The sequence below is a fragment of the Leptodactylus fuscus genome, chromosome 1, assembly GCF_031893055.1.
Source record: "Leptodactylus fuscus isolate aLepFus1 chromosome 1, aLepFus1.hap2, whole genome shotgun sequence".
Lineage (NCBI taxonomy): Eukaryota > Metazoa > Chordata > Amphibia > Anura > Leptodactylidae > Leptodactylus > Leptodactylus fuscus.
In genome coordinates, this window is record NC_134265.1 from 50,129,765 (window position 1) to 50,198,955 (window position 69,191).

Below are 69,191 nucleotides of genomic sequence, written 5' to 3' on the forward strand. Positions count from 1 at the left end.
CCTATTTAGGGTTTGCTTCCACACCAGCTAGCCGCTGGCTATACATTTATCCTGGAAGTTAGCTCCCTTTGCCTGTGTCTCTGAGCCTCTTCCTTTGATCCCCTGGTTTGCTTTTTTGCCTCTCAATTTTGTACTGTGCCCTCTCCTGTTGACGACCCCGGGTTACCTTTAAACTACTGCTTCTTGACCTATTTTTGTACCACTCTGCTCTCCTGTTACCGACCCAGCCTGCTTGAACTCCCTTCTGAATTACCCCTCTGTACTGCGCTGACTTCATGTTGATGACCTGGACTGGACGACTACTCTTTGGTATACTGCTGTCATCTACTGGCTACCACCAACCGCTGCCTTCTGGTTTTTCAGACCTTCGTCTCAGCTCTGAAAACCTGCTGGCAAGTGATTCCAGTTTCTGGATCTGCTTTCCGGATCTGCTTTCCTTATAAGGGAAAACAGAAACACACATCATATTCAGGTTTAGGTTATTTGTTCATCATAGAGGAGGCACTAGCGACCCCCCCCTAGTGAACCCCCAGAGGAGGTTCTGCTGGGTCTGTCAAGAGTGGGACGGGAACTGCATCCCCTTTATCTGTCATCTGCTTTTACAACTCATCTACTTGAACTGGCAGGGTAGCGTGTGGGGTTATAAAAGGGAGTCATAAAATGTGTGGGGGCATAAATAGGGGGGAGTAAAAAAAAGGTGGTCAGATACTGTGTGTGGCTATAAAATGAGGTCAGATACTGTGTGGGGGCCATAAATAAGAGTTCGGTACTATGTGGGGGGCAAAAAAGGGGTCATATATTGTGAAAGGGCATAAAATAGTGGTCAGATGCTGTAGGGGTGGCATAACAAAGGGGTCATATTAGTGGTGTAACTACCACGGTAGCAGTGGTAGCAGCTGCCACAGGGCCCAACACCTTAGGGGGCCCGGGCCCCCTCACTAACATGCCGAAAATAAAAAATAAAGTTTAGTTTTTGAGGCCTGAGACCCCTAAGGTGTCAGGTTCCAGGCAGAATAAGGCCTCAGCAGTGTGAGTAACGAAGATTTTCATGAGTGATTTTACTATAATTCAGCAATATTGCATAATGACGTCACCAGGTCTCCAATGTATCACGAAAAAGCTTCTAAAATGACGTCATCTTGCCGGGCGAAGAATTCACTGTAGTGGGCGGGGACAACGCGAGCGACGCATTACGTGGGCGTGGTCTTCAGTGTTTACCTCGGCGGCTTCCCCGTAGTGGGCGGGGTTACTCGCCACGCTTGTGCGCCGTCTGTAGAGGCGTGGCTCCGCCCCTTGTGGGGATGGCCGCTCTGTGAGGCTGAGTCTCCGGCAGGAAATTCCGGACCAACGCTCGGTTGTTGTGGCCGGTTTGCCCCGGGGACTCCCGGTGATGGAGCTGAGGTGCTGGGGAGGTGACTGGGGGCTCCCCTCCGTGCACCCCGAATGTCTGGTTGTGCTGGTAAGAGCGGCGTGAGCCCTGGAGATGCTGCAGCCCTGCTGCTGTGTGACAGGCAGTGGTCAGGGGCACCATCATCCCTGTGCAGTGCCCTGGAGCCCCGGCCTGATGTGCATCACTATGTCCGCCATACACAGAGATGTCACCAAGGTCACGTGTCATGAAAGTGTGCGACTTGTGCTACACCTGGACACTTAAAGGGATCTTCCAGCTATAAGAAAGTAAACTTAGCATTGTGCTCTGATCTCCAGTCCAGGGTTCTGCATCTAACCCAATAACCTGTTGTCACCAATTACCTTATATCCTGTCACCATGGCTCCCTAGTGCCACATTTGGGCATCATATCATTTCGCCATGGCAGTCACATGACATGTCATTCTGTGGAACACTTCATCAAGAGCATGTCATATTATAGGTGGAAGCCCCCTTAAGTATACAGATGTAATAGGAACAGGCTGTATTCACAAGTCGGTCCCCTTTTCTCCTGATCACTGGGGGCTTGGGCCCCTAGCAGTCAGACACTTATTCCCCGCCCTATTGCTTAAATAGGACAACCCTATAACCAATTGCAATTGCTTCTGTGAGGCTGCTGCGATTGTGATGTCTGGCAGCGCCTGCAGCTCCATAGAAGTGTATGGAGAGCTGGTCATGCAAGCACACTGGCAGTCCATTCATAAGGAAGCTTTAGGGCAGGGAACGTACGGCTCTCCGGCTGTTGCAAAACTACAACTCCTAACATGGATATTTGCTCTGCTGTTCTTGCTGTTCTTGGAACTCCCATGGAAGTGACTGGAGCATGTTGGGAGTTGTAGTTTCCCTCCCCCTGCTTTAGGGGGGCCTGGCGATCGGGCCCCCAGCGATTGTACACTTATCCTTTGTCCTGTGCGTAGGGGATAGGTGTCCATAATGGTGCAACCCCTTTAAGCTGCTGTAGCGTGATATTTTATCTCAGAAAACAACAAAAACCATTGAAAAGTCATTGGAAGAACATTATTCAATGATTTTTCATTGCACTTCGTTGTCTTCTGTGATAGGATATGGCACCGCTGAAGTTTCGATGAAGTCACCTACCTCTGTATATGATGAACTTGAAGACGAACGTTCCTTCCATGAAGAACAATATACAAGTATCAGTAGTAAATCCGTTACATCGTCTTCAGTGCAATCTCAGTGTTTCTTTGCCACTGAGAAGCTTTAGTCCATGTCACCAGTTTTTCACTTAGGCCTTGTTCACACAGCACAATTTCACACTTATGCTTATTAAACACCAAAGTCCATGTGCACTCTGCATCTTATTAATGTGTCAGGGTCTCTGCAACCTCATTCACACACATATATAAATTTCTGCCTGCATTTACTGCTTTTTTTCCTCCCACTCCTAAACTAAGTTACTTATTTTGGACAGAAAACACAAGGAGAAGCTGACCGTAGCAGCTGCAGTAACCAGGAACAGCCACTACACAGTGTATGGCGCTGTCTGCTTCTGGCTTTGTACACCACCTAATAGGGAGCTGTGAGGATTTGAGTATGGCCTGTGTTTTACCTTGTTCTGTTCTGCAGTCACTACCAGTTAGGAACCAACATTTCCAGTTTAAACAAGGTGGTGACAATGTAATCTTACTGGGCATGTGAAGAATGTCTTAAGACGTGCAGGATATGGTTGTATACACAGTCTCAGCGGCTACAAAGCACGGTGCAGATATGGGAGCTGGAATTAGATTATTACACTTCACATGTTTGATGTGAACTGATTATATTTAGTGTTATCTACTCGGGAACGTTTATTAGGTCATTCTATAAAGGAGCTGATTCTTTTATACAGCAAAGTGCTGGTGTATTGTGCGGCGTCAGGTGCCATATGTCAGGATTGTCATGTCTACGTATCGAAAATGCAAGACCATTAAACACTGACCATAAGGCTAAGGACCCATGTTGCAGAAACACAGTTTTTTTTTGTTGAGGCTTTTGTTGCAGTTTTTTGAGCTAAAGACAGGAGTGGAATGAGCAGAAGGGAGAAGTATAAGAACTTCCTATATATTCCCCATTCCTTTTGTAGACATTCTTGGCTGTGGTTCAAAAAACCGCAACAAAAAAGCAGCGTTTCCGCATCGTGGGGCCTTAGTCTTTTTCCTTCAAAGGAACCCAATGGAGTCAATGGAAGGCTTTTTTTTTCAGCGCTGAAATTCCACGCCAAATTCCTCACCTTTTTTCCTCCATGTGAATGGACCCTAAGGCTAAGGCCGCATGTAGCGGTGACGCATCACAATTTTTCCTGCATCGGATTTCACAAAAAGTCCACAGAGGAAACCTTCGGCATTTCCTTAGGTATAATTCACATGCTGCAATTTAAAAAAACTGCAACAGTTTTGAAATCGCAGCATGTCCACAGCACGTTTTCCTGCACTGTGGCGATGGGACTTGCTAGAATCCCATCCACTCTACAGTTACTTTAAAGGGATTCTATCATTAAAATGCAATTTTTTTCTGGTTACCACGTTAAAATAGCCTTAAGAAAGGCTATTCTTCTCCTACCTTTAGATGTCTTCTCCGGGCCGCCGTTCAGTATAAATCCCGGTTTTCGTCAATATGCAAATGAGTTCTCTTGCAGCACTGGGGGCGTCCCCAATGCTGCGAGAGAACTTTCCATCTTCTTCTGGAACGGCCTCTCTTCGCTTCTTCTTCTGGCCCTGGGGGTCAAACTTCTAGGCCTCGGGCAGCCGACTGCGCATGCCTGCCAGCCACAAGAAAATGGCCACTTACAATACTGTGTAAGCAGCCATTTTCTTGTGGCCGGCGGGCATGCTCAGTCGGCTTTACCTTAGGCCCGAGGCCTAGAAGTTTGAAGGCAGCGTCGGAAGAAAATGCGAAGAGAGGCCAGAAGAAGATGGAGGCGGTGCTGGAGAGTTCTCTCGCAGCATTGGGGACGCTGCCAGTGCTGTTTGAGCGCTGGGGCCCGCCCCCAGTGCTGTGAGAGAATTCATTTGCATACCGACGAAAACTGGGATTTATACCGAACGGCAGCCTGGAGAAGACATCTAAAGGTAGGAGAAGAATAGCCTTTCATAAGGCTATTCCGACGTGGTACCCAGAAAAAATTGCACTCTAATGATAGAATCCCTTTAAAACACCGCATTTTTTCCAGCACGTGGGGCCTCAACCGTAAAAAATTTATTCACACAACTGAATTTATAGTTGGTTTTAAGCCAAATTTCATCTCAAAATGATCTCCAAATTCCAGCGCAATCTTCATCCCATTGAAGACAGAGACCGCTAAAAAAAACCAAGTGTCCTGCTCAAACTTACTGTAGACTTTGTGGCTGAATCAGCTGCATCGAGAGGTTCAGTCCGATTAGCGCCATAGTCATGACGGAAAGCCAAAACTCTGATTCAGCTTTCTTCCGTAGGATACACGGGGCCAAAAAAAAGAAATCTGAACCAAATACTTTCTCAAATTCCTCTTTACTTTTTGCAGTGGAAATCCGGCCTAAGGGTTTGTTAACAAGTAGTAGATTTTGAAACAGAAATTTCTGTAACTTTCATGTATCTGAATGGCCCTGTGCACACGTCTGTATTTTTCCGGACACAGAGTTGGACATGCAGTACTCTGTGTCCGGTTTAAAAAAAAAACAAAACAAAAAAAACTGTTTTGCCACAGAGCGCATAAAACGCTCACCGAAGCTCACAGCCGGACTCGGCATGACAGGTTTCTGTCTTCTGCATGCAGAAGACGGAAACCTGAAAACGGAGACCGAACGCTGGTGTGAACCCAGCATCGCATGTGATTAAGGCCTAAAGCTGTAAGGAGGGCTTGGGAAAGATAGGACCAATCCCTGGGTGCAGCAGGGATTCCAGGGTGATCATGGTAGCACCAAAGTTTGATAAAAGGTATTGGGGTGCTTTGTGGGAGCATCTCATAGTAAGGGAGAATTTTGTTTCAAAAATGAGCTTGAACTCAGAAACCCTCTTCCTGTTGTTTTTATATTTTCTAGGCATATGCAAAATTTTCTGGCGCCCCGCTGACATTAAATCCTGTAGACTATACCTGGGCAAGTTCACAAGGTATTTCCTAATTTCTGAGTATACTTTGTTACCTATTGTGAAAGTACAGATTGTTGTAACAAAATGGTAAATCGTCCAGGTAGAAGAAGCCATATGGATTACTCAGGAGTCTGTTCAAGTGCCATAGACTCCAGTCCGCTGATATGTCCCCATCAGGTCTTATGATTTTAGGATATCACATAGTAATAAACCATTCGTGATGCATTAACAATAATTCTATCACTGGGTTAATATTAACACTAAGTAAAAAAAAAATATTAATCCACTTTTAAAGGGAACCTGTCAGATCTGTTTGGAACATTAAACTACCCACCAGTTGGTTTAATATGGGCTGGTGGTGGTGTCCCAAATATCCTTATTCTTGCATTTAAGAAAACAAACCAACATTTCTTCTTCCTTTACTCCAGCGCCTGTCCTGATGTTCACTGAGGCTGGAGTAGTACGTCTTGGCTTCAGTGAAGCCGAGATGTATTTCCCCCTACTTCATTGAACAGCACAGGAGCAACATCAGTGAGTCCGATAAAAGTCATCAGGATTATCTCTAAGTAGGTGTAAAGGTTTTTTTTGTCCCAGCACGGCCATAGGCAAACTTAGGCTATGGCTATTTGGGACACTAAGCCACAGGTCCACAGTGATCCTAATGGACATGACAGGTCAATGCTGGATGGCAACTGTATCTAAAGGAGCATGGTGGCTTTGCTCATCGTCATTCAGCAATCTATAGGGTCTCCCGACTTCCCATTATGGACTTTGGATAAGACTATACACTGAAATTACAGCAACTCTTTAAGCAGTTTCACTTGGTACATTATAAGTATTTTGTTAACTGTATGTGGAAGTTGTACAAAAAACTTTTTTTTGACTTTTCATTCTCTTTATTTTCTCGCTGAATACAGAAAAGTAATGAGAGATCAAATGTATTTCTGTAGCGTAATGAAGAACACATGAACGGAGAATACAGTCTGCCCTCTGGGGCCATTGCCTAGTGAAGAATGGGCTGTTTAATGTATATACAAGTTCTGCTTAGCATTACCAGTATATAAGGAAATATTCCGCAATCCCACTCACATAGACATGACTTACTGCGGAAAGAACGCTTACTAATAGTTTTCTTTGGGTGATAGGGGATTTAAGGGGATTGTGTAAACTCTTTCACAATTGTAGGGTCTGGGATTTAAACAAAGAACATCTAGTTGTGACTTGTGAAGCAGATGCCACCTTATCTTGGGCATGTGCCACATACTCTGATTAAACCCGCCTGGCCATTATGATGTCTTTATTCCAGATCACAAGTCGTTGCACATTGCTCCGTTGTAATCGAGTATAAATGCTCCTGTATAGTGCAGATATACATTAGACCTGAGCATTGGCATGCTTTATGTGGTCGGAGAATACTGAGGAGTACTGTTAAATTAATAGCTGACCTGCGGCCCCAGAAAACTTCATGCCATGTTTTGAGCAGTAGGTGCCTGGGGGTGGCGAGTCCCTTATACCAGGTTCACATCAGCGTTGGTTTCCCTTCTTCTGATCTGCTTGGGGACCTGAAACATGGAAATCCAATCTGCTTAAAAAGTGGTTAGGCTATGGTCACACCTGCGTTTGGTGACCGTTCTGTGATGCCAACATCATTCTGCATTTTCCAGGTAGAAACCCGCGTGGACCCCATTAGAACCAGGTAACATAGGTAACCACTTTTTAAGCAGATTGGGTTTCCGTTTTTCGGGTCTGCTTAGGAACAGAAACCCCAATGCAGGTATGAACCTAGTATTAGGGCTTTTGCCCCTTTTCTTCATCAGTCAGTGTGGGTTTTGTTTTGTTTTTTTTTAAATAAAAGAGATACTGATGACAACAGCTCATCCTCATATAGGCTTCATGCACATGCCCTAGTGTGCAGACCAAGGCTCTTCCAATAAGAGGTTTGAAGCTCTGTTTTCATAATTATAGAGCAGGCCCTATCCTGCTCTGTGACATTGGAACGGTACAACCCCCCTCCCCCATTGAAATCAGTGGGGGACAGAAGTCACTCCAATAGCATCCAGTTGTCAGCCAAAAGCATTCTACTAAAAAATCTGAACTAGGCCTGCTAACACTCCGTTATGGTCATGCGGCCACATATCTTATGGATGCCATAAGGGGGTGTTCCACAAACTAGAGCCAGCTTGTATATATACATTGAATGTCTGCCATAAACATGCAATATTTCTTCTGCAGCATTTTTTTGGGGGGATTAGTAAAATCAGATCAGCATTCGCCAGTGGGTCATTGTGCCAACTTATTTGCAAAACAACTAATTTGCAAAAGGATAACTTTTTGGTTGTTGGCTTTTCACCGCTGGGGTGCCCGCCAGTTGCAAGAAGTGGGGAGTTCGCGACATCGGTTTAAATGGAGAGAGTGTTCAAGCTCTGCACATATTTTTAGCTTCTAGTGACTGGACAACCCCTTTAAGTCCTGTTAGGATCTCTTGTTTTTTTGTGGAAATGAATGTGTTCTGTATTCTTCTTCTAGGTGTAGTGCCCCTATTAACATATGAGGATGATGACATTACTCAGCCTTCCAACATTTTAAGCTTTTTCAGGAGACAGGTGAGTTGCTGCTATGTTATGTATCATGGAGATTGTGTGTACAGACTGACTGGTTTTGTAGACCTTAGATTTGGTCAGTCTAAGGCCGGTTGCAGACCACCGTGGCCGTGTTTCATGTGCTATCCATGTATTTCACCGAGGGTGTTTAGATTAGTGTAGAGTTTTTTTTAGTCATCCTGGACAACTCCTTTAAATAGCTGCCCCTTATGTTATTTAAAGGGATTCTTCATGTTAGATGTTCCCTTTTTCTTAGATGCGTTCCTTGACAAAGTGACTCTCTGCTGAGTAGTTCCATCAGCCCTAATTTGCAGAAATTTTCCACACCCGGGGAAATTAAGCATTATATGGTAGCCATTTATAAAGGACTTTTCACCATCTCCACAACTCTTTACATCCTTCATTAGGCTCCAGTCCACTAATTCTGGTGCAGTTGCAAATTTTTCTCTAGCCCCCACCGTTCATGAGCAATCATTTCTATTGGTTTTAGAACTACAAGGCTCTCTGCTGTTAGATCAGTGGTCCTGAATAGAAAAACAAGAACCCCCCTATCAGACAGTAGTGAGCAGTAGCATTGTAAGAGCTGAAACTAACAGAAATAACTGCTTAGGAACAGTAGGTGCTAGAGGAAAGTTCCAACTGCGCCAGAATCCAAGGAGTGGAGACTATTACAGAATGCAAATTGTTTGCGTTTGTTGAAGGTCTTCTTTAAATCACGGAGTTGCCTCACGTCCTCCAGCGCAGGAGATGCTTTTTATAGCCTCTCTCCATCTCTAGCCAAGAGGTGAAGGTACTGAATAAAGGACCCTATCTATGAACTCAAAATTCTCTGATGTGTGAACTTTGGTGCATTGGGGACAGGACTTCAGTTCTCTGGAGCACTGCTTTTGCAACTCTGACGTCTGCCATCTTACCCATGTGATGAGAATTGATCCTCTTAATGCTGTGACATCACCCATCCCACGTGAGACAGAGCGGCGCTCCCTGGGCTGAAGTCCCGCCCCCAGTGCACCAACTACCTAATTTGTATAGGATTTCAAAGTTGTTGTTTTCCAAATCTTCATAAGTGACCTACATAACAGAGGTATGATGTTTATCACTGTAATGTAGTCTGTATGGTAGGGTTGGGCAATTGAATATGAGCAGCAGGTGATAGGCTCCCTTTAACCGTTCTCAAATATAGGAGCAGAATTACTAATGTTTGTTTTTGGCCTCTCTTCATAAGCTGATGTCATAGAATAAGGGAGTATTTGTAACCCTAATTCTGGGTGGAAAATCTGTCTCCTGGCTGCAACTATTTGAAGATGCCACAGTCACGAAACATCTGTAGGAAGAATTCTTACAAATGCCAGTCAACCACTTGACTTCAGTGGAAAGTTAAAGTTTTATCTCAACTTATAAACATCTTTTCATGAATGAATAGTACAGGTGAATATAAGAAATTGACAATGCATCTTAAAGGGATCCTATCATTTAAAATTAAATTTTTCCTCGATCACACATAGGAATAGCCTTAAGAAAGGCTATTCTTCTCCTATCTTTAGATGTCTTCTCCGCGCCGCTGTTCGGTAGAAATCCTGGTTTTCGTCTATATGCAAATGAGTTCTCTTGCAGCACTGGGGCGGTTCCCAGCGCTCAAACAGCACTGGAGGCGTCCCCAATGCTGCAAGAGAACTCTCCAGGCCGCCTCCATCTTCTTCTGGAACGCCGCTCTGTGCTTCTTCTCCCAGAGCTGGGTTCAAACTTCTAGGCTTCGGGCAGAACCAACTGTAAGCTGTGTAAGCGGCCATTTTCTTGTGGCCGCTTACACAGTAAGCTGGTTTAAGCGGCCATTTTCTCGTGGACTGTGGGCATGCACAGAAGACATCTAAAAGTAGGAGAAGAATAGCCTTTCTTAAGGAAGTGATCGAGAAAAAAAAAATGTGATTTTAATGATAGAATCCCTTTAAAGAGATTTGTTTCCTTCTCATCTTAGTCTTGCTGCTTGCTTACGGTATATTATATTCGTCTGTTTTCAGCCTCATACACAAAGCTCTATGGAGAAGGGAGGGTGGAGTAGAAGGCTTCTGCCGGCTGGTGAATTTGTTGCCTCATTCTATGAACTACAACCTAGCAGTGGTAAAATAATTCAGAATAGCAGAGGGAAGAAACAATTATTAAGAAGTAGAGATGAGCGAACACTAAAATGTTCGAGGTTCGAAATTCGATTCGAACAGCCGCTCAATGTTCGTGTGTTCGAACGGGTTTCGAACCCCATTATAGTCTATGGGGAACAGATACTCGTTAAGGGGGAAACCCAAATCCGTGTCTGGAGGGTCACCAAGTCCACTATGACACCCCAGGAAATGATGCCAACACCTCTGGAATGACACTGGGACAGCAGGGGAAGCATGTCTGGGGGCATCTAACACACCAAAGACCCTCTATTACCCCAACATCACAGCCTAACAACTACACACTTTACACACTCAATACCACCTCTCTGACAGTAGGAAAACACCTTGAAACATGTGTATTTGGCACTTGCAGTGAGGAGAGCTTGTCACCAGCAGTGAATTTGGCCCTTGTAGTAAGTTGAGGTTGGCACCAACATTTGTTTTGAAAATCAGGGTGGATTGAGCCTCTAACCAGCAGAGTTTGGGCAAATTCATGGTGGAGGGAGCCTCTAAAAACCCCAGTTTGGACCAATTCATGGTGGAGGGAGCCTCTAACCAGCCCAGTTTGGGCAAATTCATGGTGGAGGGAGCCTCTAAAAAACCCAGTTTGGACCAATTCATGGTGGAGGGAGCCTCTAACCAGCCCAGTTTGGGCAAATTCATGGTGGAGGGAGCCTCTAACCAGCCCAGTTTGGACCAATTAATGGTGGAGGGAGCCTCTAACCAGCCCAGTTTGGACCAATTCATGGTGGAGGGAGCCTCTAACCACCCCAGTTTGGACCAATTCATGGTGGAGGGAGCCTCTAAAAAACCCAGTTTGGACCAATTCATGGTGGAGGGAGCCTCTAACCAGCCCAGTTTGGACCAATTAATGGTGGAGGGAGCCTCTAAACAGCCAAGTTTGGACCAATTCATGGTGGAGGGAGCCTCTAAAAACCCCAGTTTGGACCAATTCATGGTGGAGGGAGCCTCTAACCAGCCCAGTTTGGGCAAATTCATGGTGGAGGGAGCCTCTAAACAGCCCAGTTTGGGCAAATTCATGGTGGAGGGAGCCTCTAACCAGCCCAGTTTGGACCAATTAATGGTGGAGGGAGCCTCTAACCAGCCCAGTTTGGACCAATTAATGGTGGAGGGAGCCTCTAACCACCCCAGTTTGGACCAATTCATGGTGGAGGGAGCCTCTAACCAGCCCAGTTTGGACCAATTCATGGTGGAGGGAGCCTCTAAAAAACCCAGTTTGGACCAATTCATGGTGGAGGGAGCCTCTAAACAGCCCAGTTTGGGCAAATTCATGGTGGAGGGAGCCTCTAAAAACCCCAGTTTGGACCAATTCATGGTGGAGGGAGCCTCTAACCAGCCCAGTTTGGGCAAATTCATGGTGGAGGGAGCCTCTAAAAAACCCAGTTTGGACCAATTCATGGTGGAGGGAGCCTCTAACCAGCCCAGTTTGGGCAAATTCATGGTGGAGGGAGCCTCTAACCAGCCCAGTTTGGACCAATTAATGGTGGAGGGAGCCTCTAACCAGCCCAGTTTGGACCAATTAATGGTGGAGGGAGCCTCTAACCACCCCAGTTTGGACCAATTCATGGTGGAGGGAGCCTCTAAACAGCCCAGTTTGGGCAAATTCATGGTGGAGGGAGCCTCTAAAAAACCCAGTTTGGACCAATTCATGGTGGAGGGAGCCTCTAACCAGCCCAGTTTGGATCAATTAATGGTGGAGGGAGCCTCTAAACAGCCAAGTTTGGACCAATTCATGGTGGAGGGAGCCTCTAAAAACCCCAGTTTGGACCAATTCATGGTGGAGGGAGCCTCTAACCAGCCCAGTTTGGGCAAATTCATGGTGGAGGGAGCCTCTAAACAGCCCAGTTTGGGCAAATTCATGGTGGAGGGAGCCTCTAACCAGCCCAGTTTGGACCAATTAATGGTGGAGGGAGCCTCTAACCAGCCCAGTTTGGACCAATTAATGGTGGAGGGAGCCTCTAACCAGCCCAGTTTGGACCAATTAATGGTGGAGGGAGCCTCTAACCACCCCAGTTTGGACCAATTCATGGTGGAGGGAGCCTCTAACCAGCCCAGTTTGGACCAATTCATGGTGGAGGGAGCCTCTAAAAAACCCAGTTTGGACCAATTCATGGTGGAGGGAGCCTTTAAACAGCCCAGTTTGGGCAAATTCATGGTGGAGGGAGCCTCTAAAAAACCCAGTTTGGACCAATTCATGGTGGAGGGAGCCTCTAACCAGCCCAGTTTGGACCAATTAATGGTGGAGGGAGCCTCTAAACAGCCAAGTTTGGACCAATTCATGGTGGAGGGAGCCTCTAAAAACCCCAGTTTGGACCAATTCATGGTGGAGGGAGCCTCTAACCAGCCCAGTTTGGACCAATTAATGGTGGAGGGAGCCTCTAACCAGCCCAGTTTGGACCAATTAATGGTGGAGGGAGCCTCTAACCACCCCAGTTTGGACCAATTCATGGTGGAGGGAGCCTCTAAACAGCCCAGTTTGGGCAAATTCATGGTGGAGGGAGCCTCTAAAAAACCCAGTTTGGACCAATTCATGGTGGAGGGAGCCTCTAACCAGCCCAGTTTGGACCAATTAATGGTGGAGGGAGCCTCTAAACAGCCAAGTTTGGACCAATTCATGGTGGAGGGAGCCTCTAAAAACCCCAGTTTGGACCAATTCATGGTGGAGGGAGCCTCTAACCAGCCCAGTTTGGACCAATTAATGGTGGAGGGAGCCTCTAACCAGCCCAGTTTGGACCAATTAATGGTGGAGGGAGCCTCTAACCACCCCAGTTTGGACCAATTCATGGTGGAGGGAGCCTCTAAACAGCCCAGTTTGGGCAAATTCATGGTGGATGGAGCCTCTAAAAAACCCAGTTTGGACCAATTCATGGTGGAGGGAGCCTCTAACCAGCCCAGTTTGGACCAATTAATGGTGGAGGGAGCCTCTAAACAGCCAAGTTTGGACCAATTCATGGTGGAGGGAGCCTCTAAAAACCCCAGTTTGGACCAATTCATGGTGGAGGGAGCCTCTAAACAGCCCAGTTTGGGCAAATTCATGGTGGAGGGAGCCTCTAAAAAACCCAGTTTGGACCAATTCATGGTGGAGGGAGCCTCTAACCAGCCCAGTTTGGACCAATTAATGGTGGAGGGAGCCTCTAAACAGCCAAGTTTGGACCAATTCATGGTGGAGGGAGCCTCTAAAAACCCCAGTTTGGACCAATTCATGGTGGAGGGAGCCTCTAAACAGCCCAGTTTGGGCAAATTCATGGTGGAGGGAGCCTCTAACCAGCCCAGTTTGGACCAATTAATGGTGGAGGGAGCCTCTAACCAGCCCAGTTTGGACCAATTCATGGTGGAGGGAGCCTCTAACCAGCCCAGTTTGGACCAATTAATGGTGGAGGGAGCCTCTAACCACCCCAGTTTGGACCAATTCATGGTGGAGGGAGCCTCTAACCAGCCCAGTTTGGACCAATTCATGGTGGAGGGAGCCTCTAAAAAACCCAGTTTGGACCAATTCATATTGGAGGGAGCCTCTAAACAGCCCAGTTTGGGCAAATTCATGGTGGAGGGAGCCTCTAAAAAACCCAGTTTGGACCAATTCATGGTGGAGGGAGCCTCTAACCAGCCCAGTTTGGACCAATTAATGGTGGAGGGAGCCTCTAAACAGCCAAGTTTGGACCAATTCATGGTGGAGGGAGCCTCTAAAAACCCCAGTTTGGACCAATTCATGGTGGAGGGAGCCTCTAACCAGCCCAGTTTGGACCAATTAATGGTGGAGGGAGCCTCTAACCAGCCCAGTTTGGACCAATTAATGGTGGAGGGAGCCTCTAACCACCCCAGTTTGGACCAATTCATGGTGGAGGGAGCCTCTAAACAGCCAAGTTTGGACCAATTCATGGTGAAGGGAGCCTCTAAAAACCCGTTTGGACCAATTCATGGTGGAGGGAGCCTCTAACCAGCCCAGTTTGGGCAAATTCATGGTGGAGGGAGCCTCTAAACAGCCCAGTTTGGGCAAATTCATGGTGGAGGGAGCCTCTAACCAGCCCAGTTTGGACCAATTAATGGTGGAGGGAGCCTCTAACCAGCCCAGTTTGGACCAATTAATGGTGGAGGGAGCCTCTAACCAGCCCAGTTTGGACCAATTAATGGTGGAGGGAGCCTCTAACCACCCCAGTTTGGACCAATTCATGGTGGAGGGAGCCTCTAACCAGCCCAGTTTGGACCAATTCATGGTGGAGGGAGCCTCTAAAAAACCCAGTTTGGACCAATTCATGGTGGAGGGAGCCTCTAAACAGCCCAGTTTGGGCAAATTCATGGTGGAGGGAGCCTCTAAAAAACCCAGTTTGGACCAATTCATGGTGGAGGGAGCCTCTAACCAGCCCAGTTTGGACCAATTAATGGTGGAGGGAGCCTCTAAACAGCCAAGTTTGGACCAATTCATGGTGGAGGGAGCCTCTAAAAACCCCAGTTTGGACCAATTCATGGTGGAGGGAGCCTCTAACCAGCCCAGTTTGGACGAATTAATGGTGGAGGGAGCCTCTAACCAGTCCAGTTTGGACCAATTAATGGTGGAGGGAGCCTCTAACCACCCCAGTTTGGACCAATTCATGGTGGAGGGAGCCTCTAAACAGCCCAGTTTGGGCAAATTCATGGTGGATGGAGCCTCTAAAAAACCCAGTTTGGACCAATTCATGGTGGAGGGAGCCTCTAACCAGCCCAGTTTGGACCAATTAATGGTGGAGGGAGCCTCTAAACAGCCAAGTTTGGACCAATTCATGGTGGAGGGAGCCTCTAAAAACCCCAGTTTGGACCAATTCATGGTGGAGGGAGCCTCTAACCAGCCCAGTTTGGGCAAATTCATGGTGGAGGGAGCCTCTAAACAGCCCAGTTTGGGCAAATTCATGGTGGAGGGAGCCTCTAACCAGCCCAGTTTGGACCAATTAATGGTGGAGGGAGCCTCTAACCAGCCCAGTTTGGACCAATTCATGGTGGAGGGAGCCTCTAACCAGCCCAGTTTGGACCAATTAATGGTGGAGGGAGCCTCTAACCACCCCAGTTTGGACCAATTCATGGTGGAGGGAGCCTCTAACCAGCCCAGTTTGGACCAATTCATGGTGGAGGGAGCCTCTAAAAAACCCAGTTTGGACCAATTCATGGTGGAGGGAGCCTCTAAACAGCCCAGTTTGGGCAAATTCATGGTGGAGGGAGCCTCTAAAAAACCCAGTTTGGACCAATTCATGGTGGAGGGAGCCTCTAACCAGCCCAGTTTGGACCAATTAATGGTGGAGGGAGCCTCTAAACAGCCAAGTTTGGACCAATTCATGGTGGAGGGAGCCTCTAAAAACCCCAGTTTGGACCAATTCATGGTGGAGGGAGCCTCTAACCAGCCCAGTTTGGACCAATTAATGGTGGAGGGAGCCTCTAACCAGCCCAGTTTGGACCAATTAATGGTGGAGGGAGCCTCTAACCACCCCAGTTTGGACCAATTCATGGTGGAGGGAGCCTCTAAACAGCCAAGTTTGGACCAATTCATGGTGAAGGGAGCCTCTAAAAACCCGTTTGGACCAATTCATGGTGGAGGGAGCCTCTAACCAGCCCAGTTTGGGCAAATTCATGGTGGAGGGAGCCTCTAAACAGCCCAGTTTGGGCAAATTCATGGTGGAGGGAGCCTCTAACCAGCCCAGTTTGGACCAATTAATGGTGGAGGGAGCCTCTAACCAGCCCAGTTTGGACCAATTAATGGTGGAGGGAGCCTCTAACCACCCCAGTTTGGACCAATTCATGGTGGAGGGAGCCTCTAAACAGCCAAGTTTGGACCAATTCATGGTGGAGGGAGCCTCTAAAAACCCCAGTTTGGACCAATTCATGGTGGAGGGAGCCTCTAACCAGCCCAGTTTGGACCAATTAATGGTGGAGGGAGCCTCTAAACAGCCAAGTTTTGGGAAATTCATGGTGGAGGGAGCCTCTAACCAGCCCAGTTTGGACCAATTCATGGTGGAGGGAGCCTCTAAACAGCCCAGTTTGGGCAAATTCATGGTGGAGGGAGCCTCTAAAAAACCCAGTTTGGACCAATTCATGGTGGAGGGAGCCTCTAACCAGCCCAGTTTGGACCAATTAATGGTGGAGGGAGCCTCTAAACAGCCAAGTTTGGACCAATTCATGGTGGAGGGAGCCTCTAAAAACCCCAGTTTGGACCAATTCATGGTGGAGGGAGCCTCTAACCAGCCCAGTTTGGGCAAATTCATGGTGGAGGGAGCCTCTAAACAGCCCAGTTTGGACCAATTAATGGTGGAGGGAGCCTCTAACCAGCCCAGTTTGGACCAATTAATGGTGGAGGGAGCCTCTAACCAGCCCAGTTTGGACCAATTAATGGTGGAGGGAGCCTCTAACCACCCCAGTTTGGATCAATTCATGGTGGAGGGAGCCTCTAACCAGCCCAGTTTGGACCAATTCATGGTGGAGGGAGCCTCTAAAAAACCCAGTTTGGACCAATTCATGGTGGAGGGAGCCTCTAAACAGCCCAGTTTGGGCAAATTCATGGTGGAGGGAGCCTCTAAACAGCCCAGTTTGGGCAAATTCATGGTGGAGGGAGCCTCTAACCAGCCCAGTTTGGACCAATTAATGGTGGAGGGAGCCTCTAACCAGCCCAGTTTGGACCAATTCATGGTGGAGGGAGCCTCTAAACAGCCCAGTTTTGGCAAATTCATGGTGGAAGGAGCCTCTAACCAGCAGAGTTGTGGGAAAGCAGGGTGGAGGGAGCCTCTAACCAGCAGAGTTGGTGGAAATCAGGGTGGAGGGAGCCTCTAACCAGCAGAGTTGGGGGAAATCATGTTGGAGGGAGCCTAGTATTAGCAGAATTGTGCAACGCTTATGGTGGATGAGTATGAGGATGCGGAGGAATTGGAGAGGTTGAGTACAGACATGGAGTTTCATGTTGGGGTGCTTTACACAGGTGGGCACAAAAATGAAGGCTCTATCCAGTGGTGGTTCATTTTTATCAAAGTGAGCCGGTCGGCACTCTCAGCTGACAGACGGGTGCGCTTGTCAGTGATGATGCCACCGGCTGCACTGAACACCCTCTCAGATAGGACGCTGGCGGCAGGACAGGACAGCACCTCCAAGGCATATAGGGCAAGTTCAAGCCACAGGTCCAACTTCGACACCCAATACGTGTAGGGCGCAGAGGGGTCGGAGAGGACAGGGCTGTGGTCGGAAAGGTATTCCCGCAACATGCGCCTATACTTCTCACGCCTGGTGACACTAGGACCCTCCGTGGCGGCACTTTGGCGAGGGGGTGCCATCAAGGTGTCCCAGACCTTAGACAGTGTGCCCCTCGTTTGTGTGGACCGGTGAGAACTTGGTTGCCTACTGGAGGAACTGCCCTCCCTGCCGCCAACGTCACATGCTGGAAACATCTCCATCATATTCTGCACCAATTGCCTGTGGCAAGCATTGATGCGATTGGCCCTCCCCTCTACCGGAATAAAAGACGAGATGTTGTTTTTATACCGGGGGTCAAGGATAGCAAAGATCCAGTACTGGTTGTCCTCCATGATTTTGACAATACGCTTGTCGGTTGTAAAGCACCCCAACATGAACTCAGCCATGTCTGCCACAGTGTTAGTTGGCATGACTCCTCTGGCCCCACCGGAAAGTTCAATCTCCATTTCCTCCTCATCCTCCATGTCTACCCATCCGCGCTGCAACAATGGGACGATTCGAAGTTGCCCGGAAGCCTCCTGTATCACCATCACATCATCGGACAACTCTTCTTCCTCCTCCTCCTCCTCCATTAAACGCAGTGAAGCGGACAGATGTGTGGACCTACTCTCCAGCTGTGACGGATCGGATGCTATCCCTAACTCCTCTGTGTGATCTGAGTTATCCCTGATGTCAATCAGGGATTCTCTCAGAACACACAAGAGCGGGATTGTAAGGCTCACCATCGCATCCTCAGAGCTCACCCTCCTTGTGGACTCCTCAAAGACCCGTAGGATGTCACATAGGTCTCTCATCCATGGCCACTCATGGATGTGAAACTGAGGCAGCTGACTTTGTGGCACCCTAGGGTTTTGTAGCTGGTATTCCATCAAAGGTCTCTGCTGCTCAACCACTCTATTCAACATCTGAAACGTTGAGTTCCAGCGTGTGGGGACGTCGCACAAAAGCCGGTGTTGTGGCACATGCAGGCGTTGCTGGAGAGATTTTAAGCTAGCAGCGGCTACTGTCGACTTGCGAAAGTGGGCGCACATGCGCCGCACTTTCACCAGTAGCTCTGGAACATTGGGGTAGCTCTTTAGGAAACGTTGCACCACTAGGTTGAAGACGTGGGCCAGGCATGGAACATGTTGGAGTCCGGCAAGCTCCAGAGCTGCTACCAGGTTCCGGCCGTTATCACAAACGACCATGCCTGGGCCCAGGTGCAGCGGCTCAAACCATATTGCCGTCTCATCGAGGAGGGCATCCCTCACCTCGGAGGCAGTGTGCTGTCTGTCCCCCAAGCTGATCAGCTTCAGCACAGCCTGCTGACGTCTACCAACGCCAGTGCTGCAACGTTTCCAACTCGTAGCTGGGGTCAATCTAACAGCGGAGGAGGAGGCGGTGGCGGAGGAGGTGGCGGAGGAGGAGGCGGTAGAGGAGGAGGAGGAGGGGGGTGTTCTTCTCGTGTCCCTGCCAGGAATGTTAGGCGGGGAGACGAGGTACACCGGGCCAGTTTGGGAAGCAGTCCCAGCCTCAACTACATTCACCCAGTGTGCCGTCAGTGAAATGTAGCGTCCCTGTCCGCATGCACTTGTCCACGCGTCGGTGGTCAAGTGGACCTTTGTGCAAAGCGCGGAACTAAGGGCCCGCCTGATGTTGAGTGACACGTGCTGGTGCAAGGCGGGGACGGCACACCGGGAGAAGTAGTGACGGCTAGGGACGGCATAGCGAGGTGCCGCAGTTGCCATCAGGTCCAGGAAGGCGGGAGTTTCAACAAGCCGGAACGCCAACATCTCCTGGGCCAGCAGTTTAGCGATGTTGGCGTTCAAGGCTTGCGCGTGTGGGTGGTTAGCAGTGTATTTCTGCCGCCGCTCCAATGTCTGAGAGATGGTGGGTTGTTGTAAAGAAACGCCTGATGGTGCCTTTGATGGTGCAGGAGAAGGAGATAAGACAGGACCAGGGGAGGATGAGGTAGAAGTCAACAAAGTGGCGGAGGCAGATGAAGTGGTGTCCTGGCTCGTCCTCTGGAGTGCATCGCCAGCACAGTCAGCAGTGGCAGAGGCAGAGGCAGTGGCAGAGGCAGTGGCAGTGGCGTGAACGGCAGGCGGCCTTTGTCCTGCCGTTGCTGCCTGCCACTGATTCCAGTGCTTGGATTCCAAATGACGGCGCATTGAAGTGGTGGACAGGTTGCTCTTCTCAGAGCCCCTAATCAATTTCGAGAGGCAAATTGTGCAGACAACACTATATCTGTCCTCGGCGCATTCCTTGAAAAAACTCCACACCTTCGAGAAACGTGCCCTCGAGGTGGGAGTTTTTCGGGGCTGGGTACGAACTGGAACATCTTGGGAGATTCCGGGTGTGGCCTGGCTTCGCCTAAGCTGCTGACCTCTGCCTCTGCCTCTAGCTACCCTTTTTGGTGCTGCACCTGCCTCAACATCCACACTACTTTCCCCGCTTGACATCCCCCCTGTCCAGGTCGGGTCAGTGTCCTCATCATCCACCACTTCCTCTTCCAACTCCTGTCTCATCTCCTCCTCCCGCACAATGCGCCGGTCAACTGGATGCCCTGACGGCAACTGCGTCACATCATCGTCGATGAGGGTGGGTTGCTGGTCATCCACCACCAAATCGAACGGAGATGGAGGAGACTCTAGTGTTTGAGCATCTGGACACAGATGCTCCTCTGTTAGGTTCGTGGAATCGTGACGTGGAGAGGCAGGTTGAGGGACAATGAAAGGAGCGGAGAACAGCTCTGGGGAGCAGGGACAGTTTGGGTTATTGTTCTGTAAAGCTTCGGAATTTTGGGAGGAAGGAAGACAAGACTGTTGGGTAATAGGAGGAGAGGAGGCAGAGTCTGACTGGCTGCTGGACAATGTGCTGTAAGCGTTCTCTGACAGCCATTGCAAGACCTGTTCCTGGTTCTCGGGCCTACTAAGGTTTGTACCCTGCAGTTTAGTTAATGTGGCAAGCAACCCTGGCACTGTGGAGTGGCGCAATGCTTGCTGCCCCACAGGAGTAGGCACGGGACGCCCTGTGGCTTCACTGCTACCTTGCTCCCCAGAACCATTCCCCCGACCTCGCCCATGGCCTCGTCCACGTCCCTTTCCGGGAGCCTTGCGCATTTTGAATTCCTAGTTAGAAATTGGCACTGTATACCAGTAGTAAAAATTGTGGGTGCACGTAACCCCAATATATTCTTTGAATTCCCAGTCAGACACTGGCACTATATGGCAGTAGCAAGAAATGAGGGTATTTGTATTCCCAATATACTCTTTGAATTCCCAGTCAGACAATGGCACTGTATACCAGTAGTAAAAATTGTGGGTGCACGTAACCCCAATATATTCTTTGAATTCCCAGTCAGAAACTGGCACTATATGGCAGTAGCAAGAAATGAGGGTATTTATAACCCCAATATATTCTTTGAATTCCCAGTCAGACAATGGCACTGTATACCAGTAGTAAAAATTGTGGGTGCACGTAACCCCAATATATTCTTTGAATTCCCAGTCAGAAACTGGCACTATATGGCAGTAGCAAGAAATGAGGGTATTTGTATTCCCAATATACTCTTTGAATTCCCAGTCAGACAATGGCACTGTATACCAGTAGTAAAAATTGTGGGTGCACGTAACCCCAATATATTCTTTGAATTACCAGTCAGAAACTGGCACTATATGGCAGTAGCAAGAAATGAGGGTATTTATAACCCCAATATATTCTTTGAATTCCCAGTCAGACAATGGCACTGTATACCAGTAGTAAAAATTGTGGGTGCACGTAACCCCAATATATTCTTTGAATTACCAGTCAGAAACTGGCACTATATGGCAGTAGCAAGAAATGAGGGTATTTATAACCCCAATATATTCTTTGAATTCCCAGTCAGACAATGGCACTGTATACCAGTAGTAAAAATTGTGGGTGCACGTAACCCCAATATATTCTTTGAATTACCAGTCAGAAACTGGCACTATATGGCAGTAGCAAGAAATGAGGGTATTTGTATTCCCAATATACTCTTTGAATTCCCAGTCAGACAATGGCACTGTATACCAGTAGTAAAAATTGTGGGTGCACGTAACCCCAATATATTCTTTGAATTACCAGTCAGAAACTGGCACTATATGGCAGTAGCAAGAAATGAGGGTATTTATAACCCCAATATATTCTTTGAATTCCCAGTCAGACAATGGCACTGTATACCAGTAGTAAAAATTGTGGGTGCACGTAACCCCAATATATTCTTTGAATTCCCAGTCAGAAACTGGCACTATATGGCAGTAGCAAGAAATGAGGGTATTTGTATTCCCAATATACTCTTTGAATTCCCAGTCAGACAATGGCACTGTATACCAGTAGTAAAAATTGTGGGTGCACGTAACCCCAATATATTCTTTGAATTACCAGTCAGAAACTGGCACTATATGGCAGTAGCAAGAAATGAGGGTATTTATAACCCCAATATATTCTTTGAATTCCCAGTCAGACAATGGCACTGTATACCAGTAGTAAAAATTGTGGGTGCACGTAACCCCAATATATTCTTTGAATTACCAGTCAGAAACTGGCACTATATGGCAGTAGCAAGAAATGAGGGTATTTGTATTCCCAATATACTCTTTGAATTCCCAGTCAGACAATGGCACTGTATACCAGTAGTAAAAATTGTGGGTGCACGTAACCCCAATATATTCTTTGAATTACCAGTCAGAAACTGGCACTATATGGCAGTAGCAAGAAATGAGGGTATTTATAACCCCAATATATTCTTTGAATTCCCAGTCAGACAATGGCACTGTATACCAGTAGTAAAAATTGTGGGTGCACGTAACCCCAATATATTCTTTGAATTCCCAGTCAGACACTGGCACTATATGGCAGTAGCAAGAAATGAGGGTATTTGTATTCCCAATATATTCTTTGAATTCCCAGTCAGACAATGGCACTGTATACCAGTAGTAAAAATTGTGGGTGCACGTAACCCCAATATATTCTTTGAATTCCCAGTCAGACACTGGCACTATATGGCAGTAGCAAGAAATGAGGGTATTTGTATTCCCAATATATTCTTTGAATTCCCAGTCAGACAATGGCACTGTATACCAGTAGTAAAAATTGTGGGTGCACGTAACCCCAATATATTCTTTGAATTACCAGTCAGAAACTGGCACTATATGGCAGTAGCAAGAAATGAGGGTATTTGTATTCCCAATATATTCTTTGAATTCCCAGTCAGACAATGGCACTGTATACCAGTAGTAAAAATTGTGGGTGCACGTAACCCCAATATATTCTTTGAATTCCCAGTCAGACACTGGCACTATATGGCAGTAGCAAGAAATGAGGGTATTTGTATTCCCAATATATTCTTTGAATTCCCAGTCAGACAATGGCACTGTATACCAGTAGTAAAAATTGTGGGTGTATATAGCCCCAATTCTATTGCTAGGGGACTTGCAGGGTATTTCTGGGGTGAAGGTGGGGGGGCACACCGTTGGAACGGGTATCGGGGTATATATCGGGTATACGGGAATACACTGACAGTGTATTCCATTCAGGATCCTGGGAAAGCTGGGTTGCGGCGATTGAGCCCGTCAGTGCCACGTTACACTGACAAGCTTCTCCCTGGAATTTAGCTCTTACAAGAGCTGTTGGTTGTCTTCTCCTTCCTATCCTAGACTGTCCCTGCCTACCCAGAATCTAAGCCCTAGCTAGCTGGACGGAAACCTCCGTCCTCGGTGAATTGCAAGCTCAGAATGACGCGAACCTGGGCGGCGCTGTTCTTTTAAATTAGAGGTCACATGTATTCGGCAGCCAATGGGTTTTGCCTACTTTTTTCAACGTCACCGGTGTCGTAGTTCCTGTCCCACCTACCCTGTGCTGTTATTGGAGCAAAAAAGGCGCCAGGGAAGGTGGGAGGGGAATCGAGTAATGGCGCACTTTACCACGCGGTGTTCGATTCGATTCGAACATGCCGAACAGCCTAATATCCGATCGAACATGAGTTCGATAGAACACTGTTCGCTCATCTCTATTAAGAAGCAATTATTTGACTGCCTTTTCTACCCCCCCCCCCATCTCTCCATTGAGTAATATGTACATAGTAACTGTGCCTGAAATAAGATATATTACAAAGCTTCATCTCTTAACCTGTACTATTCATGTATGCTGTAATCTATGCATGGTAACAGAGGCACTGTCTCCCTGTTTACATCTTGGGAGACAGATTTGCATTTTCTTCCCATGGTAAGTTCCTGTAAGTTTCCACTTTGCACCATTTATGAATACTTGGGTGAAAAGAATGTGAGATTGTTGTCAGTGGAAACCAACCAAATTGCCATAATAAAAAAAAAAATAAAAAAAAATCATAAAAATGTGCTGGCTACGGGTAAAACCAACGCAGTTATTTTGTACTAAAGGGGTTATCCAGGTTTTTAAAACTGATATTAGCAAGGACAGACTTTTGGGTCTGCTGAAAGCCGGCTGTTCTCATGTGGCGGTGTGACCTACAGAAACTTTATGGGTCTCCATAGGAAATCCGATATATATGGAGGTACATTATGTGTAGCCATGATAAATGAATGTGCATGAGGCCTAAATGTTTTCAGTACTGGCCGCCGTGTTCAGTAGAGAAGGTTATCTTGATAAATTGAGGACATTCTGTCATCACAAGACTTTCCAGGATGGTCGGAACATCCTGCACTTGGAGAGAAGCAGATAGCTTCCTGGTTATAGATTTTGTTATTTGGGCTTATGTTTTTATATCTTAATATGTGTTTTATGAAGCAAGTGGTTTATGCTATAAAATACATAAATATGAATAACATCTGATCTGAAAAGTTTATTCCAATAATACAATCCTATTTTCTGTTGAACAGAAACCTAATTTGAAATAACTTTTAAAACCGATTAATGTTTGGAACACAACATAAAAACATCCGTCATGGTCACTGCTTTATAGGTTCCCAGTAGTATAAAGTATGGTATACATTAAAAATGAAAACTGAAATAATAATTCTTGGTGCTGTATTCCTAAAAGCCCCAAGTTTGATGCATCTAAAAGGGTTGTCTAATGGTAATTTCAGGGAAAAACCTGCTACTGACTTCCATAGTAATGAATAAGAAGTTTTTTGGGGGTGGATTCCACCATAAAATCTGCCTGCAAAAAAAACTCTGTATTAGCTTAAAGAGGACCTTTCATCAGATCGGGCACAGGCAGTTCTATATACTGCTGGAAAGCTGACAGTGCGCTGAATTCAGCGCACTATCGGCTTTCCTGATCTGTGCCCCGGGTAAAGCGCTATCAGTCCCGGTACCGTAGCGTTTTACAGTCAGAAGGGCGTTCCTGACAGTCAGTCAGTAACGTCCTTCTGCCCAGCAGCGCCTATCGTGCTGTACAGTGTGAGCGGGGAGGAAGTCCCCCCTCCCGCTCCTGATAATACTCGTCTATGGACAAGTACTGTGAGCAGAGGGAGGGGGCGTTCCTCCCCGCTCACACTGTACAGCGCGATAGGCGCTGCTGGGCAGAAGGACGTTCCTGGCTGACTGTCAGGAACGCCCTTCTGAGTGTAAAGCGCTACGGTACCGAGACTGATAGCGCTTTACCCGGGGCACAGATCGGGAAAGCCAATTGCGGGTCCATCCAGTGTTTGGTTTTCTTATTAACAATAATGGGCTGATCAAAGAATAAGATGCTACAGGTCAAAAGAAATGACAAAGAACCGTCCTGACTCCGCCACTGTCACTTCATTCTAGCAAACAACTTGGATCCCAGTAGTCAGCCCCACACCAAGTGACATGCCGTAAGTGCCTGTGCTGGGACAGTGGATAAGTTCAGAATTTTTCCACTTTACCAAATCGGCTGCAGAATCTGGCATTCACTTTGCAAATTCTGCATGGGCCAGGTGGTCTCTTTCCCACCTTCTATTTATTTCAGTGGGAGATCTCAGGCAGGAGGCTCTGACGGTCTTCAGTCTGTCTTTCCAAATGGGGCAGAGCATTGTTGCAAAGGGGCATGAGCATAGGGTTCTTAGTTCTGGTTTAAGGAGGTCAGGAGGGAATTTAGGGGGCAGGGGGAGGGTTCTTAGCTCACACAGGAAGTTTATGCATGGATAAAATAGCAGTTAAATAAAAAGAAAGCTTGCATTAGGCTGGATTCCTTCATCCATACCGTATCTCCACATTATTCAGCAGCAGATCCCTTCCTAGCTTCATGGGGGATCTATGATGGCTGTGTGAATCCAGCCATGGCCGAGCTATATATCCGCCTGGATATGTCATTGTTTCAGGTTGTAAGTACAGGTGCAGCCCTTCATACGGTGGTAAACCACAGGCGGTTACCTCATCCACGTGTACTATAACCCTAATGTTATTGAAGGCTCATGGTCATGTATGGTTTAGATATCTATGTAACTCATGCAAAGCCATTTCCAGGAGAATTCCATGTAAGTCTATTACTTTGACTACCTTGTAATTCTCTCATACCCCAAGTATATAGCACTCTTCTCTATGAGTCCCAGATGTGCAAGAAAGGTGTCCATGTACAGATCTTACTCAGGAATGCTTGTATCTTTTTACTGGGTGCTGGCACACATTTACTAAGTAGTAGGAAGGAATTGGTCGGATTCCTGAGCTAGAATAGCAGACGGCAGGAGCTTTTTGAAGAGGAGACCACATCCCCGGTGGTCCTAGATCCCACTAATGGTACAAAGTATAACACGGTCTCCAATTCTGCTGGAGTGAAATGGCAGATATTGTATTCTACTGCGATGAACACAGATCTCAATGTGACCAGTCTTTATATGGTCCATCATATAATTTTTGTGCTGTGGAATATGTTGCCGCTATAGAAAAATGTATTTTTAATAGTAGTATACGTAGTTAACAAATGGATTTCTCATAGATGCTGTATAGGTAGCTGTTATATACTTATAAAACATCATGCTATGTCTTTGCATTATAGCAATGTCCATCTTATTGTGTATCGCTTTTAAAGGGGTTGTCCCATCACAAGGATCCTATCTATACTGCTAGTTTATGTGGATTTAAGACTTTTCCTAAATGCATTGCTTTATCAAAACTGCTTTGTTTGGCCGCTATCTTAATTTATTCACTTCATTGTTTACACTCCGTTTCTATGGCCCTTGGGATTATCTGCTCATTTGTCAAGTGATGTAGCTGCCTGCTCTCAGGGGGGAGGGAGGGGCTGGGAGCAGCTCTGAGCTGTTTGTGTCTGATAAGTAGCGGAGCTTCTCAGATAGGGGAGGTGAGAGCTCCGGGATTTCTGATCTCTTATCAGTCAGTTTAATTGAATTTGGCTGATAAGGGCTGAGATAGGGAGTTTATAACCAATCCCGTGAAAGTTAAACCCCGCCCACCTATGTGCCGAGAAAAGCAGGAAGTGAAGAGAGCACAACAGCCTGTAGGTTAGTGAACAAGCGTCATGGGAATACCCCTTTAATACTCTTTAAACAGCGGTGTATTCGTTAATTTTAATTTCTATTCTGCACTTGCCTGTTCTCTTGTGGGCTTTGGATAGAGCAAGAACATACATGTTCGACCATTGTTCTATTCCATTGGGGAAAACTCCAATCTTGTAATTAATGGGGGTCCAAACAGACCACTGGATATGACCCCATTGTCTCCAAACTTGTAATTAATGGGGGTCCCAACAGACCACTGGATATGACCCCATTGTCTCCAATCTTGTAATTAATGGGGGGCCCAACAGACCACTGGATATGACCCCATTGTCTCCAATCTTGTAATTAATGGGGGGCCCAACAGACCACTGGATATGACCCCATTGTCTCCAATCTTGTAATTAATGGGGGGCCCAACAGACCACTGGATATGACCCCATTGTCTCAAAATTGGAACAAATTTGACATTTTTGTTTTAGTAAATCTATAGATCACATAAATTACTAAGCTGGAGACAAGGCTGTAAAGTGGGGTCAGGGCCGATTTTTGGGTCAGAGTCTTACAGATTCTGACTCTTGCTTCCAAATAAAATGATTAATTATTATATTCTTACTATTGTATAATTAGATGCATAGATTGTTACATATTACTTCCATAGGAATCAATCACTGGCTATTTAATGAATTAGAGGATCTTTCCTGCTTCTGTCTAGGTATGGCTGTCAGCCATTTATGGAGTCAGTGGTTGGGCCTACCAACTCCTCAGCCCCGGCTGGACCATCTGTTCTTAGTGTTCTTCTTTTTCTCCTGTAAATGTATGAAGAAAACCTACAGGGAATGATAATACCCAGTTGTCAATTTTTATGTACATTTGCAGGAAGACCATTACAAGAATATTATAAGAAAATTGTACCTGTTAAATAGTTATATCATGGGGAATGAACATATTTACATAGGCATATCAGGGGTGGTGACAGGTCCTAAAAAAAAAAAAAAAGACTAGGTGATAATTTTTTGTGTTCGTTCCATACCTGCAGGGGTTCACACAAGCCTTTAAGTCTTGTAAAGCTATGGCTACATTTCTGCATGCCTCTTTCTCTCAGACGTGCTGAAGATGCCAGGCTGGGAGTTGGCATGAATCCTGCCAGTAGCGGTGTAAGATTAGTGTGCTGCATACCACACCGGCTTCCTTTATACATCCTGGCATTGTACCTGCTTACTACAGCAAATTGGCCTTCTAAGGCTCCTTTATAATAACTGAATTTGGTGACTGAGTAGTGGCAGATGGTATTATCTATCTGCATGTGGATCGGTCTTTGTATTCATTCTTTGATCCATTTCCCCAGTCTTTACTATTGGTTATGTTTTATTATTTACAGAAATATAATGCCGATTATGTGTTGTCAGCGAGAGAGGGATCTGACACCCTGGCATATGTCGCCCTACTTGAGGAGAAGCTGCTTCCTGCAATAGTACGTACATATTCCTTTTAGTATTCCGGTATTGACTATATGAATTATACTCTGAACCATTCATTTGGCCTATATGCTAGAAAAAGCTCATATATATATATATATATATATATATATATATATATATATATATATATGAAATACAAGGAGAGGGACGGCACATGTCTGTATAACTCTGTATTGTATAGCACAGAATAACAGATTGTGCTTTCCTATACATTAACCCAATGCAAAGAATTTATACCATGAATTTTTTTTTTTTTTTTTAAATAACATAAATGGGAGACACTTTATGCGCAGCCCATATCAAAGGTCAGAGCTTTCCATCAGATGGTATATCTAGGAATTTTACTAGCATATATCTATGTTGTATAAAGCGATATAGTACCAAAACCTGGACACATGTAATATACTATACTGCAAGCGCACAGGCTGCTTTCACGTCTGTGCTGAGTGTGTGGCCAAAACCACCCGACGGGGAAGTCCAACTTTTCTGTCCGGCTTTAAAGCGCAGACACCAGATGGATCACGTTACAGTTAATGGGGTCTGTCCGGGTCTTTATGTGACCCCTGTTGTAGTACACACACCCCTCCTTCGTGAGTGCTGTGGATTGAGGTAAAACGTGCTTGAGAAAACAGGATTCTTTGTTCTGACCATTCTTTTTTAATGTTGTCGCAGCTGCATACGTTTTGGGTAGATTCTGACAATTATTCCAGTGTGACGCGGCCTTGGTATGCTTCACGGACTCCTTTTCCGCTAAGCTTTTACTTGCCTGGAAAGATGTATAGAGAAGCTTTGAACAGAATTCTGGTGACCAAGGGACAGCCGCCGCTATACAGCATGAACGAAGTCGAAGCCCAGGTAAGAATAGACAGCAGATTTTATTGTCTCTATGCAGTACCTTAAAGGTAACCCGGTGTCTATTTAGTGCTGGCCAAACCACAAGCCACAAACCAAAGATCAGTTACTTTATTTATAACAAACTAGCATCTGCCCGCGACTTCGTCTGCGGGTTGGTGTTGGTGCTGAGCCGCTTATATTTAGCCAATTGCTGTTGTGGATGATCAGCCTGCTCCCGCGTCTCGGCTCTGCTACGTCGCAGCATACGCGCAGCATACTCAGTTGTATGTACATCTCTGCATCTGGAGAGCGTACTCAGCTGTTCTACAGCGCTGCTTAAGCTCTGCTACATCTGGCCATTTGGATTATAGGGGTGTTCTTATGTCAGTGTCTGAGCAGCTTCTGTGTTGGAAACGGCTGAACGGATGTTGTAGAAATATGCCAGAGTTCGAGCAGCCTGCTCCCACATCTTGGCTCTGCTACATCACTGCATATGTGTAGGATACCCAGCTGTATGCACATGTTTGCATATGGAGAGCCTATCTAGCTTTGCTACAGCGCCGCTGAAATGTGCCAAAGTTCTCCCCCCTCCCCCATCAGAGGCAGAACAACACATTCCCCGTCGTACTCACTGAAGCTCTACACCCGATATACTCCTCTTGCCCACACACAGCCTGCATGTTCTGTAGTCTCCTGAGCTTCCATGAAATTCCATTTTCTTTGGCTTTCACACTGTGCAGCTTCATCCTATGTAGCTCTGCCCACAAAATAGCGTTTAGCTCCGCCCACTGCCTAGCATGATCCTATCCTAGAATGTATCAAGGACCTGTGATGATGTCATCACAGGTCCTTTAGTGTTGTGTGAACCTAAATTTCTTCACTGCAGTCGTGTAGTGATGTAATTTACAGGGATAAAAAGTAGCCTATGTTTGAATCGGAGTTCCTATCTATGTATGTGGCAAATTTCATGCAAATCCATTCAGCCGTTTTTGCATGATTGAGGGAACAAACATCCAAACCCACAAACTTTCACATTTTAATATTAGTAAGATTAGTAGGATAGGATAGTTATGGCTGTCTCTGAAGCTTCCCTGTAACTTCTCCCTGCTTGACTCTGCATGTAGGGAGAAGCCTGTCATTCAGACTAGACAGGCCAAAGCAGAGCTGCTAGGCTGGCTTTTCTCCCATCACCTAGCTCTTGTGTTTTTTTCTGAAATATTGCAAAATTTTAGAATAATATACTGTTCTGTGCAATGAAGAAGCATATCGCTATCTATTTTGTGGTTAGTGCTCATGAAAGTGTTGCAGGTTTTGTTTAAAGGTTCAATGACCTGTCCCTTTCAGTCACGCTCAGGTAAAATGGACTGTGATGTTAGGCTGAATACTGAGCCCTTTCAATCCCCTGCCCACTTTCCCTCACTCTTAGATAGGGGCCAAATGAACATGAAGGGGCAACCCATTTCATTCTCGTCTATCTATTGGTGCATAAGCTCTTAGACCTCCATCATTCATTACATTTGACACGTCTCCCTGTAATGTGCAATGCTAGTCACAGCTGAGGTTGGAAGTGACTAGAAAAACATGGCTGCTCCCGACACCACGTTTGCTATTGCACTTCAGCATCATTCACTTAAGTTGCAGTATAGAATGCAACTTATAAACATGAGAGGTGCTGGAAGGTTCAGCACTGCAGCTGCAGCAATGTTCTTTTCTAATCCATTACAATCTCAGAGTGACCAGTAAACCTGATTTACATATATATGTCTCTATGGGATTGTTTATTGGCAGTGCTTGGCTATCCCCATCAATCCTATAAAAGTCAATGGAGAGGCTGCTCTTGTATGACAAGCTTGACATTCAAAAAGGGGAATCAGGGATACCTATTCTTGTGATTGATAGAAGATACTGGGTGTCATGTTAATTTTGTTCTGACACCCAGTATCTGGTCATTATGACAGATGAGATATGTAATAGTTTATTGCATGTAGATCTACAGAGATAAACTACATGTGTGTATGTATAGACACATGTGTAAGTGTTAACAGGAGGCCTTTATATCTGTATCCTTGTGGACATGGCTCTGTGTATTTCACCTTTAAAGACTTATTTCTGAGTTAATAGGGCGTATATGTGATTTTACTGAGCTGATCTACCACGCTTTACTGTGTTCTGTTACAGCCTTGGTTTGTCAGAAATGTAATCGCTTCCAAAGTTTTCCACTTTCTGGATCCAAAGACAATAGCACAGAGAATCCTGAAATATTCTTAGTGGTCAGGATGAGTATTAACTTACTGGCAGGACTTTGGATTGACTTGAAGTTATCCTCCCATTTAACCATACATGTGTCCCTGGGTGGTTCTAGACCTCCATTAGTCTAATCTACTGAATATAAGTGTATGCTGGTCTCGTAATGGGCTACTTAGTGTAGCGTTGGGAATAACCACTTTTTGCCAATATTGCCCAGTGTGAAACCAATATCATCAAAAGCTTTTGGCTATATAAAAATAAGGACCAGTCTTTAGATAAGAAATATTTGGGATCAAATAATTGCTCTTAAAGGAATATTTCTTCCGTATACTTTCTGGCATATCCACAGTAGGGGGGGGGGGGGGGTGTTCCCTCTGGATCCTGCTCCCTTCTCTAGAACATGAGGGTCCATCGGCTGCAATGCTGGAGAATGAATTTTTAATTTTAGCTCAGCACCCACTGGGTTTTCCATTTTGCCTGGAATATCCCTTTAAGGCATACCCTGTGGATGTGCAGTTAATATGTTTGGTGAAGATTCATTTTTAAAAGGGACCTGTTAGGAAAGCATATGCACAATACTTAGTGATACTTATTTAATGAGCCCTGGGGTGAAGATCAGAACCCTAAAATCTTTGCCTAAGCGTGTCCCATTCTAGTTATCTTCTGCAGCTTTATAGGTAAGTATATAATGTACAGTATAGATATCCTATGCAAAATTGTGATTGACTGAAGGGTTGCATGTGAATTGCGGTATGTTTACAGAGGATTACAGAATTGAATAGTTTTGAGAACTGATAGGCCCCCATTGGTTTCTTAGAGGCCAAGATAATGCCACATTCTCTTAAATGCTACATTGTAAAATGTGTGTCTTGTCCTGGTCTTAGTAGAGGCTCAAGGTGCTCACAAGTCATGAGTTTGATGGTTAGTAATATACAACCTCATGTTAGCTAGACAGTAATATCTCTGGAAATATTGTAGGGAATTATATTCCAGTAGTCATTTCATACGGGGATTTATCAGTAAGTTTTGTCTATTCAGCAGATTGTTTATTTCTGCAGATCTATAAAGATGCCAAGGAATGTCTGAATCTCCTCTCCAACAGACTCGGAAGATCACAGTTCTTTTTTGGAGACTTGTGAGTTACAGTAGAAAAGATATATCAATATCTAAATGTTAAAATGTAGCAAGCATCATATGTAGAGATCCCAAACTATTGGGATTCATTCAGCATGAATTTCTGTAAATGGTTAGTTAACTAGTAACTTTTGGTCTCTGACCTACTTCTGTTGGTCAAGTGTAACCTAAAGCACATGATCTGCACCAGCGAGAGTCTCCGCTTACACCTGTCCTTGGCTAGTTTATCTACTGCGCCGCTTGTATTACTTGTATTTTATTTATGCTGCTTGTCCTCTAACTGCTTCCTGTACCGAAGGCTGGTAGAGTAGATGTGTGGGGTTCGAGTGTCAGACCACAACGTTGTGGGCCGGAAAGGCCCTTTAAAGGGGTTATCCAGGATAAACTGATAATTAACCCCTAAACTAAACACCTTCCCTCCACCTAACTTCTAATTTACTTCAATTTAAAAAAAAATAAAAAAAAATCTATGATTACCCATATCCCAGGAGCGGTCATGTGACCACCCCAGGGACACTTTCCGATAATTGGGTTTCAGAAGCGGTGAAATGGAACTTCACTATCACTCGTCCCCTTCCCCTATCCCCATCAATACTTGCCAATTCTTCCTGTGTCCAGTGACAGCTCCTCCCTGTCTGCTAGTAGTGGGGCCGACTAGGTTAGACAGGGGAGGGTGGGAGGGGCTAGTAATGGGCAAGATTGATAGACTTAAGGTAGGTGGGAGGGGCTAGTAATGGGTGGGATTGCTAGTCAGTGACAGTGGGAGGGGCTAGGCTTAGTGAGACAGAGGGTTTTTGTAAATGAGGGAGAGAGGAGGAGGGGGCTGAGTGAGAGGGAGTTAGTGCAGCAGCTACACAGGAAGCTGCACAGCAGGAAGCTAACACAATGTAAACAAAGGGAGAGAATGCAGCAGCAACTACAGACATCCAGAAATCACTCCAAACACTGCTAAAGGTATATGGGTATATATATATATATATATATATATATATATATATATATATATATATATATATATACCATATATATATGGTATATGTACTTATTAACCCACAAGCACTAACAGACCTTAATATATAAAATAAAAGATTTTCTGCCTGAAAACCACTTTAAGTAATAAAATGACCCCATGTTTTTGTTGCAGGCCTACGACCCTAGATGCCTTTGTGTTTGGTTACCTTGCCCCCCTCTACAAAGCCCGTCTACTCAAGGTTCAGCTCCAAGAACATCTAAAGCAGCTCCCCAACTTGTGTGACTTCTGTGACCACATTGTCTGTGTCTATTTCACAGAACATGCTGAAGGTATGTTCATCTGGAAATACTGATATCAAAGTGCATGTTATAGATGAATTTTGGCTTTACCTACATACGTGATCCGTCTCTTTAACGTTTAAAGGGATTTTCCTACTAACAATTTAATGTTTTAATAATTTTCGTTATAGAGGCAATAAAAATAGTTGTAAAAGTTTAGATGTCGTATAATGTTCTGTAGTAAATTTTTGAGATTTGCACTTGAAACTCAAGACTACAGATGGTACGCTGTTCTTAGCCAAGATTTGGTTACTTGATCATAAACTTTAAGAAAGTGGTTAGAAAGTATGTGAAGAAAACCTGACATTTCTGTAGTTCTTGTTAACATTCCCGGTACATTCTATTTTGCTTGTTGGTTTCCTCTGTAGTAAATATTCAGCTTTTTTGTGTCCATACTAATCCTGTCTGTATCTTCACCTCTGTCTCTCCTTGCTCTGTATAGGAACCTCTCCTGCTGGCCAGGAAGCAATAGATGCAAACTTACAGAAACTAACCCAGCTTGTAAATAAGGAGTCCAACCTAATAGAAAAGGTCATATGTTGCTTTCTTCTTTTTATGCCTCCACATAGCTAATTTCTTTCCAAAAAACTTCTTTAGGGTGTGTTCACATTGGAGATTCTCATGATGATTTAGGGTGGGTTCACACCTGCACCCAGTCTCTGCTTTAGCCAATCCGGTGGATTTCCGTCCTCTTCCTCGAGAAACTGGACAGGAGATGGAAATCCGACGGTCAGTTTTCAAATCCATTCACTTGAATGGCTTTGCAAAGTGACCGCCCATGTGCGTTTTCTGCCTGTCCACAGTGAAACCGGGTTTTTTTTAACCGGACACAAAGTCCTGCATGTCCGACTTTGTGTCCGGTTAAAAATACTGGTTTGCCACGGAGAGGCACGAGACATACATGGGTGGTCACTTTGCAGTCCCATTCAATTGAATGGGTTTGAAAACTAACTGCCGGGTTTCTGTCCCCTGTCCAGTTTCTCAGGACGGAAGACGGAAACCCACTGGATTGGCTAATGTGGAGACCGGGCGCTGATGTGAACCCGCCCTTACATGCATATTCTGTGCTGGAATCTGCATGGAAAACAACTGAATTCTGCCTCATGTTATTATCAGTCGGAAAACCACATTGCAACGGATGACAACATATGAATTACACACATGAGATAAGGTTAAAGGGATCCTATCATTCAATCACTTTTGTTTTCTAACTAACACGTCGAAATAGCCTTAAGAAAGGCTATTCGTCTCCTACCCTTAGTTGTCTTCTCCGCGCCGCCATTCGCCTAAAATCCTGTTTTTTTCTCTGTATGTAAATGAGTTCTTTTGCAGCATTGAGGTTGGCCCCAATGCTGCGAGAGAACTCTCTCCAGCGCCCCCTCCTCTTCTTCTGCAGTGAGGTCTTCACTGCGTCGTCTTCTGGTGGCGGCTTGTAACTTCTAGGCCGACTGCGCATGCTCGCGGCCACATGAACAATGACCGCTTACATAGTATTGGAAGCTGTCATTTTCTCGTGGCCAGCGGGCATGCGCAGTCGTCTTGCCTTAGGACCGAGGCCTAGAAATTACAAGCCGCCACCAGAAGACGACGCTACCATAGCATGCCGTCTACCAGGACATTTACACTATATTGTGCAGTCTGCAAATGAGGGCCAATGATGTCCACTAGATGCAGAGGAAATATGGTGTGGTGTCCCAAATACAGCAAGCATGGCAAACTTTTTTGCTGTTGAGGGGGAATTAGAGGAGTAATGGAGGGGGGTGATGATAAAGTTTAGAGTTTGTGAGTGGGACACTCTTCTCCTGAAGGTTATAGCAGAACTATATGTGGTCACATACGGTGTGTACTATGGCTGGAGTAATTGGGCATTTTACCTGCTATTTACTTCAGCTGGTTGGGTTACCCAGGCAAGGCCAGAGATCCAGGGTGGGACACATTTAGCAGCAATTGCAATGGACCACCTTGGTGTTGAATAGTACCCACCCGTCTTGCTGCTATTGTTGTTTCAAGTCTAGAGATTGTACAGAGCTGCCTGAGAGTTTTCCCTTGCTGGATCTTTCAGGTTTGTGGTCTTGAATAGAAGCCTCACGGGTCTTGGTGGGCGCAAGACAGTCTGTATTATTGGTTAAAGTGAGTCTATCACTTCCCCCAAGCATATTCAACTGCCATGTTGTAGGTTACAGAGCACATTAGAGTGACAAACATCATACCTTTGTTATGTATGTTACTTTTGTAGATTTGGAGATAACCCACTTGGAAGTGTTATGCAAATGAGGCTATTGGTGCACTAGGGGCGGGCCTTCAGCTTCCTGGATGACTGTTCTTGCCACTACGATCCTTACAATCTCATGCCTGCACCACCATGTGCAGTGGGAATTGATCCTCCGACCGCTATGACTTCACGAGCTCCCAGGGCTAAAGGCCCACCCCCAGTGCACTGGACTACCTCACTTGCATACGTTTTTCTCCAAATCTATAAAAGTATCATACATAACATAACGGTATGATGTTTATTGCTATACTGTGCTCTGTAATATGGTGGTGACAGCTGAATATCTATGGGGGAGGTGATAGACTTCCTTTAAGTGCTCCTATAATGTAGACCACATGCTGTAGTAACACCAGTCAATATAAGGCTAGGACAGATACAACTAAATAACAGCTGTACAGGACTTTTAACTACTTGACAGAGGACATCTCAGTAAATGCTACTGATAATTTTTTAGGGTAGGGGGTAAGTGTCCTTTAACCTTAAGCACTAATCTTGACCTTTAGTGAAGCCTATCTTGAGAAAACAAGGTGAGGAAAGATGAACCTTCAAGGATAATGTTTCTGGAGACGTGAGTAGTACACATCTGCTAATGCTATTGTACCTCTGGTACTAATCCCTCTGGGTGGTCATCTGGAAAGTCGTTTCATATTTCTGGGAATAAAGTAGGTGTTCAATGGACACAACAATCCACTGGCACAGCCAGAGCCCCATCGTCCCTATCACAAAATCCTACAACAAAAGGTCCAGGAATGTAAATCATGTCTCCTTGTATACAGTCGCTGATATGATCGCTTCGCCCCTGGACTGCGCACACAAAGCTTGCTTTCTACCTCGGTAACATTCCTCTTTGGTTAGATTTTTGCCGCCAGACAAGTCATAGTTTCCAGAGATAGAAAAACAAGACCTTATTTTCCCAATTATTCTGACTTCAGTGGCTGCAAAAGAAAAAAACTGTCTCTGTATCCTTTACGGGGACGTAGTTGATGTCATTGTGGGGAAGGGTCTCTAAACAGAGTCTCTGTGACTTCAGACTCATTTTGTGAAGGGTCTGGATGTGCTTAAACAGCGATTTGCATTCCCGATAATCACGTTTTGAAAGAAACGTTAACATCACACAGAGCCTTAAAGGGGTTGTCCAGGGAGTAGTAATTTGCTTATCTGGTTTAAGGTCCTGCGGCGACGTCACGTCCTCCAGGTGATGTGATCTGAGGTAGAGTTCAGCCTCCCAGGTTGCTCCACATTCTCCCTGATAATTAACATTGCCTCAGATCACATGACCCGGGGTTTGGGACACCTTGGTCCTTCGTCTGTGATCCCCGGGACATGGTAAGTTAATTACTATTCCCCAAATATCCCCTTTAATATGTGTGACTACAGGTGACGCGTTGCTTCCCACCCCTCAACCACAGGGATCTAGGTAGCTGATGTAGCAGGAGTACCAGTACCAGGAGGCCCAAATACATGGAGGAACTTGAGGCGGTTTTCTGGCCCTATGGAGGAAACCTGAAGTCAAGATTCAGTTTTGCACCACAGGTTTGCACACTATTTAGCCTAATACATAATGGGGCTAATGAGGTATGAGGCCTTGCACCGCGTTTTCCGTGGCGATTCAGCCATGAAAACTGCAGCAAAGTTAAGCAGGACACTTATGTTTTCAGTGCGGTTAAAGCCAGAGTGGTCACTAGAGGTTTCTGTTCCTTCAAGAATATTTGTGCAGTAAGGTTAGAGCGGTAGGGTGTGTTCACACGGCTTAATTTCAGTCAGATTCCAGCTCAAAATCAGCTCCAAATTGCACCTCCTATTCAATATCTATTTTCTATTCATAGCAGATTCTATAGGACAGGTTTATTACATCTCAATAAATTAGAATAGCATCAAAAAGTTATTTTGTGTTTTTTTTTGTTTGTTTTTTTTAATAGTAATTCAATGAAAAATTGACCCCCATATATTATATTGAGCCATTACAAACAGAGAGAACTTTTTCAAGTGTTTCTTTCTGTTAATGTTGATGATTATGGCTTACAGCCAAGGAAAACCCAAAGGTCATTATCTCATAAAATTAGAATATTATATAAGACCAACTGTAAAAAAAAAATTTAACACAGAAATGTTGGCGAAATGAAAAGTCTGTCCAGTAAATGCCCTCAATACTTGGTGGGGGCTCCTTTTACATGAATGACGGCATCAATGTGGTATGGAGGGATCAGCCTGTGGCACTGCAGAGGTGTTATGGGAGCCCAGGTTGTATGATAGCAGCCTTCATATTGTCTGCATTGTTGGGTCTGGTGTCTCTCATCTTGACAATACTCCATAGATTCTCTATGCGGTTATGGTCAGGCAAGTTTGCTGGCCAGTCAAGTGCGGTGATACTGTGGTTAGTAAACCAAGTCTTGGTACTTTTGGCAGTGTGGACAGGGGCCAAGTCCTGTTGGAAAATGAAAATTCCATCTCAAAAATCTTGTGGGCAGAAGGAAGCCTGAAGTGCTCTAGAATGTCCTGGTAGATGGCTGCACTGACTTTGGTCTTGATAAAACACAGTGGGCCTACACCAGCAGATGACATGGCTCCCCAAACCATCAGTGATTGTGGAAACTTCACACTAGGCCTCAAGCAGCCTGGATTGTGTACAGCGGCCTCTCCGCTCTTCCTACAGACTCTGGGACCTTCTAAAGCAAATGTAAAATTTACTTTCATCTGAAAACACCTTTGACCACTGAGCAACAGTCCAGAACTTTATGATGATATTCTAATTTATTGAGATGCTCTAGTAGAAGGCATATAAAAGTCACAGTTTTCTTTGTACAATTCAGGGTTTTTTTGCAAAAACTTTTTACATCACCCTAGCCACATTCCTGGAAAGTGATGTGGGCAGGATCAGTTTACTGGCATAAATGATGCCTGAAATCTATGGCAGCTACAAGCACACCCCTTGGGAGGGCACACCTTGTCGCAGGAGTTATGTAGCCTGGATTGGATATCAAAGGCTTCAGGACCTCCCCCTTCCTTTGTCTTCAACACAGGAGACTTTGCAGTGGCAGTCCTATGTAAAGAGGTCTCTTGTAATGACATGTGTAAAGATCTGATTTATATACAGCAGCGTTAGATTTCTTGGATCATTATATGGTTAATGTCTTACTCTGTTTGTTACAGATGGATGATAATCTCCGGCGAAGCCCTCAGAACCGTCCAAAGAACATGACCACACTACAACCTTCAGCTTCTGCTGAGCCCCGACATTCCAGTCCGCTCCTCACACCATGAATGGTCACTTGAATCTCGCCTCTTCCGCTAACCTCATACAGCCAGGAGTTCAGTATAAAGCCTGCCGCGTATTGCGGCTACTTGTGGCCATTGTGCAAGCTGTTCTCAAAGATGATGCTTTCCAAATATTTATATGGGGACGTATAAGTGCAATAAACAGAGCCCTGATTATACTATTATAGCTTATTTCACTCCGGAAACACCAAAGCGTCATATCCCTAATGCTGGCCATAGTGTTGCGTCCTAGGAGTTACAAGCTGCCTATATCTGCTTTCAGTATTCATGAACGGTTTCCAAGAATATTTTTAGAAATTGCTTTCATTTAACTGTTTCATTGCTTATAAAATATAGGCATGTATTTAATATCATTGCAGGTTTTAACTATTAGGAATTTTTATCGGAACCCATATTGGTATTACAGGGGTATATATGTAACATTTTGCAAATGGGGGCTCACATATGTTAGGAGATACTTGCTTAATAAACACTGATCAAAAATTTACATTAAAGAGATCCTATCATATAAACCCTTTTTTCTGAGTAACACGTCGGAATAGCCTTAAGAAAGGCTATTCTTCTCCTACCTTTTGTTGTCTTCTCCGTGCCGCCATTCCATAGGAATCCTGGTTCTTGTTGGTATGCAAATGAGTTCTTTTGCAGCACTGGGGGCGGGCCCCAGCGCTCAAATAGCACTGGGGCATCCCCAATGCTGCAAGAGAACTCTCTCCAGCGCCGCCTCCATCTTCTTCAGGACTTCCACTTCTAGGCCTTGGGCAGAGCAAACTGTGCATGCCCACAGGCCATGACAAATTGGCCACTTGCACAGTATTGTAAGCGGCCATTTTCTCGTGGCCTGTGGGCATGCGCATTCTGCTCGGCCCGAGGCCTAGAAGTTACAAGCCACCGCCGGAAGAAGAGGATGAAGAGGACACTGCTGACGAAGATGGAGGCAGTGCTGGAGAGAATTCTCTCGCAGCATTGGGGACGCTCCCAGTGCTGTGAGAGAACTCATTTGCATACCGACAAGAACCGGGATTCCTACGGAACGGCAGCGCGGAGAAGACAACGAAAGGTAGGAGAAGAATAGCCTTTCTTAAGGCTATTGTGATGTGTTGCTCAGAAAAAAGGGTTTATATGATAGGATCCCTTTTAAATAGACTTTTACAGTCAGTTTCTTCACGTAAAAGCACATATACGGTTGGTATTCTACAACTGAACAAATGCACTTTTTATTTAAAATACCATATGGTAACCTGAACTAATGTAATGTACGGTACTTATAAATAGTTCTGAAGTAATATTGCCAAACAGTAGTGAAGCTCTAGTATTAGTAGTGGTAGTAGTAGACCACTAAATAAATTGACTGTACCCCAAATTAATCGGCACCCAGGCCACACCCTTAAACTGACTGAAACCCACCTGATGCCTAAGTTTATCAGACCCTAGACCAAAACCCTTTACCCAGTCCAGACCCCAGACCAAAACCCTTTACCAGTCCAGACCCCAAAATTAATCCAATCCTAGACCAGACCTGAAAATGAATCTATAACCTAGATCGGAGCCATTCATAATCACACCACAGACCAGAACCCTACAATTTTTCCTTCAGATGAGAATGTTAAATTAATCACAAAAATTTAATTAGATCCCAAACCAGACACCTAAATTAGTCAAACCAATATCCGTCCCCCCAAAAATCCATGTTCTTAATTTCTTTTGCACTATGATAATCTGAAGAACCCCTACAAGATACACAAACCCCCACAATGTTTCCGATAGCAGAGTATATTATTTTTATGACCCCAATGCTGCTGTTTAATGTCATATACTGCCCCTGATGTAAATATATGTATAGAATAAAAGACGTCTAGGGGTCTATGGACTCCTTTTGGCACAGTTATCACTTTTTCATAATCTGGATTTTCTATGACATTCCCTGGAATACTACAAGAATATTTTGTAATGAGAGAGTTTAATAAGTATTTCTTATAGAACTATACGATACAACTGAATGTCTTCTATACAATATTAAATCTAGGTCTGATCTCGGACATACTTTATTCTTATAGTAACAGTTTTATGCATGAGTCTAGTAATCTAATATTGTCTGGTATATGCTTCAGATTTTGCTATAGTATATATACAGCATAAATGATCCTATATACATAATTTAATATTTCATATTCTAGCTAATGATTGCTTTGGAAGAATATATTTTACATTATACAGGTATTTATTTCTGTATAGGTTTTCCTGCGCGGCTCCTCTTGGATGTCATGGCTGCTGTCTATTGTTCCTTTTGCACTAATGGACATATGTATATATTGGGATATGTGCTGCACGTTTAGGTCATACGCTTTGGAGACACTTTGCAGGATATATTAGGAATTGATGAAATGGTAACTAATCTAATTGATGTGAATGTAAGGCTAAGGCCCCACGTAACACCCCGGATCGATGAGAGACAGCACCAAGGAAACTGCAGTCACCCGATCCTCACTTGGGGTATACGTCAGGAAATCAAAAAGAAAAATGTCTGCCAGCTGGTGGAAATTTTTCTTTTTTGATTATCTAATCTAATTGTTAGAATTTTCTTGAAATTCATCCTCCAATTTAGAGGAGAAATTTAATCCCCAGTGACTCCATCTGTTAGAGGTTAGATGTACTTTTCATCCCATTCATAGATTACTCTGATGTCCCCTACAGTCCGCATTGTATTTTCTAGGATTTTGTGGCAGCTAAAACTTTACAAATGTCACAAAGAAGTACGGTCTTCTCCATGTAACAAATAAATATGAGCTCATTGCCGCCAAATATCCCCATCAGCATTTTAAATGATTACTATGAAATTAGAAAAGGAAGTGGTCTGAGCTGCAATACCACAACCCCCCCCATTACCGATGTCCATATTCATAATGTGACAACCTCTTTAAGTTAGTCTGTGTTCACATACAGTTTCTGTATACAGCATGCATGCTGGGAAAGCTTGATATACTGTATATGCTATTAGTCCAGTGGAGGACAGAATGGTGTCTTTTTGGCCTCTGTCTGGCTAGTACATGTAAGTATAAAACGGGAACTAAGTATGCATACCATTAACTCATAATATATCCAAAATCTATATTTTCTCAATTCATAATTGTACAGCAATACAATACAATATAAGGAAGAATACAGACTGTCAGCAAGGGAAAACACAGGATAAACCGTGGATACAAAGACTATATAACTATAAATCTCCGATTCTATCGCTACTATAAATATCAATAAATAGACAAAAAATAATAATTTATAGGTGAAAAGTACAAAACTCATAAAATTGGGGACAGAAATGTGATGTGAATGAGCCATTCCTATATGTATATAGTGATAATAAATATTAGAAATATATTCAGTTTCGCAAAGTATGTCCAAAGTGATGGCACAACATTACATACCTGCTAACCTGTGTAGCTTTATGGATGGCTATCCACTATACGGTTGGCGGTCTTCCATGCCATTATTAGTGCTGCACTGAACATAGACAGCACAGCCTCATGTATATGACCGTATATAATATTGGTGATATGGATGTCCATACTATAATCCATGTCCTTCTGATTGTACAGTATATGGAGATTCTTACTCAATGCTCTGATATTATGTTTTATTACTACATACAACATGCCGTCCATTCCTGGTAAGGGCTTTCTGAATAATTTCTGATAAAACCCAGGCTTCCAGCTGATAAATGGTAACCACTTCTCTGACTACACTACATATTGTAATATTTGCATTGTATGACTGTCTTAGCCGTACGTATCTTTTTGCTTCCATATATGTATGATATCTGAAGTTATAAGCTATTTTGTACATGGGACAGATATGTAAAATGTGTTTGTGGCAACAGATTTGTCACTAAAAATTATAAAAAATTTTACTGGACCTGCAGTAATTTTTAGATTGGCTGCACAGATTTGGTAAAGTTAGTGTGACTGCTAGTTTCTAAATTGTTGTGCAAATAAATGAATAAATTCTGATATTTGTGACTTGTTTTCTATGTCTGACATTGCTGTGCTGTTAAGAATGTTGCACACACTTCAAGAGGACCTTTCAATACCCCCACTAATGCCAGGTCTTTGCATCCTTAAATAGATGCTGATTCTGGTGAAGTTGAATTTTCTTTTCTATTCCTCACCATTCCTGAGTACACAGTGCCTGATAGGCTAGTAGTCTCTCAGCTGTCAAGTGGGCATCTCCAGTAGAGGGGCAACATGGTGGCTCAGTGATTAGCACTGCAGCCTTGCAGCACTGGAATCCTGTGTTCGAATCCCAAGGAGTTTGTATGTTGTCCCTGTGTTTGTGTGGATTTCCTCCCATTCTACAAAGACATACTAATAGGAAAAAAATGTACATTGTGAACCCTATATGGGGCTCACAATCTACATAAAAAAAAAAAAAAGTGGACGTCTCTGGTAGGAGCCGGTAAGAGGGTGTGAGTCTGAGCTCTCTGACAATATCCAGTTAGAGGCTTAGGGCATGTTCACATGGTGGAAAATAAAGAGGAATTCCTCTTCATTTTTGCCACAGTCTAGCGTCCTCATTCCGTCGTGCCATGCCGCTCCTGATTAGGCCCAGATGAATGAGTCTAATTAGGAGGGAGTCTTGAGCCGCGGAATCCACGGCAAGATTGAGCAGGACGCTTCTTTTTTCCGTGTCCTGCTGTGGTTGAAAACAATAGAAGGTAGATTCTGGGAGGAATCTGCTCAAATTCGGGGTCGAAATCCACCTCCAAATCCTCAGCAAATTCTTCCTTGTGAACACATCCTTACTAACTCCCATTTCCTGGAATCCATGGAGAGACTCCTATTAAAGGGGCTCTATCATTGGGAAAAGTCATTTTTAACTAATCACATCCTTGCATAGGCTTTAGAAAGGCTATTCCACACATATGAATAAAAATGGACTTATTCAAACACCACTGAGGCAATGTACATAGCCTTTCTAAAGCCAATGCAAGGAGGTGATTAGTTAAAAATGACTTTTCCCAGTGATAGAGCCCCTTTAAAGGATGCAAAGAGCTGGTGTTGGTATAAAAAGTAGTCACTTACAAGAGGACCTTTCTGGTGATTTGCTGATCACTGTAGGTCTGAGTGTCCTGAACTCTGGGACTCAACTTCTAACACTAGGGAAAAAGCTGCAGAAGTCACTCTAGTGGTACTATTATTATTATAATGAGCAACCAGGTACCTGATCTCACAAGAGTCTGCAAATTCGGTAGATGCTTTTTACATTGGCTCTGGTTAATGAAGGTTGTGAAGTGTCAAGAGGGAAATGCTATGTAATACTCCGTGTGAAGGCACCCCAAGAGAGAAAGCAGTCAGTGACTGGAGGGTGGGAAGATCTTGCATCTTAGAAGTACATTGCACTCCTGCTTCACAGTGTATGTCACTAGTTTTATAAACCAACTGACTAGTTCCCATTTTGGTTGAGCAAAAAACATAATGGGTTAACCACAGTGGAATTGGCAGCAGCTAACCCTCTGTGATGTAGCATTGTGGGAACTTAAATATTTTGTGTTGCAAGTTTTGATTTCAATAATTGCTATGCCTTTGGCTTTTGTCCTGATTGGTTAGCAATGGATATGACCATGAGTGCAGGAACTTTCTATGGTCTGGACTTGTCAGAAACCCAGCCATGATGTCCTTATTGTAGCTGGGTTATCCTCTCATACATGTAGTGTCCCTGCCCGATAACTTGTTCACTATACGGAAATCATGGCTGGGTTTCTAACAAGTCAGATCATAAAAATTCCCAGCATTCATGGTCATATCCATTGCTAACCAATCAGGACAAAAGATGTCACCACTGAGAGGGTTAAAGAAAATATTTAAAATTTTTATTTACTTATGTTTGCAAAATTATTGTTTTAATTTCAAGGTTTGGGCTCTAAGGCAACTTTTAGTTCACAGTGTCCCCGTGGGAACAAAAGTTGAGCGAATTCCATCCATGTAGGTATTCTTGTCATTGTCATGGGATTTGTTGCCCCATGGGGAAACAATAAGGAATTTTCCAGGGTTAGGATACATGTAGGTCATCAAAATCACATTGGTGGGTGTCCAACTCTGAGCACCACTTCATATCGGCTGTTTGAAAGGACTCTAAGAAAACACTTGGTCCGCAATTTAAAACCCACAATTGCGGACCATTTGCAGTCTAAAACTACGGTCGTGTAAGACCAACCAAAGGTTTTCTGTCATGAAGGAGGGCGGTGAGGTATAAATACAATTGTAGCTGGGGGCTTCTGTGATGCCACGGGTAAGATGTCCTGCATATATTTCAACTTCTGCTGAAAATTCAGGTACCCTTTAAGCATCGTAAGATTTGTCTGCCTGAGCTTTTCTGTCTGGCACAAATGCAGGCCAATGCAGTTGAATCTTTGGTCTCTGACTGCCCCATTAAAGTGAATGAATCCATTGGGGTATATATTTGAATGGCATTTTCAGGGAAACCTATACCCCATTGGAAAGCCATGTGCAAGGACGAAAACGAGACCTAGCCTGGTATAACCGGACTGGTGTAAATTTGTAGCCTTGGACGGCGTCAAGTGATATTACTTGACATAGGTCATATTTTAATAAGGAAGTCAAGGAGAACTTGGGGAAGGGTGACCTTAATGTTAAGATATACAGACGTGATTCCTCATAGTCGGGTCATCGCATAAAATCCTTGAAATGATTTTATTCCTGTGAGAGAGAAATATATGGAATGAAATCAATATGGTTTACATCAAATGTGGAAAAACTAAATGCATAAAACATGGCATGTCAGATGTTATAGAGTCTCCATAACTACAGAGAAGGCAACAAACAATGAGATTCTAGTCTGTTTATAACAGTAGCATGACCACTTGTCATATCCAACAAAAGGCAGAGTGGATTTATGAAGGACGGATCCGCTGTCTTTGTGAAGGGGTGTAAGTAGGGGTGAACCATGAGTTTCTGCCGCCTGAGGCGGACGTCAGAAAGCCGCCCCCTGGAGGAGGGGGCGGGGCCGAGCGGAGGGAGCAGAGCCGAGTGGAGCGAGCGTCTTTAGCAGGCAGGGAGCAGGCACAGAGAGGACCTGCTCTCTGCCTGAGTGTGAGGGGCAGCCGCTGGAGCAGCGCTGCTCCAGCAGCCTCCCCAATCCACCGCTCAGTGACGGTGACCCTAAGCCAGTCCAGGACAGCTTGTCCTGGACTGGCTTAGGTCAGCAAAAATGCCGCCCTCCCCGGGGCCCTGGCATAGCGCTGGGAGATGTGGCGCTGGGTGTAAGGAAAGAATTGCAATGTATACAGATGGTAGAAGTGGTCTGAATGGGGGGCAATTGACGGCACTTGCCCTGGAGTTCATATAGGGATGTGCAGTGACGAAACAATGTCTCTTCATACTTATAAAGGTAATATTTCAGCAAAGAAAGGTTATGCTTTGTGGTGGGACTGCCCACCGGTTCGAGCCTTCTGGATAGCGGTATTTCATGTCCACCCTAGCCGGTTTTGATATTAGTCCTTCTCCTGGCTTCGCCCTTTGTTTCTTAGATGTTGGTAGTTTTCCCCAGAGATGCAGGTCGTTCTGGGTCAGATCGTGCTCGCAGCTCGGGCCATGATTGCTCGTCAGTGGAAGTCCGCTCTTTGTCTGACCTTAGCTGAATTATTTCACCATGTGAACTTGGCATGCACTTTGGAACGTTTGTTGTCCAACAAAAACCATACTTACGCCAAGTTTCGATCCCAGTGGTCTCTTTGGATTTCGTATGTTGAGTCTAATAAGGGAGTTCTTTCTCCTCGGCCTCAGGCTGCCCCCATGGGGACCCCCTGATCACTATCTGCCTACTATGTTGTTATCCCAGGTGGCTTTATTTTATTTTATTTTCTTATTTTATTTTTTGGATGTATTTTGTGTTTCTTTGGTATTGTATTCAGGTATGTGGCTATGTTGTTTATGTCATTGTTTGGTTTTCTCGTTCTTTTCTGTTCCTATTCCGTCTCCCCTATTTTTCTTTTTCCTTTTCTGTTCCTCTCTGGTTGTGTTCCCCTTTTCATTCCTTTCCTGCCTTCTCGTAGAATTGGTGTCTTTGTAGCGTTTGTATATCTGGTCCTTTGGTCTTTGTTTGTTTGGTCACGTTTGTGTCATCCATGTATTTGGATTGCAGCCCGAAGTTCCAGTTTGCAATTCCTATTCTACTGATTGGACTTATGCCGATTCTTCTTATGTTTGTAATTGCTTTTTTATTGTATTGTAAAAGTTTTCTTCTTTTCAATAAAAATCATATTTAAAATAAATAAGAAAGGTTATGCTTTGTATAGTCATAGCCGAAAAAATTCAAGACGAATACAAATTTTGTTCTCGCAAAGTTTGCTGCTCTTACATCTTTTAGTCAATCATTTCTATGGTTACTGAATATAATTAGAAGCATTTCATGAGCTTTTACACTTCTATTAACAAATACGTCATGTTCATGTAAAGACTCATTATTTATAGTGTTCACTCTTAGTTTTTAAGACTTTTTTTTAAAGCTTTTTCCGGATTTACCCTGGCATGCTGGATATCAGCTTCCAAATCCTGACTGCTAACCCCATTCTTGTCTTATTAGAGCTTGGACCTTATTGCAATCTCTGTCCTTTTGTTTGTCCGTCCACTTTTTGAGGATTGACCTCAGGTTCTCAATGGGATTGAGATTTGGGGAGCTTCCTGGCCATGGACCCAAATATTTTGAACATTCTGTCTTGTGACATGGCGCTCCATAATGCTGGAAAAAGCATGGTAGCGCTCACCTTTTCTTGCCTGGATAATCTTTCTTTAGAAGTCACTTTCCTTCATGAAAAACATCATGGACAGACTGACATTCTGCAGAAAGTATAGGGAATAGGACTGCACAGGACTGGAGGAGAAAAGTTATTCTCTCTGATGAAGCCCGTTCAGACTGTTTGAGACATCAGAAAGAATAATTGTCCAGAGAAGAAAAGATGAGCCAACAGTGTTTCCTTAGTTCACAGACAGTCTTCCACACTTACAATTGTGTATACATATAGTTGTAGCAGAGTTAACCTAAACTTCTAAATTTGGATAAACTTCTGTAGTGTGAGATCTATCTTTATCATAGAATACAACAAAAACCCATGAAAGTCTTTGAAAAATGTTGTTCCAATTACTTTTCATTGGCTTTTGTGGATAAAATATCATACTACAGCAGTATAACCAATTGCACAAGTTCAGGTTAAGGGCGCGTTCACACCAGCGCCGATCTCCGTTTTTCAGGTTTCCGTTTTCTGTCGGCAAAAGATGGAAACCCGGCATTCAGTGAGCGCCCATGACCGTCTTCTGCTCTCCGTGGTGAAACCTTTTTTTGTTTTACCGGACACAAAGTCCTGAATGCCCGACTATGTGTCCGGTTAAAAAAAAAAAAAAAAAACGGTTTTGCCGCGGAAAGCAGAAGACGTTCACAGGTGTACACTTTGCAAAGCCGTTCAAATGAATGGGTTTGAAAACTGCCTGCAGGTTTCCGTCTCCTGTCCAGTTTCTTGGGCAGGAAACGGAAACCTGTAAAATGGAGATCGGGCGCACCCTAACTCTGCTACATCTGTATATACACAGCTCCTGTGCATTTGCAATTACTACATTGGTAAATGATGCATCTAGCAAGCAGAGACAAATAGCTGCTATTAGTATCTGTCCTCACATTGTCAGATTCCATTGTGGTTTCCACATAAATGATGGTAAGAACAGAGAAGAAATTGCCCAATCTTTAATATCCACAGTTTACATGTTATTGCAGTTATCTGATGGTGAGCACATTACTCAACTGTATCCAGTTCTTTTGGGGAAGGGGGGTCTGTTATTCCTGGAGAGATCAGCATGGCCTAGCCACTGGTATTATGTAGCTTCCAGATGTACTGGTCTATACTACCACTGTGTGCACTACAGTCATGGCCAAAAGTTTTGAGAATTACACAAATCTTCTATTGTCACATGATCTGCTGCCCTCTGGTTTTTATGTGTGTTCGTCAGATGTTTTTATCACATACAGAAATATAATTGCAATCATATTATGAGTAACAAAAGCTTATATTGACAGTTAGAATGAGTTAATGCAGCAAGTCAATATTTGCAGTGATGACCCTTCTTCTTCAGGACCTCTGCAATTCTCCCTGGCATGATCTCAATCAACTTCTGGACCAAATCCTGACTGATAGCAGTCCATTCTTGCACAATCAATGCTTGCATTTTGTCAGAATTTGTAGGTTTTTGTTTGTCCACCCGTCTCTTGATGATTGACCACAAGTTCTCAATGGGATTAAGATCTGGGGAGTTTCCAGGCCATGGACCCAAAATCTCTACGTTTTGTTCCCTGAGCCATTTAGTTATCACCTTTGCTTCATGGCAAGGTGCTCCATCATGCTGGAAAAGGCATTGTTGATCTCCAAACTGCTCTTGGACGGTTGGGAGAAGTTGATCTTGGAGGACATTCTGGTACCATTCTCTATTCATGGCAGTGCCGCACCTCCCATGAGGCGACCTGAAGCGAGCGCTTCAGGCGGCACTATGCCAGGGCCTCAGGGAGGGCGGCATTTTTGCTAACCTAAGCCAGTCCAGGACAAGCTGTCCTGGACTGGCTTAGCACCGAGCGGTGGTTTGGGGAGGCCACTGAAGCAGCGCTGCTCCGGCAGCCTCCCCTCACGCTCAGGCAGAGAGCAGGCAGCCTCCGGGCCTACTCTCTGCCGGCGAACGGGGCTAAGCCCCGCCCCTTCATGCGGTCACGCCCCGATCCACCCGACCACGCCCCCAATCCACCGGTCACGCCCCCAATCCACCCAGCCACGCCCCCGATCCGCCCCCTCCTCCGGGGGGGGGCGGCTTTCTGCAGTTAGCTCGGGCGGCGAAAGGGGAAGGTTCACCCCTGATTCATGGCTGTGTTTTTAGGCAAGACTGTGAGAGAGCCGATTTCCTTGGCTGAGAAGCAACCCCACACATGAATGGTTTCAGGATGCTTTACAGTTGGCATGAGACAAGACTGGTGGTAGAGCTCACCTTGTCTTCTCCGAATAAGCTGTTTTCCAGATGTCCCAAACAATCGAAAAGGGGATTCATCAGAGAAAATGGCTTTACCCCAGTCTTCAGCAGTCCACTCCCTGTACCTTTTGCAGAATATCAGTATGTCCCTGATGTTTTTTTCTGGAGAGAAGTGTCTTCTTTGCTGCCCTCCTTGAGACCAGGCCTTGCTCCAAGAGTCTCCGCCTCACAGTGCATACAGATGCACTCACACCTGCCTGCTGCCATTCCTCAGCAAGCTCTGCACTGCTGGTAGCCTGATCCCACAGCTGAAACACTTTTAAGAGACGGTCCTGGCGCTTGCTGGTCTTTCTTGGGTGTCCTGGAGCCTTTTTGCCAACAATGGAACCTCTCTCCGTGAAGTTCTTGATGATGCGATAGATTGTTGACTGAGGTGCAATCTTTCTAGCTGCGATACTCTTCCCTATTAGGCCATTTTGTGCAATGCAATGATGACTGCACGTGTTTCTTTAGAGATAACCATGGTTAACAGAAGAGAAACAATGATGCCAAGCACCAGCCTCCTTTTAAAGTGTCCAGTGGTGTCATTCTTACTTAATCATGACAGATTGATCTCCAGCCCTGTCCTCATCAACTCCCACACCTATGTTAAAGGAGCAATCACTGAAACGATGTTAGCTGGTCCTTTTAAGGCAGGGCTGCAATGATGTTGAAATGTGTTTTGGGGGATAAAGTTCATTTTCTAGGCAAATATTGACTTTGCAAGTAATTGCTGTTAAGCTGATCGCTCTTTATAACATTCTGGAGTATATGCAAATTGCCATTAGAAAAACTGAAGCAGTAGACTTTGTAAAAATTGATATTTGTATCATTCTCAAAACTTTTGGCCATGACTGTACATTCCAGATACATCCACAACCTTAGGCTGAAGCCCCATGTGGCGTAAACGCAAACACCCATCCCATCAACATATTGCAGAAAAAAACCTGCAGCAGAAATGCTGTGATTTTCAAAACTGTCACATTTTTGGAAATTACAGCATGTCAGTTATACCTATGCTGCAAAGGAAACCTCTGCAGACTTTCTGAAAAAAGCTTTCTGGGGAAAAACACGATGTGATGCCGCCACAGTTTTTCTTGCAGTGCTTTTTTGCTGTGGCCCGCTACGTGGGAGTGCAGTTCTCTGGTTGGTGCTTATGACTTTGCTGTTTCTTCACCACCATCTTTGAGTATTTCACCCCTGCCGAGACCTGCACCCAAAGCCGTGTTGCTGATGGACCTGGAGGACTTACTCCCTGAGCCTAATCTGGTCATATCTTGTCCACAACTACTATGACGTCCTGCTACATAGGTAAGCAATTTTAAACACGATTTCTGTTGTGAAGCTACAAGTCCAAGCATGTTTACTCGCCATGCTATTCACAGACGTGAATGGATTATGCTGGGAGTTGTAGTTTCACAGCAGCTGGAGTGCCGAAAGTTGCTGAACCCTGTCTTAAAGATTCACACCTCAATGGACATTGCCTAGTTAGACCAGTTTCTCCAAGTCTCATTCACTCCTTGGAGTTGATGCGAAACGGTCTCTGTCACCTTGCTCTGGTTTAGACACTGTTCACATTATACCACTGACTTATACTGGTGGTATATAGCTGGTTCATTTCTATTGGTTTGGGCTGTGATCTCCACTTTTGTGGCATTATTTTTGCAATGGGGGCATGTGTTTCTGGCATGTACTCCCAATTGGAGGAAATGACTTTAATGGAGTCTACCATTACAAAAACACCTTTGTAACTAATGGCACCTAGGAAAAACCATGCCTGGGCTGCTATTTCCCAGTGGTCTGTTACAGCAGTGCGTCCAATGTCTGCATGCACGTAAGCAGTCACAAAATAATGGCCGCGTGCATGTGCAGTTGGCTCTGCCCAAGGCCCGAAGGCAGAGCCGACTGCGCATGTGTAGAAGTTTGACCCCCAGCGCCGGGAGAAGCCGTTCCGGTGCTGCAAGAGAACTCATTTGCATAACGAAGAAAACCTGGATTTCTACCGAATGGCAACGCGGAGAAGACATCTAAAGGTAGGAGAAGAATAGCCTTTCTTAAGGCTATTCCTACGTGTTAGTCAGAAAAAAAAAACAAAAAAAAAACATTTTAATGATAGGATCCCTTTAAAGACTATTCCAACGTGCCATTAGTTAAGAAGGTGTTTTTCAAATGACAGGCTCCCTTTAAGCCAGATTAACCTAATACAGGTCCATTTTCATTGTATTTGCTTCGGAGTCCTATAACCCATTTGGCATACTCCTCCTGTAGCATATAGCATTCTTGGAAGATGTGTATATGACAAGGAAATAACATTGCACAGATGTATGTTATATTTATTCAGTGCATTAAGTGCTCTACTGGGTTTCATTGTGTACAGAGACTGGATTATCGCAGGGCAATCATAACATGCCATTTCTAATCACTTCTATATCTCCACTCTCTGACATCTGCTTTGTGGATTTCAGGTCATAGGACTTGAATAGGAAACATATATTTTCCAGGCCATGATCAGAGATGATTGGTTTACCATTGTGACTGTGTTACGGCATGCCAATCTTGTTATTGCAGAGGGAGATGGAGGGAGTAGGATGTCTGCTCTCCCTCCTGCCAGGGACAAGCTTTACTCTTGTGCTGGGTTCTCTTTGTCCTGGTTTTTTTTTTTTTTTCAGACCCTGGAAAATATCTCATCCTTGTTTTAACTCAAAACAGAAAAACACAAGATTGCTGTAAATGGTCTATAATAACAGCCCCAGTTGTCGCAATGACAAGTGATCATGGAAAGGTGTCAGACGTCAGTGATTCTTCAAGTGTTTTTCCTTATTGAAGTCTGGTTATGTCATCAGGGCTTCTCCTGAACAAAGGGATTTTGTGTATCGCCTAATGAATGTGTACTGCAGAAATCTGGGTAACATAATATTAGCAAAGGAGGTTTCATTCGGGGAATAAACCTATCAGATTCCTTTCATTTATTCCTGGCAATAGTAATAGACAGCTGGAAGCTGGATCAGTAGCAATTGCTATATCATTGTAAGATGCCTGTGACTATTACATCAACACTCCAATAATTGAGAAGACAATGGTCTGGAGTTCTAGTCTGTCATCCATTGCGAAATTACAAGAAATATCCTATAGGGTTTGCCCCACAATCTCAATTGTATTTTACCCTGTGTTTAGATATTGCGTTACATATTTGTTGTGTTGCCCCCTGGTGTTCTATTGATTCTGTAACAAAACGTCCACCTAATGTGTCCACTGTCAGTGAGAAGAAGCTGCCTCTATTGGATCTTCCTAACTGGCCTGTACATTAGAAGGAATGACTCCACTGCCATGCTCAAGAGGATCTGGCTAGTGGGACTGAGCATTGATATGAACGCATTAGGTGGAAATTCTCAGAGAGAATCAAAAGAACACCAGAGGGCGCCATAACAAGTATGTAACAGCAAAATCTATACATAGAAGCATGTATGAAGTATGGTCAGTTGGGCTGCTTTAAAGGGATCCTATTAGAGATGAGCGAGTAGTATTCGATCGAGTAGGTATTCGATCGAATACTACAGTATTTGAAATATTCATACTCGATTGAATACTACTAGCTATTCACAGTAAATATTTGATTCAGAACCAGCAGGCTGTATACTGGCCAATCAACGCTGGTCAATTCATTCCTATGAAAAAAAGTCAGCTCTCTCGTAACAGCAAGCTGCCAGCTCTCTCGACTAGCAAGGACGAGCCTGCTGCAGAACCAGTGTTGATTAGCCACAGGCTCGTCTTTGCTAGTCAGGAGAGCTGGCAGCTTGCGGTTACGAGGGAGCTTACTTTTTATCAGAGCACCTGCAAGCACTGTGCAGTTAAAGCGTACGGACCCCATAGACTATAATGGAGTCCGTGCGCTTTAACTGCACAGCACTCCTCCTAAACACTCTCCCCCTGCTATTCGTGGACTTGGTGACTCCTTTAGTCGAATATACTCAATCGAGTAGTCGAATATTGAGGCTCTGCTCGAAATGAATATCAAATCTCAAATATTTCACTGTTCGCTCATCTCTAGATCTTATCATTCAAACACATTTTTTTTTTATGATTAACACGTCGGAATAGCCTTAAGAAAGGCTATTCTTCTCCTACGTTTCGTTGTCTGCTCCGCACCACCGTTTGCCTGAAATCCCCGTTTTTGTCAGTATGCAAATGCGTTCTCTCGCTGCACTGGGGGCAGGCCGCAGTGCTCAAACAGCACTGGGGGTGTCCCCAATGCTGCGAAAGAACTCTCTCCAGCGCCGCCTCCATCTTTGTCAGCAACGGCCTCTTCATCTTCTTCTTCCAGCGCACGGTGGGTCAAAATTCAACGCATGCCCAAGTCAGCTCTGCCAGCGGGCCTCGGTAGAGCCGACTTCACATGCGGGTGGCCATTTTTTTGTGGCCACTTATGCGAGCAGGCGTAGTACGCTCTTGTAGTTCTATGGAGTTGTTACTGCGCCTGCTCGCGTAAGTGGTGTAAGCCGATGGCTGGTCAGGTAATGGAGGGAGTGTACATCTCACCCAGACTGCTCAGGTGGGTGAGATGAGAAAACTCTAGGAATGTTTGTTCTCAGCAGACAACTTTCGTCTGCTGAGCATTTTAGTAAATGCTCAGTACTGTGCTGGATTTTTTGGAATGACAGGTAGGTTGGTAGTGGGACCTGTCATTCCACCCCCTCCAGTCCACACTTTGGGGATGTTCCAGCAGCGACTCGGCTGTAGAGAGTCTCCTCATCAAGGAGGCTTAAGAAGTTGCTCCAGCAGTAACACTTTGGCAGAGCTTTGCTGTAGAGCTGACAGAGAGGTCATAATTTTGGAGCTGTGTCCTGAATGATTCTACTGGCTTTTTTGGATTTCTGTTATTCTAGGTGAGGTAACCTATTCTATGTTTAGTTAGAGCCTAGACGGGCAGGGATTTATTTTTGTATTGTTTCTTTTGTTGCTGCACTACCTTTTTTTGAGTGAAAATAAAACTCTACTATTGTTTTGGACTAAAAGAAACTGGACTTTTGTGTCTATGCCACCCCACCTAGCAACCCCAGACCCTGACAGCGGCCAAAAAAAAATGGCTGCTCGCATGAGAAGTGGGCTCTACTGAGGCCCGCTGGCAGAGCTGACTTGCGCATGCGTTGAATTTTGACCTACCACGCGCTGGAAGAAGAAGATGAAGAGGCCATTGCTGACGAAGATGGAGACGGCACTGGAGAGAGTTCTCTCGCTGCATTGGGGACACCCCCAGTGCTGTTTGAGCACTGCGGCCTGCCCCCAGTGCAGCGAGAGAACGCATTTGCATACTGACAAAAACGGGGATTTCAGGCAAACGGTGGTGCGGAGCAGACAACGAAACGTAGGAGAATAGCCTTTCTTAAGGCTATTCCGACGTGTCAATCATAAAAAAAAAAAGTGTTTGAATGATAAGATCTAGAGATGAGCGAACAGTGAAATATTTGAGATTTGATATTCATTTCGAGTAGAGCCTCAATATTCGACTACTCGATTGAGTATATTCGACTAAAGGAGTCACCAAGTCCACGAATAGCAGGGGGAGAGTGTTTAGGAGGAGTGCAGTGCAGTTAAAGCGCACGGACTCCATTATAGTCTATGGGGTCCGTACGCTTTAACTGCACAGTGCTTGCAGGTGCTCTGATAAAAAGTAAGCTCCCTCGTAACCGCAAGCTGCCAGCTCTCCTGACTAGCAAAGACAAGCCTGTGGCTAATCAACACTGGTTCTGCAGCAGGCTCGTCCTTGCTAGTCGAGAGAGCTGGCAGCTTGCTGTTACGAGAGAGCTGACTTTTTTTCATAGGAATGAATTGACCAGCGTTGATTGGCCAGTATACAGCCTGCTGGTTCTGAATCAAATATTTACTGTGAATAGCTAGTAGTATTCAATCGAGTATGAATATTTCAAATACTGTAGTATTCGATCGAATACCTACTCGATCGAATACTACTCGCTCATCTCTAATAGGATCCCTTTAAAGCAGCCCAACTGACCATACTTCATACATGCTTCTATGTATAGATTTTGCTGTTACATACTTGTTATGGCGCCCTCTGGTGTTCTTTTGATTCTCTCTGAGACAAAAACCGGGATTTCAGGCGAATGGCGGCGTGTAGAAGACAACGAAAGGTAGGAGAAGAATAGCCTTTCTTAAGTCATAAAAAATGCATTTGAATGATAGGATCCCTTTAAATATGGGGCAAACATTGCACCTGCACCAGGCCCTCTGGCAACGGGGGCCTCTGAATTTGGGTGCTATCCCAATTTCAATTATATCTGCATCCTCAGGATACAGCTTTAAGGGTATCCATATATAAAGACCACAAGTAGCTGCTTGATATTATTCAGGTACTAATAGGTAGGTGGACATTATTACTAATAGGTAGGTGGAATGTATAAGTGATGGCTTTATTAGAGGCATGATGTATAGCTTCTGCACTGTCTGATAACATATGGAGCGTACATATGCCAGTGCAATCCTATTAAGATCAGATTTGCTGGTTGGAATGTGCGCTGTAAAATACATTCCTTCTGTAAACTTGCAAATCATTGAAATTTAACATTCTGGGATTTTCTGTTCTATCTTCAAAGGCAAAAACTCTGTCAGCTGTGGTGATCGAATAACATGGAAAACAGGAAATGAAAGGAGATCCTGAATTAACCGAGAGGGAAGTTATTTTATAAAATGTGATATTTTTATTAATACATGTAATAGACATAGATACAAAGTGTCAGTCTAATATACACACATTGAATTATATTATATTGAAGTGTATTAACAATTTGTTTCACATTTTAGTAGCATTATGCATCATTGCACAGTGAATGCACTGCTAAACTTGAGTCTTAGACTCTGCCTAGCGTGGAAATAACTCTGGTCAGTGGTTCCCAACCTTATGACATTTGGGGAACCCCACTTCCATGTTATCGAGTCAGTACACTACATGCATGGGAGGATAACCTGTCATCAATATGGAAACCATGGCTGGGTTTCTGACAAATCCCAGACCATAGAAGGTTCCTGCAGTCGTAGTCGTATCCTTTGGCAACCGATCAAGACAACAGACTGCAGGGTTATTCATAGTTCTGACCACTAACTCCAATTCCTCTGCTTTTCCACTGCACAACACCAACACCAACATCTACTCCTGTATAAATGACTGACGGCCATGATCAGTCAGAAGCCGTAAAGATCCTCTGATTCATTGATTGAAGTCCTAATTAGTAAGTAAATATGCAGCAAACTATGTGTCTGATTAATTATATAATATTAATAATTATATTATAAGCCGATGGCTGGTCAGGTAATGGAGGGGGTATACATCTCACCCAGACTACTAAAGTGGGTGAGATGAGAAAACTCCAGAAAGAACGTTTTTCAGCAGATAACTATTTTCTGCTGAGGGTTATTTCGGAGTTCCGGTTACTAGGTTGGATTTTTAGGAATGGCAGGTAGGTTGGTAGTGGGACCTGTCATTCCACCCCCCTCCAGTCCACACTTTGGGGATGTATCGGCAGCGACTCAGCTGCAGAGAGTCTCCTCGTCAAGGAGGCTTAAGAAGTTGCTCCAGCAGTAACACTTTGGCAGAGTTTGGCTGGAGAGCTGACAGAGAGGTCATAATTTTGAAGCTGTGTCCTGAATGATTCTACTGGCTTTTGGATTTCTGTTATTGTAGGTGAGGTAACCTATTCTATGTTTAGTTAGAGCCTAGCCAGGCAGGGATTTATTTTTGTATTGTTTCCTTTTGTTGCTGCACTACCTTACTGAGTGAAAATAAACTCTACCTTTGTTTTGGACTAAAGAAACTGGACTTGCGTGTCTATGCCACCCCACCTAGCAACCCCAGACCCTGACAATATATTTAGAAAATATGTATTTTATTTTGATGACTTAGGCCTGGTTCACAACTGCATTCGGTGTTCCATTCGGTGAGTCTGCATGGGGACCCCCCGAATGGAGTACCAAACGTATTGACAAGCTGTGAGCAATTGAAGCACATGGACCACATAGACTATAATGGGGTCCGTGTGTTTTCCACTTGGTGTCCGCACGGAACATGTGGAGAGAAAAGTACTTCATGATCTACTTTCCTCTTTGCATGACTTGTGCGGACACCGTGCGGAAAAAACACGGACCCCATTATAGTCTATGTGGTCCATGTGCTTTCATTGCTCACCACTTGTCAGTTCATTCGGTATTCCGTTCGGGTCGTTCCCATGCGGACTCCCTGAATGGAATACCGAAGGCAGATGTGAACCAGCGCAAATTAGAAAAATGAGTGAACACTGCAACTCACCATGTGCTAAGTCCCGAAGGGGTGCACGACCTGTAAGTTCTCCGAACTTTAAGAGAAATATTCCATGTGGACAAATTGAAAAGACAGATGGTCCGCAGTCCTTCAGGCTCAGTAAAAATTAACCTTTAATGATCCTTAAAAGTGATATCCATTTACATGATGCAAAACACACATGGTGAAGAATAGGAAGAAACGTGCAAAAGATTAAAAAAAACGCCGACGCATTTCAAGGTTGTCTCACCCCTTAATCATGGCATGTGTATCGACTAGTAGCCACTTAATTTTATATGCTCCTGATGATTAATACACCTGTGGCCGTCCTCCACGTAACATCCTAATTAAACTTTTCATTATAGTATAACATAGCAAGTATTGTAGCTGGTATAACAATCCTAAGTATATACATAATAAATGAATAAACCAATAGACCACCTAATCGCAACATTAGTAACAAGCGGTTCAGTATGTAAAAAACAGTATACATAAAATGCAATATACCTTAATCAGACCCAGTTCACATGATGCCTATCCTGCGCAGATGTTGGGTAAGTATTCTATTCCCTATGTAAAAAATCCCAAAGAATTCTAATGATGGTAACTGATGCATCAAAATAGGGCGATCATGGATAATGTCAGACGCATGAATATAAAATTTACCTTTAAAGGGGCTCTATCAGCAAAATCATGCTGCTAGAGCCCCACATATGCGTGAATAGCACGCCTCTTCTTCCTCCGATGTCCTCGGGTCCCGTCCTCCTCCAGCGCTCGCGAACTGACATTGATAACAAAAAAAAATGGCCTGGGTGCATGCGCAGTAGCCGTAGCAGAAGCCGCATGCTACTGCGCATGCGCCCAGGCCATTTTTTTTTTTTATCAATGTCAGTTCACAAGCGCTGGAGGAGGACGGGACCCGAGGAAGAGGAGGCGTGGATGAAGAAGATGGCGCACCCTGAATGCCCGCCCATCGTGCATGATCCGTAAGTAGAGCACATTCTTTTTTAGGGTATTATTTTAAAACTGGGGGGTAATTTAATATAACATTTACGGTGCCTGAATAGCCTTTTTAAAGGCTATTCACGCATATGTGGGGCTCTATCAGCATGATTTTGCTGATAGAGCCCCTTTAATATCAGATTCTATATGTAAGGTTTAGGGACACATAAACAAAAGACACTTATCATAGTAAAAGGTGGAGCTAAACTAATTCCCGTATATCACTCTTTCTCCAGAACTAGGCATGACCTGAAATTCTATGGTCACGTGTTCGTGAGTGACCAATTACTATACGGGGCGGAGCCATATAGCTCCAAGTGTAACACTCTTCATTCATCTTTTTATTACGGTCATGTGATAAACTCTAGCCTATTGAAAGTCAAATGTGCAAAATAAGGAGCCGGCACTTACTACTGCTGAACAGTGTGTATTTTCAGTTGGTACTTGCTCTCGTATAATACATACAGGGTCGGACTGGCCCTCCGGAGCACCGGGGGATCCCCCGGTGGGCCCCCGGGCCCGGACTATGCTACTAATCATTTTAGCATAGGCAGGGGCCCGATCGGCTAAAATGACGGGCCAAAATGATTTCAATCGGGCCCCTGCCCATGTCAGAGGAGGATTAGGGGAGGCGCTTAGGGCGCCTCCCCTAATCCTAAGAACCACCGCAAGGAGAGCTACTGATCTCCTTGCGCTTGTTCAGCCATCTACGTATCAGCGTAGGCGGCGTCATCACGCCGCCTACGCTGATACAGAGACGTCTGACAGAAGAGGATGCGGCAGCAGTGTTATACTTAACACTGTCAATTCATTCGGTATTCCGTTCGGGTGGTCCCCAATGGAATACCGAAGGCAGATGTGAACCAGGCCATAGTCAGGACTTTTTTTTTTTTTTTTTCCTACTCTGCCCAAAATAGGTCCCTACTCTGACTCCACATCCCTGAAAAACTGTCACTGATAAGTTGGTTACAGCAAAATATGGAAATTTTTACAAATTTTTTAGACTAAGGCCCCACATAGCAGGCCGCAGCAAAAAAGCACTGCGGGAAAAAAGAAAGTTTTTTCCTTCAGTGCTTTTTACAGAAAGTCTGTACTGAGTTTCCACTGCGGACTCTCTGCTTTAATTTTTCTATTGGGAAACCACCAGCTTTTCCGTATGTATAATTGACATGACACAATTTCCACAACCACGACGGTTTTGGAAATCGCCGCATTTCTGCTGTGTGTAATTTTCTGCAATGTGTGGATGGGATTGACTCGAATCTCATGCACTTTGTACTGACTGTAAAAGGCCACTTTTTTTGCCACTGCGTTTACGCCACGTGGGGCCCCAGCCAAAATTGAAAATTGGTTTAGTTGTATCCAAATTGAAATATGGTTCGGTTCATGGGGACCATTTTACATTACTGATACACTACACAATCGCAAAACTACAACTGGCTACACTGAGCATTAAACAGAAGCACATGCGGCGCGGGTTCAGGAGCGCACAGAAGTGTATATTTTTGGCTGTCGCTATGGTTTATGTCAGCTATATGGGTTTCACAATAGATTGGAAATTGGATTGTAGCCGGTTAAACTATTTGCTATCCTGACACATGACTGGCACCAATCGTGCTTGGCAACCATATACACTCCCTAGGGAAATAATGTTAATGAATAAAGTAATTTTTGCACTCAGTGAAAGCATATTTCTATACCTACAATATTTATCCGGCCACTAGTATTAATATATTCACACTAGTAATGCCCTGTGTAATTGCTTCCCATTGACTCATTTGTCTGTCATCATCTAGTTACTGGTAATAAAATATCTGATTTTCCTGAGAATTTTTGTGACATCTGAAGGTGGACGGTGGCCATCTTATAATATTGCCATGATTTCCAGTAGACGGGGTGGCTGTTCTCTGTAAATGAAATTCCTTTCTAGTCGAATAATTTCCATTTCCGTCCTACAATGTTCTCAAACACTTACAATAATGTGTTATGCGGGAATGCTATTAATGCAGTGAATCGAGTCATGACGCTCGCATTTATTGGCTTTAACCTCCATTTCCGATATTACGTCACAGTGAACGCAGTCCAGTGTGAATAACGTATACAATGGAGTTGTGTCGTACATAGTTACTAGCTTTTATAGGTTGAAAATGACATGAAATTCCATTACTTTCACTCTTTCTAATGTTTCAGTAGGAATATGGAGCAGAATTAATGGCTCAGACATAAGGTAGGGGATGTTTCGGACCCATAGAAGAAAATCATTTTTAAAAAGTAGTTTTCACTATCATGGGTCCCTTCCCGAAACAGCAACACACCTGTCTGTGGGCTGTGTCTGGTATTCTTATTTCTTTAGTCCTCAGGGTTTGATGTATTCTTCTGGTCAGCTCATGGAGGAGCAGCTGCTGAGCCACACTTACCCTTGCTCATGGGTCGCCATCCAGCTTTTTGCTGATGGAGGAAGGGAGACACAGAAATTGGAGACACCAGGACCCTCAATGGTTGACAGATGTAGGTAAAGTGGAGGAGGGCCGTAATGATTGACATGCAGGGAATGCAACACCTGCCTTCTAGAACCCATATCACTGCAAAACAGGATCTGTCTAGGGGTCCTGTTCCCAAAACCTACCTAGTCTTTAGTACCATTGTTCCTCATGGCACAAACTGACCATGTCATATGTGCAGGCCATTGAGCAGCAAGCTGCCCCTTGCCTAACAGTGATGGCACAGTTTGGGATCAGACCCCTAAATAGTATAATCCTTCCCGTCAGGGGTATCCTGGGCAAGCCCTGACATCAGTGCGTAATATGAAAGACCATCAACTTCTCCCATGGTGCAACTCTTAAGCAGGACCCATCACGCCATCAGTTTACAGAACCCACCCAGAGCATGACCGCTCACTGATCTCCATCAGTCTCGGTAACACACATCACATCAAACAGTGCAAGTCTTATATCACACACCATATGTAACACAACCTGGGCAATAAAGGCTACAGCAAGCCAAGTCATGTCACACTGTGCAGATGGTATGCCGCTTTGGTCAAACTACATGTGCAATGGGAACAACCAGCTATTTACGGTGTATGTCAGCACCACCTTGCAGCTATACAGACTCCTTACACTGGGCTGTTCTGTGTGCAAGAGAGCTTATAGGGGCACTGGGCAGTTGTCTGTAACTACTGTATTGTTATCTACTGTATTATTATATGATCACTGCTTATTGTCTGGTACAACATAGACTAAGGAGCTGCAGTAAAATCATGGTATTCTAAAGAAAAAATCATGGCTTCAGTGTTTGCCTATTGGTTGAATTTTTGTGTTTTTCGCAAGGTTGGTTGCAATATTTTGTTAAATTGTGTGTCCATTATGATAGTGCTGTGGTGCCTTCACCTTATGGATTAGTGGATACTATTGTGGCTCAACCACTGCTTCACTGGAGATGGAAACTACAACCTTGATGTTCAAGTATTGTCATTAAACTGGATCACCAGGCACTTTACATTGAATTGCGTGGTCAGCATTGCATAGAGGGGTAACAGCACAAGTAGTCAATTCCCATAGCATTGGACTCGGGCTCATGAATTGTGATAAAAGGCAAAGTCTACATTGTCTTGTGCACGATTCTCAGTTGGAAGTTGTTTGGAGACAGAACACAACTGTTTTCCATAGAATATTCTGCCACTTGGCTAGTCTGTATTCACTAGAGCGGAAACTCAGCACACACACATCTGTGGAGCACATCCATCTGGATATAGAAGTATAGTAAATGATTCTCTCTCTGGAATCACCAATATTGTCAAGACATGTAGATAAGTCCCAGTGTCTATAAGTCGGAAAAACTGGATGTAGTTTTTTTACCATCTTGGTCAGTGGTGTAACTAGCAAAGACTGGGCACCCTCCCCACGGCATAGTGCCCTCTTTCCTGGCCCCTACACAGCATAACACCCCATATACGCACACTATAATGTTCCAAAGTGGCCTCTAGACAGTATAATGTCCCATAGTGGCCCCTCCACACAGTCTAATGTTCCACTGTGCCCTCTGCAAATGCAGTATAATGTACTACCAAGGCCCCTGCACACACAGTATTATTCCATAGTAGCCCCTGCACACACAGTATTATGCCTCATAGTGGCCCCTGCACATACAGTATTATGCCCCATAGTAGCCCCTGCACACACTATTATGCCCCATAGTGGCCCATGCACGCAGTATTATGCCCCAAAGTGTCCCCTACACACAGTGATATGCCCAATAGTAGCCCCTGCATGCACTATTATGCCCCATAGTGGCCCATGCACACAGTATTATGCCCATACCTGCCCCTGTACACAGTATTATGCCCCATAGTGGCCTCTGCACACAGTATTATGCCCTATATTCGACTACTAATGAATAATTATTATACTCTGGGGTCTGAAAAGATGACACCGGCCTGGCCCATGTGACGTTTTGGATGTCACCAAATAAGCCCAAAGACTTCTGGAGTGTAGGAGAGGTAAGTAACAGTGGTTTTTCTGTTCTCTCACTTTTCCTAGCCCTCCGATCATTATACTTCAGAGTCTGAAATGTCCCGGGCCCTGTAGCAGCCGCTACCGCTGCTACCCCAGTATTTTACTGATCTTGGTAATGCTTATCTGAGTTATAAACTGGTTCTCATGTCCCATACAGATGTCTTATGTAACTTTAGAGTTCTCCGTAGTTCATTGGCATCAAATGCTTCCATAAAATGCTGTAAAACAGCCTGAACATTACTAAGAAGGCCTGTCTCATCTTTCATTGCCAGCTTAGAAGTGTTATATGAACTAGTGTGAAGGTCCTATAAACATTAAGTGGTCTTTCATCTCAATGACAGCGTATGGTCAATGTTATTCAATAGGGGCAAGAGGTAAACAGCTGAAGAAAGAAGGATCAGACTGACATTGAGATTCCCAGATGTCTTCAAGATCTGTCTTAAATGGGAACAAATGTTGGTATTATATGTTTAACTTTACATATAAGTACATTAAGTTTGTTACAAGGGATTCTCTCTGGACCTGAACTGCCCCTTACCCACTTGACAATAAGGTGATTATCAAGTTTCGCCATGTGCCATGATAACAACCCATGCTAAGTGATGTCCTGCAGACATATGGGCATCTCCTATACTATATGCAAGATACAGTCACCTGACAAATTAAAATGTGTCCATTTGTTTGCTGATCTAAGCACATTTATATGGTCGGTTTTTAGGATAAACCTTCCAAGGAACAATTTTTTTCAATAACTGGACCAATTGGCCCATGTTGTTTTCTATAGAAATTTTTATTCTTTTTTTTTTTTGGAATTGTTTTATGCTTTCAGACTGAACTCATTAAAAGGGATGTTCATCTTTGTTACCATGTTTTCAAAAATGAAACAAGTTTACAAATAGTTTTCAATACTAATATCCTACTGTTTTTGGTTTACAGCTTCCATGCAGACCTATATGTCTCCAAGGTTACAGATAACAAACCTATGTAGTCTGATCCCGAAGTCATACTCCTTTTAGCTTCTTGATACCTGAGGTTCAATTTTGCATTATTTTTCAGAAAGGTTAGACAACCTGTTAGAACAATCTGATGTTCACCTGAAACACGAAGTATATTAGCAAATTGCTGAACTTTATATTCTATAGTTTTGGCTGCTTTTACCTATCTTCTCTCTCATTCATCCCCATTCCTTAAACTGCTGCAGCAGGAAGGCTATATCATAACCAGGGGTTGGGAATGACTATGCCCCCAAATATTGTATCTCCTTGCACTGTTGCCAAGGTATGTTCACTGTCGTTGGACATAATACTGTGTGCAGGGGCCACTATGGGACAATATACAGTATGTAGGGGTCGCTATGGAACATTATACTGCATGTAGGGGCTGCTAAGAGATACTGTACCATGTGCAGGGGCCACTTTGGGACATTATTCTGTGTGAAGGGGCCACTATGGGACAATATACTGTGTGCAGGGGCCACTGTGGGACAATATACTGTGTGCAGGGGCCACTGTGGGACAATATACTGTGTGCAGGGGCCACTGTGGGACAATATACAGTGTGCAGGGGCCACTGTGGGACAATATACTGTGTGCAGGGGCCACTGTGGGACAATATACAGTGTGCAGTGGCAACTGTGGGACAATATACTGTGTGTAGGGGTCGCTATTGAACATAATACTGCATATAGGGGCCGCTAAGAGATACTGTACCATGTGCAGGGGCCGCTATGGGACATTATACTGCGTGGAGGCCACTTTGGGACATTATTCTGTGTGAAGGGGTCACTGCAGAACATTATAGGGGTGTTATCCTGTGTGTGGGCCATGAAAAGGTCCTTCTCACACAGTAGAATCTGGAACTGATTTTGCAGCAGATTTCGCCCCCAAATCAGCGTCAGATTCTTCCCTCTGTCCTGCCTCCCATTGAAAAAATTGGAGCAGGATGCTGGAATCAAAACGTGTCCTACTTGATCTTGCAGACTCGGAGGCTGCGACTTGAGACTCCCCATTGATTAGGACTAACTATTTTGGCTTAATCATCTGTGGTTGGCAGCTATTGAATGCTGATGCTCTGTATGCTCTGCATCCACCACCGTGAGTCGGGGGCGGAAAACAAAGAGGAATCAAAGGCAGATATCTGTCTAAAATTCTTTACTTTTGGATGTCTGAACAGGTTCTATCCAACTCCTACTAAGTCGACAAAAAAGGTTAAATATATAAGCTCACCAGATCCACGTAGCAGGGTGCACGATCTAATTTTCCTGGACTTGAGGAAAAAGGAGATTCCATAGACGCTTGTATAGAGATGAGATCCGCAGCTCTTGCTCGTAGTAAAAATTAACTTTTATTTTTTCATATTAAAAAATGGTAAAGACACCATGACGTACAAGTGAAACAGAGTAGGAAAAAACATGTAGGTGAAATAAAAAACGCAGTGGCTACATGCTAGGCTAACTGACGCGTTTCGAGATGCAAAGTAGGTCTCTTAATCATAGTCTCGTGAATGCCATCCCATGCATACGGCTCGGCATGAGCAGAGCTTGCTGTACACGCCGGCACTTCCCATTCACTTCAGTGGGACTGCTCGCAGTGAAAGAAGCAGCCCATTCATTTCTATGGGGAGCGCTCGCATGCCGGCTCCCATAGAAATGAATGGGAAGTGTTCGGCAGCCCTGCTGTAACGCCGGCGTGTACGGCTGTGATACACGCTGGCGTTCCGTAGTGTGAATGCAAGAGTAGACATAGGGACATTAGATAAATAATTGTAAATTGTAATAGTAGTGACATCATGTAATATTCATGTGGCCCATATATCACCATCACAATATTTATTATACACTTACCTTTATATGCATTAAATCAGAAACTACCTTCAGGCCTCATGTATGCCGCTGTACAGAAGTAAATGACTTCTCTGCACAGTACTATGAAGCAGGGACATAACTTCAGGGAGGTTGCCAGGAACCTTAGAGCGTCCATAAGGTGTCTCTTCCCAATATGAAGAGACCAGTACTATAAACAATACATTATAGTTAGCGGGCCTGGTACAGATTTTTGCATTGGGGTCCAGGAGCTTCATGATGCACCTCTGCTATAAAGTCATAGGCATTCTGTGTCTGCTGTATGGTGCTCTCTGCAAAGCTGCTTTATGGAGAAATTCTTTCCTAAAAGTTTCATGATATGGCTTCCAGGGAATAAGCCACATATTTATATCGAAAGATTCATGTAAAATGAGTAAAATAAAAAACTTATATGCGAAATTGAGAGTCACACAACCTCTGCGGTTAGACCTCCTATCGTTGCCACCTAGTGGAACATCTAACGTGATCAGTTAATGTACCAACCTTTATAAGATCCTCTCACCATGGTTCAATATCCACAATGATTACGGCTTCCTCAGCTGTCCATAAGTCTGCCAGATGGAGGCAATCACCAGCATCATCATGTTATTCTGGATGGTGGGGAACTGGTGGCGTTTGATATAGTCTATGGAAGATTGGGCAGAGAACCAGACAATTTTTGGGGTCCTGGAGGAAGCTTTTTAAAGGGTGTGGAGAAGGCAGCTCGGTAGCAGCAATGATGCGGCCCCAAACAATCAGAGACAGGGACACAAAACCTGGTGCAAACAGGTTTATTTAGTAAAAACAGCTAAATAAATAAACCTTCAGGTCAGGAACAAAAAAATTAGAAAATTAAAATACAGCCTTCACTTCAGGCAAAACAAAACTCCTGCTTGTCCGAGCTCTAACTAATACAGAATAAGGTTAACTATACGTGTGGCTTACTTCCGGCACACAACAAGTCCCAGTTTGGTCTCCCCAAAACTCAGCTCTCTAGGATAGACCCAAGCACCTGCACTCACTCCTAGGATCTGCCCTGAAGTATAGGCTCTACCGTCATGGGCCAATATCGATCCCAGGACCCACACCTGAGGCTGAGGCCTACTCCAGACCCGCACTGTACCATACACGGCTGTAAAGTAAAGTGACGTCGGCACCGTAGCTTACGCTGGGTGCTGGCGATCACCAGGAAAATGGCGGCGTCCACGCGCCGCCGGGAACATGGCGCCTCAGTCAGCTTTGACGGAGGTGCCGGAAGAGTTAATGCCTCCGATTGGTCCGGGGACATTAGCGCCGGGTGTTTACAGCGGATGTTGGGAAAGGGTTAAAAAATATTTGCTGTATGTCAGTTATTTCTCCTCATCTCCATGGATCACTTTGCTTTATATATTCCCTTTATTTCTTGTTGGCTCCAGGTGTCAGATGCCTTTGCTCTTATATACAGTATGTCTTATTACATAATATGTTATGGCTATTTCAACATTTTTGATCTACAGAACAACATGTTTTGGACAAGGTTTCCAGAAATGAGAACTTGACGCTTCCAAAGAAGAATCCTACTAAGCGGTATAGCAGACTAGTTTGGTATCTGCTCATCTCATAGGCCTATTCCACAGTAACAACGGTGTATGTGATCTCTATTACATATGGCGGGTGCTCTGGAGTTCAGCATATTTTATTTCCAGCAATAAAAGTTGTTTTCTAGATGTCAAAGTGATAGAAAATAATGAAGAAAAAAAACACATAACAGGCCTTTTGGTAATAAAGGGCTATAGACCCAGACAGTGGACCATTTACAGCACAGTTGTATTGGTGGTACCATGGGGGTTTTAAGAGAAAGGGGGTCCAAGCACACTGGTGAAAATACCGAAATGTCCCCTATTTATAATCTACATTGCACATTTTTTGCATTGGGTAGAAGTGTTAGTGATAGTTTTACTCGGCTGAGTTACCTATGTTTGCCTTATAATGGATGCTGTCAGGTTTCTGTCTATGTTTCTGTGTTTTTGGTGACAGAAATGCAGACTGCGATATTCCTTCTATCAAAAATTCT

The 69,191-nt window shown here is 44.4% G+C and overlaps 1 protein-coding gene across 2 annotated transcripts; it reads left to right on the forward strand.

Moving 5' to 3' along the window:
• Positions 1-1,283: 1,283 nt before the first annotated feature.
• MTX3 (metaxin 3) lies at positions 1,284-40,034 on the forward strand. Of its 2 annotated transcripts, XM_075270317.1 has the most exons (9): positions 1,284-1,459; positions 5,446-5,515; positions 8,021-8,097; positions 28,254-28,346; positions 29,026-29,208; positions 32,493-32,569; positions 33,713-33,870; positions 34,322-34,410; positions 39,302-40,034. In XM_075270317.1, exons 1-9 carry the CDS (start codon positions 1,391-1,393, stop codon positions 39,410-39,412), a joined length of 927 nt encoding a protein of 308 aa, XP_075126418.1. In that variant the 5' UTR covers positions 1,284-1,390; the 3' UTR covers positions 39,413-40,034. The 2 variants fall into 2 exon arrangements, with proteins under 2 accessions (XP_075126418.1, XP_075126427.1); XM_075270326.1 differs by lacking the exon at positions 34,322-34,410.
• Positions 40,035-69,191: the final 29,157 nt, after the last annotated feature.

What these genes read in the sequence shown, in the direction of transcription:
- MTX3 (XM_075270317.1), top strand. Translation starts at nt 1,391, where the DNA reads ATGGAGCTGAGGTGCTGGGGAGGTGACTGGGGGCTCCCCTCCGTGCAC. An exon ending in TAAGCTTTTTCAGGAGACAG is followed by an intron (nt 8,098 to 28,253) that starts GTGAGTTGCTGC and finishes TATTATTTACAG; the next exon opens with AAATATAATGCCGATTATGT. An exon ending in TGAACGAAGTCGAAGCCCAG is followed by an intron (nt 29,209 to 32,492) that starts GTAAGAATAGAC and finishes TTATTTCTGCAG; the next exon opens with ATCTATAAAGATGCCAAGGA.